We start from the raw sequence: 72089 nt of genomic DNA on the forward strand, positions 1-72089 counted from the left end.
ATGAAGATTACAAGGAAGAAAATTCACCACTGCCCCCACGGGGACACGAACCCCGGTCTCTCGCTTGCCGGACGAGTGCCTTGTATCGCAGTACTTTAGAGAAAGGTTTGAACTATTTAAAAAAAATCATTTTAAATTTCAGTATGTTTTAGTTATTTTCTAGCATAACAATAAATAAAATGTTTCATAAAACTGGTCTAAAGTAATCCGTGTTTATGGTAATGGGAAAAAAGTAAAAGAGTAACTAAAAGCTACATACGATAATAAGGGACCGAAAACCGATTAAAAAATTTTCCTCCCTCGCTGAATCTACTGTTTCAATAATAGAGTATAAAAACTGCATTATATTATAGCTGAGTTGATATTATTATGCCATAAAAAAAGTGGTTTTAGTCCTTCTAGGTTAAACTTTGTATGTAATTAGCTGACATGTAAAATAGTGTTACCTGGAATTAAAGAATAATTATATAAAAAATATAACGTGGAGTTATTAGAAAACACTTTTCATAATGTGTGAAACATTTTAAGTCCTGTCAACTTCCATCCTGGCCTGTTGGAGCCATGACGTCAACGGGCTATTGGGAGGTCAGCTGTAAATGCGGTGCAATGTATGAGCAAGACACGTCATGTGAAGCATGTGGAGAAACAAACTTTATTCTCAGCTTCTTGACGTGAATACGCCTTTTAAATCATCTAAGGGTACTAGAAAACATTCGCAAAAAGTTTGAGTGACGAAATTCCTTTAATAATCACATCTGAAGAATTCAGAACATATCAGTATTTTTATGTCTGCGGGTAGAGCTCGTTAAGGCAAAATCCAATGATACCGCTTTTATATTTCAATATCTGTTTCGGTCTGGCACCAGGCTCGCGGCCCGCTTTCTTAATTAAAATTGTTCGAATTAATTGTTAATTAAATTGTTGTATCTCGAGAAGTTTGCGACGCAAATAGACAACATTGGTATCGTCGCTAGCTATTACAAAGACAAATCCGATGATACCAATTCTCATGCCAGTACCTACCACGCAAAAGTAGGCACAAAGAAAATATTCTAGTCAAACGTCTAGGAGACAGCACACCTTCTTTTTTGAATACACGGGTTGCTTTCGTCTGGAACTCTCACAATCTTGATGCGAATTCAACGGTTTGAAAGCTATGTGTAGCACAGTTCAAAAGTGTCTCTCAGGTACCTATTTGCATTTAAATGGAGGAAAGCGAATGGGGGGGGGGGAATGCCGATAAGTATTAATACTAAGGGTTACAGATTTTTAACAGAAAAATTGTTTTGAAGCTCTCGATACTAAAAATACCAAAGTCCTCTAGAATATGGACTCCAAAATCTACGAATAAACATAAAACAGTGTCGAAATAGACATTACTGCCAAGAAATATTCAAAAAAGCAATTTTTACAAAAAAAAAAAAGTTTAAAAATAGACGTTTATAGCATTTTGCTTTGAATTCCGGGCTGTAATTATTATGCTTTCAGTTTCACGTGAGTGAATAAAGTAATACCAGGAAAATAAAAATAAGCAGACAATAAATATTAATACACTTATATTTTTATATACATCCATATATTATTTATCACTCGGAATCCAGATTGTTATTGCATACAACGAACATATTTTAAATTTTCTCTATATACGATAAAAATTATAAAACATCGTATTCAAATGAATTCTTAACGAGAGAGAACACAGTTTTATAATACGTTCAGTTCGTGTGCAGAGATCCTTTCGCTGGCGAAGTGTTATTGTCCGAGTTCAAAGAGACGGAGTCAAGAATGTTCTGCGTTTGATCGTTTTCATTCCTTCCGTTGCTGAACCGTTTTCGCTGTCGAACGAGATTCAAATTCTCCATGACGTATTCCTCGTCGGGAGCCATATTTCTAGCTTCCAACAAACAAGACTCCGCTTTATCCAATTCCCCAGTTTGAATGTAAACGGCGCACATGTTATGGAAAGCCGGCACGTGATCCGGATTCTTGGTAAGAATGGCACCGTAGCACTGGAAAAGAAAACTGTATTTTGATTTGTATTGTAACTGAAGGTACGTACGTATCTGACTGAACGATCTTTTGGATCATGGGTGTTAAGTTACAGTCACCGGCCATTAAGCTCTCGTAATTGCTGGTAATTGTAACTTTATGTTCAGTTCTGATAGTTTGTACTAGGAAAATCGAATCTGCTTTTACCGAGATGGAGAACACACTATCTACCAATTTGAATTGGTAGCCCTGTCCGCAGGTGCGGTTCGAGAAAAAATATTGCGATATTGCGAGACCTATTTTCTGGTACACCCCCGACCACAGGTTTTTTGATCAACAAATTTTTTTTTTGTCCTTTAAACTCGGATTTGGCTCTCCGCGCGGCCGCATGGCTCAAGAGCTGCTCCTGCATGTTCGCTACATTCTTTGATAGGCAAGAATTTGGCATTTGGTACACCGTGGACTTAAGTCGTAACTAGAATTTTTGTGCTGGGGAGGAGGGGGCGTAATTTGAACGCTCCATGCACTTTCTTTCTAAGCTAGCTCAAATCTTGAGCACGGCTATGGACAATCAACGATCGATTGAGTTGTGCTGAAAGTGTGCATGTATGCATGTTTAGTATTGGGCGTCATTCATTAGTGCTGTCATCCATTTTCCGAACGATGGGTGAAGTATAATGACTGAATATTTGTACCGTTGTAGGTCTGTTGCTCTCCGTGGCTTTTAACGGGAGAGATCAGCTCGCATTCACGCCTTGAAGTTGGAGAGAAACCACAGAAAATTAACTTCAGCCGACCACACCAAGGTGCCACCGGCGCCGGTGGGGTTCAAATATGGGTATTCGAGATACCAGTCAATCATTATGGCCACACGACCGCAAAGCAGCTGTCCCGTTCTACCACACGGGGCAGTTGCCCCGCCTCCCAAGTTCCGGCCGTGCCATGGACAAGTCTATTCCTACGGTTAGTACAGGTGCTGATATTGCTTCCACTTTAATATGACAAGCCTCAGACGTGGGAGAAAGTTGTGGAGTGTTGTGCAATGCGCGTTCATAGGGTTACTGTAACACCAGGCATGGCCCAATCTCTGTCCCATGAGGGATGTAAGCACTGATGTGTATAGGGTGACTGGTCCACATAGGCGTGAAATTAATTAATATTATAAGTATATGAGGAAGACATCAAATATTTAAGGGAGCTCTCGGGGTCCACAAGAGTTTACGCCCACATAGGCCCCTATTGCATATCAGACACCATCCTGAAAAAAGGACAAGTAATCCAACTCGTGTAAATAGCATACCATACTACCAACCTTGTCTGAAGCTTTTCATGCAAAGGTCGCGGAGTCACACAATATTTGTATCCGAACCAGCCTAGGGACCATTGGTATATTAATTGCCTAATACTCCAAACTTTCACAGGGTACAGGCATGATACTCACGCGCAATCTGACAGGGTTGTCAACTCAAATTGGTAGAATGTAATACATATAAAACACCAAACCCGTATCATACAAGAACAAACATCTCCAAGTGTTTCCTACCATCTTCGCAGCAGTGTAATTCTTCAGGTGCGAGAAGTAGATATTTCCGAGTACCATGAGCCCTTTTATATGGTACGGTTCGTGTTTGAGAAGAGCTTCCAGATGAGGAACTGCTTCGACTGGTCTACCGGTGTTGTGGAGCAGTAGAGCCATATTGAACAGAGCTCCTACGAAATCACTTCGTTGCTGCGAATATGCAAACACACATTTATAAATTCTAACAAAACCATCCAATCGTAACTAAAACATCAAAATTTTAAGAATAAACGGTAAGAAATCGTAAGAAATCACCCGACGGCGTTACATTGTTAAACGGTATCATAGAGAAAGAACTTCTTAGCGTTCTTTAACCGTCAATGATATTTCGGTCACTTATAGTACGTAAAATAGTGCATCGGAAATACCTGTATGGCTTTCTTGAAATACTCCTCTGCCTTGGCGTGTTCCCTATCTTCCATCGCCAGGACTCCCATGTTGAAAAATATTCGTTCAGAAGCTAAAGCTCCCTTGTCGATCTGTTTCTGCAACCTCGAACACATGAAAAGAAGACAGGAATTATTAACATTCTACGTCTGATAATGAATCATTCTCGGATGATAATGAATCAAGTTAATCAATTAGCATTCTTTATTCAGTGTTGGATTGATTGTTGATGCGCTGCATACTGTTTTTTATCAACTGTTGAAAACGTTGTTAGGAAGCGTTTCATTCGATGAAATGGCATTTTGTATACACGAGATAAAATGTATGAACAGGATTTCATTTTCTGTTTTCGGTCATCTCAACCTCATTGAATTTTAGGCACGTCTTCAATCAACAAGGAAGAGCGTTCTAGACGAATGGTAAATTGTCAATCCCAGCGAGTCCAGTCCGGTAAAGTAGAGACAGATGGCAGCAGCAATCTAACACTAAAAAAAATCATAACTCTGACACCATAAATATGTTAGGGGCTCGCATATATACAGGCTATCTAAAATCGTTTGCACAGTGAATGTCATTGCAACCGCGTTGAGTTTAGAAACATTCTTTTATTTACAAAAAGTCTTTAAAATGACTCAAAATTTCTTGAGTATCTCAAGGGGCGAATGCATATAAAAATGTATATATAGGAAAATTAACTTTTTATGAGGACCACGTGCGCTAAAACTTACGTAAATGCGGTTCTGAGAAGTTATTTACAAAAAATTGCATATTATTAAATGAAAAATTTACGGAGATATTTGACTTCGACCTTTTCAGTATTCATCACAAATGATTGAGGGCGTGGTTCACACAAAATGCGAAACGTAATTTTAATATAAAGTTGTGAAAAAAACTCTGTAAATGTTGATTTCTGAGCTAATGAAAACTTGCCAACCCAGTCATAAGTTACAAAAACACGGTGGATTTACGTATTTAAGGTCCCGGTAAATAATGAATTTAAAAACATGATTTTTTTTTGCAAATTACTTTTCAGAGCGGGATCGACGTTTCGATAACTTGAAGTTGTAGCACACAAGTGTCTATATAAGAAGTTAGTTTCTATATTTGTTTTTTTTATGCGTGCGACATGTTTATTATGCATTCACGATATTTTGAGTAATTGTACGTATTATGAAAACTTTCTTTGTACTTGAAAGTATGTTTCTCTAAACTCAACGGTTGCAGAGATATGTACTGTGCAAACAATTTTTGACAGTCTGAGTACACACAGAAAATACGTTCCTGCATGCAACCAATTTGTGACAAATTCCCCGAAGGAATGTTCATACGAGATGCATGTATGGTTAAGTAGCAAAGCAGAGTAATAATAGTTTTATTTATCTCCCCTTTGAATTGCTTTTATCCAATTTTTACTGTGTAATTCCTATCGTTCAAGAGTGTCGCGAGACATTTCTAGAACAAAATTAAATTGAAAGTGGTAATGGATCTGTGATTCCCAACAACTGTTGCTGGCACATTCGAAGTTCCTCAAAGGGGGAATTTCTCTGGCTCGATAAATCTGCGTTTTAATGGAAATTTAGTCGTTCGCTATGTCTGTTTGAACCCGTCCAATTTTGCCCTCGTATGCCAATAAATGCAGCAGAAATTATCAAATATTTTGACTCACCTTTGTTGAGCAATACGTCGGTGTTCAGAATCACCAGAATCTTGACTCAGTATAGCAAAATTGATTAGTGATTTCTAAAAAAAAAAGAAAGAAAAAAAGTGAAAAAACACAGATAATTTAGAGAAAAACATCAAATCATCATATTTAGGAAAATAAATAATAATACATAATACATGAGAGAATAAAACACGCATAGGCGTAGCATTAATAGTTTTATCAAAACAATTTCATCTGAAATGAGTTGAAGAAATCTCAACGGAAAACAGAGCGGATTCAATAAATCTGCGAGAGAACACATTCAATTAATTTATATTTATTTTTTCCCCTTCCCCTCGAAACTAAAGATTTCACAACCACGACCGTCTTTGTAATCGAGTATCAATTTACAAAACAACGCAGCAGATCCCCCCCGAATTTAAATGCAAATTACACGTCGGGAAATTTTCCACTGATCGACTTGCTCTCCAGAGCGAAAATCCTGATTAAAAACAAAATATGCTTCGCAATTTATAACTCGCTTAAAATTTTTCGCATTGCCTTAATGGAATTCAATTAAATTTGCATAGTCTCTCTACATTTTTTTGCTTTTCCCGATTTCGAGATGATTAAATTGCAGCGCAGTTTATAATCACAATTCGTATTTGTCTGCAAGAGGAAAGTTACAAATGTGTATTATAAAAAGGAAACACAATGTGCTCAGCTTTCACGCCGTGATGCAAGTTAGAACGAATATGTTATTCAATATACAATATATGGTCTTTGTTGAGAATGAGTTTGTTATCATAAGAAATACAAGAAGAGGTGGGACTTTTTAGTAATAAGAAAAATGTATTTTCCGTTTGCTGATTTATGTTGTAATATTTAAATGTTGAAGGAACCGTTTCTTTAATTACGATGCTTTGTGAGACTTTCTGATATAGAACTCACTTTGTGATCATTGAGTTACTTTATTATTTCAACATTTCTCGGTTCCCCAAGTTTATTTTCCGTGAACTTACGTATTATAATTTGCATCTAGATGCTTTTGAAATTATTTATGATCATGGATTGCTAAAATATAAAAGAAAATATATCTATTTAATTTTAGAACGTAACTAGTTGCGTAATGGCAAGTCTGCAATGTTTTTTGAGGGGATTAGATAGTCAATCCTCTGCTTATGAACTTAATTCTTTCCTGAAGTCCGTTCGTAAACACTCACCTCGTGTTGAGGGTCGAGACTGAGAGCCTTGTCGAAGTGAGCGAGAGCTTGCTTTTCGTTTCCTTCTTCTAATAATAGAACCCCGATCTAATAACAGAAAATTATACCTTTTAATAATATATTCGTGGAAAATAATTTAATTGCGCATTTCCGTGTGTTGAAAATGATTTTGGTCTAAAGAAAAGATGTAAAGTAAAGTTCTTGAATACGCTTGCCGGCTTTAAACCGTTGATCATAGAAATGCATCTGGTTAAAAAAAAGTATAGTATATATCATACAACTTCTTGTTCAGGGGTTTCCAACACAAAAGCTCTCGCCAAACCCTTAATACAATCGACGCTTGTTATAACGATCCCACCTAATAATAGCGATCATTCCATTATAACGAGCGGTAGAATAGGTCCCAGGTCCCAAACGTTTCGCTATAATATAAACTTTTATGTTTTCCTTTCGATATAACGACCATCCGATATAACGTCAATTTTGACGGAACGAGGGGGTGGGGTCGTTATAATCATAGTTGAAATAGAAATGAATATTTAAAAAACTAATCTGCAAAAAATAATTATTTAAAAATTTATTAATGAGGGACCGTTCAAGTATTACGTAAGCAAATGTTTAGCCATTTTTGACCCCTTCCCTGTCCCCCCCCCCCACTTGTCAGCAAAATTTCGTCATCAGGTCTGCCCCTCTGAATCCTAACTCATATTTTCATAAAGAGTGGTTGATGACGTAGGCATTATCCAAACCCCTCTCCCCACTTGTCATCAAAAGTCAGCAAATCGAACCCCCCCCCCCATCGATGATGACGTGATACTTGAACGGCCCCTGACGACTAGAAAATCTTTTTTTTTTAAACCAGAACGTGAAAAACATGCTTTTCAATCACTTAAGATTTCATTATTGGTGAATGGAAATTTCTCAAGCGGATTATACGCCGCTTCGGTTTACACGATCATATTTTGCTCCAAGTAGTAAAATTTTCATCTGTGAATTATATGCTGATTTTATGCTAATCTGAAAGACTGATACAAAAGTTTTTAAGCATTTTTTCAAGTGCTGAGCTAATTTGAACGAATTGATAATGGTTGGCGTGGAAAATAATATTTATTTTTAATTAACATTTTTTTTTTCAAAATCATTTTCGTAGGCTCATTTGTCCTATTTTTAGAGTTCACTTGGGGGCCAAATATTTTGCCATTGCTACTCACATTATAAAATATGTCGGGGTTGGATCCATCGTATTTCAAAGCTTGCCTATATGCCATTCTTGCTTCCGTTGATCTATGTGAGAACATATTAGACAGAAAAGTGTTTAACCATATTACCCAATTGAATTATACATTATATTACGATATAATAACGATAAAAAAAAAAGGAAATCATATATGGATCGTAATAAGTGAATACTCGGAAGCAGCTTTTCCTCACCTATTCAGCTTCAAAAGAATAGATGCTCTTTCCAAATAGGCGTTTATAAAGTCAGGCTTCATTTTTGTTGCTTCGAGCAAAAGCTAAAAGTAAAAGTTACTATCATTTTCTACTTAATTTATTGTCAAGTGTGAGTAGCAACATATTTTTAGAATATTGTGAGCATATTTTCTAAGTTAAACATGGATGTAGTTAATAGATGCCACATTTCAGTCTCACCTCTTGCGCTTCTTCTAACCTGGATTGGTTTTTGGATATAAGATTTCCCAAATGGCTGAACAGTTCCATGTGCCTAGGCGATACATACGCTTTGATAGGATGACCTGCTCGGCCTGCACTTGGAAGGAGATCTCTAGCCTTGAGAAAAAAAGAAATCCTAAATGAGAATTTTATGAAAATGTCTCTCTCTCATAAGAGTAAATAAAGTAATTAGAATCTAATAGAAACAATTCTGAACGTTTGGGCAAAACTTAAATAGCATTACCAAACACCAGCTCTGGCCATATCGCAATTTACTGCCGTTAATGAGATGGGTTGGAAATGAAGTCGCTGTCTATCGGTGGTCACCTCAAGTTCGTTAGGGAAAATATCTTATGTATATCCTTTCTCGGGTACGAACCCAGGACCGTGGCAGCAACCTTCAATGTGGTAGATGAGCATCTTACCACCACGCCACTCGGGCGCAAAAAAAATTATGTTACTAGTAGATAACATTACTAGCTTCAATTTAACTCAAGCGAATGTTCTAAAGAGATTGATTGCACGCTAAATTTATAAGTTGCAAATACAGCTATAGGATAAATTGGAGTAAATCAACAAGTTATCAAGTACAGTAAAACCTCTCTTTTGCAAGCACCCTCGGGACAAAAAAAAAATTCGTCCGTAAAATAGGAGTGGCCACATTTATCAGGGGTTTGAAATGAAAACTTTTATTATATAAGAAGAAATTATTATTTGGCCGTAAAAGAATGGTTACCGCATGTGAGAAGTGTACGTTATTAGGGGTTTTACTGTACCTAATATAAAAAGAAAATTGTCCTATAACATACTTCTCATAACTAATCTTCTCTTGAATATTCTTTTGGGGAGATTTTTAACGAATCGGTGAATGCCAGAAAGTGATGGGTGCGTGTATGTGTGTGACTAATGTATTTATGATTGAGAGTTATCCTCGTTTGCGTATTCAAGAAGTGCTGCCATCAACTTACATTTTTGAAGTGAAAGTGGCAGATGTCTGAATTTTCGTGTTCCTATATGTACTGCCTTTATTAGACTAAAAAAGTTGCGGTAGAAAAGCATTTTTCTAATATAAAATAATCAAATAATAATATCATAACAAAAGAGATATATCATGACATTAGTTATTGATGCATTTTTAATTATGAAATAGGTGAGGGCAAAATTTTGAAATAGTTTATAAGAAGTATTATTCGATGATTCTCGGTAAATTTTTCCACACCGAAAATATTACAGTTCAAGAAGTTTCTCCGCTTAATACGTTCATGTTTGTGTGAGCGACGTATTGATCGGGATCCAATGCATTTGTTATTGAGATTCATCTCAAAACATTCCTCTACGAAGGATTTTAACTGCTGGCTGATGCGAAGATCTATTTAGAAAAAAGATAAATTTCAACTGCCTTTAAGGGGAATCGAACCCACATCCTCTCACTTTCCGGGTGAGCACCCTAGACCACTAGAATACAACGGCAACAAATGCCTTGCTCTTTCCTTAGAGCTCGTGAGCATTGAACGGGTCCGTTCATGGACGGTCGGATCTAATTCAAGCCAAAGCTCGCAATTTCTGACACTACTACTACTTAACCGTACATGCACCTCGTATACATTCCTCTACGGAATTTCTAACGAATCGGCTCTTGCCGGAATGTATGAATGGCTGACACTGTGCCGTCAATGGCTCGTGTTCAGTGCACACGAACTCTAACGAAAGAGAGATATTTTGTTGTCTTTGTAGTGGTCTAGGGCACTCACCCGGCAAGTGAGAGGACGGGTTCGATTCCCTGCACAAGGGCCGTTGAATTTTCTCTCTTTCCTAAACACATTTTCGCATCAGCCAGCTGTTAAAAACCGTCGTATGGATAGCGGAGAGTCACATCATTCTCGGAGAAATGTCTTACCTTCCAGAAAGCTTTTTCTGCTTCCATGGGCCTCCCCATAGCATTGTAAGCATTTCCGACATTCATGTGTCCACCAACATCGTCCGGTTGGATCCTGAATAAAAATGTTATCATAAATACTAGTTATCGTGATACCCTTAGTTTGATATTGAAAAATTTATAAAAATGTTAAACAATAAAAACCTATAAATTAAAAAAAACCGTCCAGTCACCTCCCAATTGCAGGATTCGATGCTCCAAAAACTTTAAAATACTCGATTTTTGCAACATTACTGGGCACACATACATAACATATACCGTTAACTGGAGTGACTTTGTGCCAAGGTTCCAACTAGGTGACATTCACGGTTTTTAGGACGAAGGTGCTTCCTGGGAGCGTATGGATGAAGTATCGGTTTCAAGATTTTTGCATGCCGATTCAGGAACTGTAGGTGACTCATCGACTGCATTTATTGCCATCACATCCTGCCAGCTGTTGTGTGGAGAATTTTGTAGGTTATATTGTGATTTACATGAAACTTTTCAAGTGCGTGTAAACCTCTCTTGGTGCAGGCAGTGTGTGTTTCGTGGAAACTAGATAAAGTAATATTGCTATGCAGGAGTTGCTTACGATTAGAAATACCAATTTTAATTGTAAAAATGCTCCATTTTGGCGAAAATATGATGCATAAACAAGAAAATGAGAATTCAGTTGGCGACTTTGTGCTACTTGTTTTTAATTTTTTGTACGTAATTTTTTATTACGGGAAAATATTAAGGAAAAACTCCAAAAAGTGGCACCAGGCCACCCCCGATTTACGGTACATGGGGGGGGGGGAGGGAGTTCCTCCTTAATACTATATTAAATGTACAGAAAATGCATGTGTCACGGTACATGTGATGAATCCGGTTACATTATGCATAATAGCCGATCATTTTGGTAAGTTTGATAAATATCCCCTAAATTTATTCCTTAAACCACCGGTGATTACGCATCCCAACAATACCAAAGCGTCGTTGGCAAAATGATGAATCGGGCTATATTCATCACATATGCCAATCATTATTATGTATAATCGTCATTTCACATTGGTGAATATCATAAATCAGTCCCATTGCCGTGATGAGATTCATTATTTAGATAACCGCATTTGCGTGAGCTGGAGTCTGAACGGATATAATGAACTCTGATTTAAGGGATTTTTCTGAACATCCAGGAAATAACTCCTTTTTGACGAATTTTATGATGGCACCTCGATATAACGAACTCACATTTAAGGAAATTCATGATCGTCTCCCAATATAATGATCTCTTATTAAACAATTTTTACTCTCATTTAACGTATTCTCCTTTAACAAATTTCACGATCGTACACCGATATCATGTACATTAAAACCTCTCTTTTGCGGACACCGTCGGGACAAAAAAAAAAATCGCCCGTAAAAGAAGAGTGACCGTGAATCAGGGGTTTGAGATGCATGCTTTTATTATACAAGGGGAAATTGTAATTTGGCCGTAAAAGAGGGGGCATCAATGACCGCATCTGAGAGGGGTGTCCGTTAAGAGAGGGTTCACTGTATTATTCTACCAAATTACCGTTACGTATAATTTTTTTAGTCTCTATCAAATTTTCGAACAGTACTTGGATATTATGCATTTATCAGTCTCACCGAGACGATTGACGATTATCTATATACAGCGTGTACGTGCTAATGCGGCTTGTATCTCATCAACCATCCGTCGTAGAGGTATGATTCCAATTTAAAAAAATGCTCAAAATGCCTTAAAAAATTACTGTGTACCAGTTATAAAAGTAAAAACACAGTGTGTCACAAAATAAAAAATTTTATACGGTCTCCTTGTCCTCTAACTTCCAATGGGGTAATTGTAGCCCTGCATCTCCTGAGGCCAATACAAAAAATTCCACGTTTCTAAGTGCAATGTTCGCTAAGATATTTGAATTCAAAAATCGGAGAAAAGTTATTAAAGAACAGCAAAAGCTAACGAACACACAGCGCTCTTTTCCCTCATTTATGCTGTCGTTTCCCAATTTTTGAATTCAAATATCTCAGCAAAGGTTGTAATTGGAAACTTGGATTTTTTTTGGGCCTAAGGAGAGACAAAGCACCAACTTTTTAATCGGAAGTTAGAGCACGGGGAGGGGGGGGGGGGAACCGTATAAAAATTTAGCCTTTGTATTTTGTCACTCACTGTATTTTCTTTCTCAAATCTGGCACAGAGTAGTTTTTTAACGCCTGCTGAGCATTTTTGAAGTTGAAATCGTACCTCTACGGCGGACGGTTCTGCAGATAAAGGCCGTGCAAGCACTTACAGGAATCCCTGTATATAAAATAACATGTCCTGACTGACTGACTGACTGAGTGACTGATCATCGCCAAGCCGAAACTGCTGAAACTATAAATATGAAATTTTATGAGTAACGTTATTTCATGATATAAAGAGTCAGTAAGAAGGGGTTCTGTGAAATCCGACGCGTAAGGGGGATTCAAAGATTATATGGAGATTAGCGGAGCCGAAATCACTGAAGCTATAAATATAAAATTTGGTCAGTATTATATTTTATAATATAGAGACTCGCTAAGACGAGAGTTCTGGAAACTCGATCCCCAAGCGTTGTCGTGAGGTAGTTTCAAATGTTATACGGCGAAATTATCGCCGAGTAATTTTCAGATTACCAAATCTACGCGCGCGAAGCCGCGGGCAACAGCTAGTGCATAATAAACGGTTATTATGCGTAGTAACCGATTTATCACATTTATCGCAACATATACACCCGCAGGCATAACAACTGAATTTAAATATATTTCTAAGTGGAAGCTGAAAATCACGCACTTAAAAAAAAAAAAAAACCACATCGCATCGAATAGAATAACTCAAAATGTACGACTTTTAAAGCCGTAATTTTCTGATGAAATTAATTAAAATTTCATATTTCATCACATTTAACGAGTTTGTTATCGAAGCTGTTGCGAAACGTTTCAACGTAATTCGAGACCAGCCAGTAAACAACTCGAAAAGGGTGGAAGCTCCGAATACACGGCCCGCAAACATTTGTTGTGAGCGAACAAATACGCTTCGGGGGATATTAATTACGCGCGATGATGTTACCTGCAGTGGGTGGGAACTATCCAATGGGAATGCTCTGTGGACGCCATCGCAATTTTAAAATATTTATATTTCGGCTCATTAATTCTTTCTGTGTTTGACTTATTCAAAATTTCTGAGCCGCTTTGGAGAGAGAACAAGCTCTCGTCGTGCGAAGCATTACATTGCGGTTACTACAGGGTTCAACTCATAGTTTGTTTATTCATGTTTGAAAATTTTCAACAACCAACAGCTTGAATTTCTAGGTTTCAAAATCTATGGCGTGAATTGTTGAGGATGCCAATTAAATCAAGGCAAAACGGGTATAACAAAAGGGAAGTGTTTTTAGTTTAAGTAAACTTACTCCACGGCTCTCAAGAAGTAATCCAGAGCTTTGTGAGAGTCCCCTCTGCTCTGCATCACGTGACCCAAATTATTCCATAGCTTAGCATTTCGGGGCGAGACTCTCAAACCTGAAGTGAAAAGGGATTCTCCGTTTTTCCTGGAATCATATAAGAACATCATTTGTATAATTAAACTTCCGTTACAGTCTTATGTATACAGAGTGTCCCGTAAATATTAATAAATCTCGTAAATATTACTACTACTACTACGTTAATCACACATGCATCTTGAACCCATTTTTCTGCAGAATTTCTTACGAATCGGTACACTCTGGAATAAGTGTTCTGAGTGTATGTGTGGCCTCTAACGTATTTATGTTGGTACGCTTGTTTCGTTTTCTGTTCTTCTATCTTCTGATTGCCATCTGCCTTTTTCAATTTGAAGTGAAGATGTAAATACTTGAATGTTTATGTTATATGTACAAGTACAATGTTGAGGGTCTAGATGCTCTCTTCAAAAAGATATTTTTTTTGGAATGAGAGACCGTCTCACATTCATTCCTCGAAGTTGGAAAACCGCAAAGTCAAAGTCGTCCCGTAAAGACTGCACGAACTCTTCAGAACAAGAATGTTCATTCTGAGTAGATGAAAAATGTCCAGAGAATCACATCATTATGGTTTCTACGCAGGGTGTAACTAAACTGGTAGCCAGAATGTAAGAAGCGATAGAACTCGTCAAAGCAAACAACTTTCACCATATAATGTGGGGTCGGAAAGTATGGCCAAGCAAGGAGAGCGAGCACGGTAAGGGGGTCATCCAAGTATAACGTCAGCATCGGGGGGGGGGGAGAGGGTTTCGGATTTGCTGACTTTTGATTACAAGGGAGGGGAGGGGGGTTTGAAGGTTGCTTACGTTATCAACCACCCCTTTTTGAAGATATGAAATATTCTAAGCTGCTGACGAAGTTTTGCTGACAGAGGGGAGGGGGGGGGGGTCAGCGTTTTGCTGACTTTTGCTGACAGGAGGGGGAGGGGTTCAAAAATGGCTGAAAATCTGCTTACGTAATACTTGAATGGCCCCTAAATCGGATAGAGGATATTCTTGATGCAATAGACCAGTGATGGGCAAACTTTTCTAGGAGCGAGCCACAGAAGAAAACAACAAAAAGAAAAAGATTTGGCGGGCCGGACATATTCGGACATCCGACGTTATTGGAATTTTTATTTTTGGAAATGAAGTGGCGGAATGCGTTGTATACTTTGAGAACTGCCACGGCTTCATTGCAAATGAGACGCAATGGCTTATCTTTTACGACTGTGAAAAATGGAAAAGTATATTTCGAGAATTTTCAGCATAAGTGTTCCATTTCTTGCATATGCAAAAGGATTCAACTCAATTTTTATTTAAATTCTCGGAACTATATTATCCTTATGCTAAGAAAGGGAGATCTTCCATTTTTCATTTATTCATTATTTTTATTCCTTTTCATTTATTCATTCACCCCCCTTGAATGAATTTTTTTAAAACCATGTAATTAAAAATTTCTGTACTATTATTTTGAAATCTGCAGCGGGGAGAATTGAATCCGTTAGCGGGTCGCATTTGGGCCACGGGTTGTAGTTTGCCCATCACTGCAGTAGACGACCGGCCTGAACGCAGTAGATCGTGACCAAGGTGTCGACCATATGACGTTATGGAGTATGTTGCGTAGAGAAAGGTTATCCCCCCCCCCCCCAAAAATCTCAATAAACAAAATTTATGACGTCAAATTCAGATTTGACGCGAGTAAAAGTATAGCATCCACCATAAAGACCAATGACGCTTTCGGACTTCTCTTTATAACTATCAGAAGCAATTGGTGCTGCAAACTAGACTTAAAGCAGAAGCACAAACAGTTGTTTGTCTTCGTACTAGGTAGTGCTGTAGTTATTGTGGATACCTGAATCTGAAAGGTGAAACACATTCTACCTCACAATTTTTTATCGAGATATGGAAGATTCTACAGGGATGGATGTGTCCTGAAATGGATGGGTATTCTCTCCCCGTTTTTACAAATACATAGAAGGAAGATAGTATGATCAGATGATTAGTTCTAGTTCATGATCTATTAATTATCCAGCAATAGTTGGCGAAGGAATCGAGCATCTTGTATATTCGTTCAGCAATAGTTGGCGATGAAATACTTCTGTGGACACCGCAGTTTCATATCGTAATGAGTCAGTTATCTACGGTGCTCACAAGCATGATCCGATGCGCTGGACATTTTGAGCATCTTTCAAGAATGTCACATGCATGCACAGAAGATGTTCATGTCTTCAACGGAGCTCATTTCTAATTCTCTGGACATGAGATCAGAATTTTTGTTCACGATTTACTCGTAAACTGTAAGGTTATTTTTTGTTCAAAGAAAATGTTCGAGTGAAAATTCTTGTTCCGTACAGTTATGACACTCCGCATAAATATTTTCACACTGCATAAGAGGTGTCTACTTTCATCGTTGTCCAATAACTAATTTCTAAACGTCCAGTTGTAATAAGATCTTTCAAATAATATTATCGATCCCCATTGAAGCCGTTCCAGTCAAAGGAATTATCTTTGAAAGCCGTTATATACACCAAATTGAATGTTTTGAACGATCCCCGGGTCCTATAAGTCATTCATGGCAAAAAATTCTCCATGCACTGATGTGTCAAACAAGAAAAAGGAAAAGTTTGCTCATGTAAAGAAAAATATTATGGACTTATGGAAGGTTAGATTTTGCTTATTTTAGGAAAAGTTTCTTATTAGAAAATTCATTAGTTTAGTCAAATTCTAAAGAGCAACATGGAAATTTACATATGACTGCTACTACAAGATTTCTTACAATGACAATTGTCTCATTAAGAGTTGTTATGGGTGCTCATTATATATGGATGAATCCAGTCCATTAATGGATAATAAATAAGTAGCCAAATCGATCTGTGTTTGAAATAATTTTGTGGAAAATCCTCTGTTTTTCAGTGAAAACATGATGCTTCAACGTTAGCTAAATGTTAACGCAATCACCTTTGGCCGTAGAAGAACAATTTTTGTTTTGTTTCACATGTCAGTGTTGAAGAAGTTTTTATTGAACCTGACTTATAGGATTCTTTAAAAAAAAACAAAAAACTTTGGATTTCTTTTCCAAAAATATCTTTTTTTTTACTTAAACGGCTTCTTGGATACGGAGTGACAATATTTGGAACATTTTTTTTGATTAAAATTCCCCTTTGAGGCTTAGCAACTAGCTGCCAACGATAAAAGTAGCACTCTATATACAGGATATCCTATAAATTCGACCAAGACTTTAAAAATTGATAAACATTGAAGGAATTGGTATATTTGAATGCGGTTTGTCAAAAAGTTGTTCGCACGAAGGTGTATTTTTTTTGAAACACGGAAAAAAATCAGTTCAAAATTGTTGGCCATGGAGAGCTTTGTCTATACGCCTCACTGAACCTGAACTTTTCTTCAATGTCTTCTGTGTCCTAAACGTTCGTAAAGCTTCAGTTGGCGATTCGTGGCTGAGGTAAAACACCCCTTCACCAATAAAGCTTTATCCACCAATGTCAACATCACAATGAAAACCTTATCAATCGTACACCCTGCATTTTATAGGACTCTGAGTTGCATATTTCCAGTAATTTGCTTTCGGGCAGTGCTCCCTATCTACAGAAATTTGAACTAATTTTTTTCCCGTACCAAAAGAAATAAAATCTGTGTGAGAATCTCGCGCGATAGAAATGAAATTTCTAGGTTGTTTAATCCCTAGGCTGCGGGAATATTGTGGGAAAATACACTCCGTTCCCCTCCACCCTAACCCAATTTCATTTTCTTCCAAACAGTGTGCATCGCTCATCATGCTAAAGGAGACGTTCTACGATTCCAGAGGCTTCACGGGGGTAGGAAAAGGTAATAAACACTGCCTTTGTCCGACACAAAGCGTCCAAACCAACCCCTCCACCCAAATTCATGTTCTCTTATACGATTATACGACCGAATCTTTATTGACATCCCCCCATATGCTTCCCAGCAGTTCACACACAAGGCCATTCTATGAAACTAGTGTTGAGGAAAAAGAAAACGTTCCACTTTCTGCGATGGATTTTCTTTCCCTCACGAAATTTTCACTCTTTTTTCGCTAAAGAACTTTCTGTTCGAAAATTCCCCTCCCTGAAAATAACATTTTCGCAAACCGCATTCAAATATAACAAACCCTTTAATTTTCTTGAATTTTTAAACTATTCACGAAATTTATGGTACACCCTGTACTATTTATAATAATTAATGATGAAACTCGAGAAGATGAACTCTTTTTCGTAAGCATTTGTATTTCATCATTTGTCTTTCGTTAAGCATTTGTCTTTTTTTTTATAGTTCTTTTAAAAAGAACTAAAAAATATACTGATTCCGGACTTATAGTATTTGAGAAATATCTAAAAATGTCCGCGCATTAAACTCTACTTCATCGCTTGATAAAGCGATCTAATAATTATCACAAATCACACGAAAGAGATAGAAATTAAAGCCCCAGGCTTTAAGTTATAAAAAAGAAATTATACACGTAAAGATGATATTTCATTAATTGGAGAAATAAAAACAAACAAATGCTAGGATTTTTTTTCATGATGATCAAACATGACTTAATTTAATTAATTACTCAATCAAGAGCGAAATTAAACGATTAAAAATGTATTTTTCCGTTATGTTTCTAGTTTCAATACCTCTATATCATCCCTGCCTTCTTTCTCTTTTTGCATTCTTCAAGAGATGCAACTTTATGCTCGAGCAATTACGAAATGAAATAATTACTAATACCATTATTATGTTACATTATCCCTTTCTTTCTCGTTGTATCGTATTTAGTTACATGCGAAATTATAGCGATGGTTTTTCATTATTTACATGAAATTAAAAAAAGAAAAAAAATGAATTGAACTCACCAATCGAAATTTCTGGTGATTGTCCTCGCGACATTAAGGCACGTTATGGTGAGTAAAGAAAACACAAGGAAGTATTTCATTTGTTTCCTGTAATCAAATATATTTAAATTGTAGAAATTAGTATCGATACACATTTGTCTATCGTTGATGAAATTTCAGTAATTTTTAATCAATACAAAGTAAGGACCACATCCTCTGGATAACCAGCTTATCTGTCTTCTGGAGACACAGCAGGGGGGTCACAGTCGGTTTTGTGGTGATCCGCGACCTGGACGCAGAGCAGCATGCTATATTGGTGGTCATAACGTAATGACTGATTGGTGTATTTGATACCGTACACGGGTTACATTTCCCAAAGGCGGATAAGTAAAAAGGTGGAAAATGATAAAGACGTGTTTCTCTCGGGAGGTCTATCTTACCTGACGCAAAGATTCCACATTATATGGTAGCCGTATCCAACCAAGATGCAGAAACCCATGCTTGGAATGTAGAGGACTCTCTCAGCTACCACGAACCCGACCGGGAAGAACAAGTTAGAAGCTGGAATATACGGGATTATCAACAGACCTAAACCCTGAGTGCACAATAGAAAAGAAAAGGAAATTAATAAGTAGAATAAACAATTTTATTTAACATCGTGTTGTTTTCATAATATATGAAGAACAATAAAACTAACTGTAAAATCTAAATGACTTCAATTCATGCGCATATACTAAAAATATCTAATCTATATAAATAAAAATTATTTTTTGTGTGTATGTTCTTTGTACGAATTCACAATTTTTGACCTTTTTCGGCCAATTTTGTGCATTTAGGAAACCGAACCCGACTCGAGAGATAATCTACTTTAAAAATTTGTCAGAGCAGGGCAAAAAAACTGTCGGGCGGCAATAGATCATAAGCCTCTACAATATTTTGCAATATTTACTTTGGTTACACCGTGGTTCTCAAACTATGAATTGAGACATATTTTTATCCATTTACATTCGTTTGTTTCTTCCTTAATGATGCCAGTATATGGGAGAATACCCGTGAAGCGCCGGGTGATATATCTATTTCTATACAGGGTGATTATTTCCCCCTGCCGCATTTTACTGGCGAACCGTTGTTCCAGAGGCATACTTCCAATTAAAAAAAACCAAATATTGTGTAGACATTAAATACTTCCCTTATATTACAAGGGGTTGTGTAGTTATTAAAGTGAAAAAAAAATTGTACGGACACCCTAAGCTCCAAAAACCAAATTAGAAAGTTTATGAGCTGTCTCTCCTGAGGCAACAAACAACTTCCATGTTTCTAAGAACATATTCGCAGAAATATTTGATGTAATACCTGTGTGTGTATGCTCTGTCTTTCTATATACAAATGCATAATTTTAGACCGATCGTCGCCAAATTCTGTACGTATACCAAACGATAGGCTACTCTACAACACTCGAACGATGAGCTACTTCAAAAGTCCGTCAGAGCTGGGAAAATTACAGACATATGCAAAAAACCTGTCGCGCAAAAATGGTTTGTAAGTCTCATCAATGAATTTTGCAATGCTGACTTTCGTTGATCATTTTTGTCACACCATGGTCATTTTCTGCACGAGAGGGCAAATTAGACGGCGACCTACAATTTATTTCCGATTCCGAACGACAGCGTTCAACAGTTTGCCTTTTTTATACTCACTGAGAGCTTGGTGAGCTAACCCTTCGATGCAGGACTCCCTGTGGTAGCAATCGTTTTCTGTGATCACTTTGTCGCCATTTCTATTGTACCTGTGCGTCAGGAAAGTTTCTGATAAGGCCGAATCGGGTATCGAACTCGCGGCACCTCTAAATATCCTTTGGTACTTAGTAGCTTAAATTTACTTTGCTTACCGTGGTTCTCAAACATGCATTTCAGACGTGTTTATCCATTTACAATGGTTTGCTAGCTCCTTAATGCTACTAGCGTATAGAGAAGGTATTCTTGCTAGTTCATAACAACGACGAAGTAAAAAAAAAAAAATCTGTTTTGCACCCACCACACTGACAACTCTTTTCCGCACTAGACAACGTTTGGATTTTTGCACGAGTTTAGCGAGGGAAATGTACAGCAACAGAGTGGCCACATTTCGCTTGTCCAACCAAGACGATATCAAAGGTATCGAACCCATCGACCAGTCGCAGCAAAGTTCCAGGGGGAATAAGAGCAGCCAGAAATTGAAAGCCGGCAGATAGTTGAAAGTGAGTTCTCGAACTGGACTACTCGAAGCGGACGCCGGGTTGTCGAACCTGTTAATAAGTCAAAATTGAAGAATGTCATCATCATTCAATCACTTCATTGCACTTAATTGTTACAATATTTTTTAATTCAACTGGTTATTGCGTAAATATTTTGATATTTCGCGTAAATTTCAAAAAATACTGTTAGAAACAATATTTTTTCTTCAGAATCAAGAGCAGACTTCAGATGGTATTTTTTTGAGTTATAAAACAACCATAGATTCGATAAGCAGCGAAATCCGATGCTGGGGGAAATTCCACATGCACGTGTTGTTGTATAATATAAATGATGAGAAATAGGCCGAAAAGTGTTGCAAACGTACTCACTTGTTGAATATCGGTAGCTTCGAAGCCATGACTCTCAGTCGAAAAACAAGGATGAGACCCGCGATGGACGAGAGCCTTAGCAGCCGCAAAATGAGATCCTTACGCCATGTCGGTGTGGGACCTTTGATTTTGCTTCTGGGAGCCTTGTTGGCTGTTGGACCGCATCTCGTAGGCTACGCGAAAAATTCAAAAGAAATACAAACTGATGAGATATTTGCACGTACATACAAATATAGGGTGTCTATAGTTGAAAGTGGCATGCTCTGAGCTGTCTACAGCCTTAACTACCCATCAGAGAACTATAAACTTTTTAGGATGTTTTAATGAAGGGATGCGGATGAAATTTAGGCAAAATAAATAGTCCCCTACATTTACCACTAGAGCAGTGGTTCTTAATCGGGGGTGCGGCAAAAGCCGTTTTGTAGGGGAGAGTCCCCCTCTCCCCCATCAACTTCTATTCATTACGAAGGAAAGAAAAGGATGTATCTGTTCGAAATGTGTCTGTTAATTCCTTTGAAAAAATTTAAATTTTTGATTCATTATTTTAATTTTGTTAAAGCTTACGAAATTTATTCTACGGACTAAGTATATATTTTTTTGTATCTAATTTTTAATTAAAAGTTTGTTTAGTTTCAAATACCGCGTTTTTTATTTCATAGTTCTCGTGAAAACGCCTGTTAATTAGTTCAGATATATATGTTGAGGACCTCATTAGCCGTATTACCTTCACCTGTTAGGAATAAGATTTAGAGGTCGACTCTTTGAAAAAAAACTGATTTTTAATATTTTCCGTTGAGATGTGCCGTAGATCAGGGCTGAACAAATCTAAAAAAAAAAAAAAATCTAAGCGCCAAATTTTTTTTTTACCAGGAAGAAAAAGGTAAAAAGTAATGTTTCTTTTCACTTTTTCATGGCATAGGGACCCTCTTTCACGTTGGCAGATATGCTGCTGTAAATTCCAAAGATTTTGTGTTGCTCTCAGGCTGCAGTTTAGAAAATACTACCTGACTCCTGGGATTTATCCAGCCCTGCCGTAGAGATCATTATTTTATTCTTTTAACAACTCTTTACAAAGAGTATGGTTTTTAACATTATCTGTTTTTCATAATTCATCATACAGGCAGAATAGAAGCATCATACAGGCATGGGAGGCAATGCCCCCCCCCCCTCCGGGTCAAAGGTGAAGTCGACTGATCTAATGTATATGTGTACACAGTCGAATCCAGTTATAACGAACTTCAAGAGACCAGGTAAATCACTTCGTTATAACGAAGGTTTTTATAATCCTGTTTTTAACATAAAACCTGTGTTAAAAACAGGAGAAATCATTATTATTACATTGATGGGGGAAACAAATAATGCGATATATTGTACTGCTACTAAACCAAACGTGAACCACATAATTATTCCTCTGGGAAATGTCCAATGAATTGGTGCATGTGAAAATAATGTGTTGTGTATCAATCGGTAAATATTATTGTTCCGGGAATTGTATAATTACAACTAAATCGCGCACATATCTCGTAAAAAATTCTTGTTGGGGAATGTCTAACGAACTGGTGTGTTCTAAGAAGCATTGTGGTTAAGTGGTTTCAAGGTATTTATGAAGCCAGAGTTATGCGTGGTTCGTGTTCAAGAAATGCTGCCATTTGATTTTCCAATTGGACATTGTTTATCGCGAGTATTGTTTATCGTATAATCCAGGTTTTTGCATTGTTCCCAATCAGAGGGAATAGAAAAGTGTTCGTTAAAACGAGATTTTCACTATAACGGTATTCGTTAGAACGAGATTCGACTGTATATAAATTGACATGATCATCATCATGACTCCCCCCCCACTCAGCAATAATGACCGTGCCCCCAGACTTCCAAGTCTATCTCCGCCTATGCATACAGGCCTCAGCAAAATTCCTACAAGATTAGCACACACATGGCCGCATTATCCTTACACTTGCCCTTTTTTAATCTTATTAAAATCCCATCTTTCCCGCATTATTTAATTTAAGTGCAAAACTTCAACAACAATCTTATGTATGTCCAGTACGTGACATGTTTCTAACTTCATTATACGGGTTGGAGAAGATATAAAAGAGACACACACTTGCTTCAAGAGGACGACGTCGAGAAGAGCGCAAGTTCCAACCACGGTAATACCCTGTTCTTTACACAAAACTGCAGAGGACGTGAGAACGAAGTACCTTATGGTGCCTTGTAAATCTGAAATCAAATAATTGATACATAAGCGAGCTCTGTCATTGGTCTCAGATAAAAATAAATATTTGACGCAAAGCTCCATTAAGAGAGAGCGTAAGTAAACATAAAAGATAGTAGTTTTTTTTTGCTATATATACGAACCGTACAGTACATTCTTTTTACTAGATCTTACGTAATCCATGATCGCGAGTAGAAAGAACAGGGACGATAGCAATTCTGCTCTCCCCACGATTCCCGTCACCTATAAAACCAATAATAATAATAATAATGATTATAATTATTATATTACATCATTTCTGAGCAAAGTTTTGAAGATATTTATACGCATTATTGGTAAACTTTGTGAATTTTGATGATTTTATTTAATCGATCATTTGTACTGAAACGCGTATGGAATTTTAAGGTGTGTGTGTGTGTGTGTGAAGAGTGCCTTACCGCTTCTGTATGTATTGGGTGACTTGCAAATAGCATAGCAGCTAGGAAACATGCTCTGGTAGGAAGAAACTCCGTACAAAACCTGTGTTAAAAACAGGAGAAATCATTATTATTACATTGATGGGGGAAACAAATACCGCGATATATTGTACTGCTACTAAACCAAACGTGAACCACATATTATTATTCCACCATTATTCCACTGGGAAATGTCCAATGAATTGGTGCATGTGAAAATAATGTGTTGTGTATCTATAGGTAAATATTATTGTTCCGGGAATTGTATAATTACAACTAAATCGCGCACACATCTCATAAAAAATTCTTGTTGGGGAATGTCTAACGAACTGGTGTGTTCTAAGAAGCATTGTGGTTAAGTGGTTTCAAGGTATTTATGAAGCCAGAGTTATGCGTGGTTCGTGTTCGAGAAATGCTGCCATTTGACTTTCCAATTGGACATTGTTTATCGTGAGTCGACTGGCGATGACGTGTTCCAAGATGACAATGACGAGATGCCGTGATTCTAAATTGGGGTGGAAAAAGCACTAGATATCATTTGGACACACGACTAACACGGACGTTATGACACTATGGACGAAACCTTCAACACATACCTGGACGCCCCCCCCCCCCCGCCCAATCTATGGGATTTTCTCTCGGGGTGAATAAACTTCCACAGAGAAGAGCGGAATGATTTTTTTATTCATTTATTTGACGCATAAAAAACAGAACGTGATTAAACACGCACAGGGCACAAAAAAAAAAATAAATAAATAAAAAAAAAAAAAATAAAGTGGCTGACGTCATCTTGCCCCACACTCGACTCCTGCCAACTTGACATATTTAATTTACATTGCTACATAGCCACAGCGGCATCTGTCGGTGAAAAAGAAACAAAACCACAACACACACACACAAACTAAAATCCTACATATAAAATCATTTTTTAAAGATTATGTAGGATAATCTATAAAATCTAATCAATATAAAATAATTATTAAATTAACGATTATGTAGGAGAGTCTCTAAATGTATATATATAGACATATATAATGTTTCTTCAAAAAAAAAAGTTTGACATTTTAAAAATTAATTTTTAAAATGTCAAACTTTTAAAAAATTAATTTTTAAAAATTATTCATTTCAAATGTCTCAGAAAAGATCCCGTCGTCAGTCCAATCCCGTCGTGCTCGACACCACTCCAAACCGAGGCGTTGGTGGGTGGGTGTCATTGGCAGCACACGTAATGGGCGCCGCGATACCAGATGTCCTTCAGCCAGGCGCCTTGCGGGAAGACACAGGGGCCCTTAGTGAAGCTGCTGCCTGTGTCTGGATAGCGGCCAATGAGGCAGTTGGCTCTACGCGTGTTTCGGATGATGTGACGGTCTTCTCGACGACTGGTCTGTCGAGGGCGTCCTGAACCTGGTCGCCGTGTAAATGACGTATCTTCTGTCCACTGGTCCCAACACCTCCTCACAGTAAAATCAGAACGGCCGAGCTGACCACCCAGCTTCCATCATCCCGATGATTCTTCCCCTATCGAACTCTGACAACTGCTCATATGGTCTTCGACGGCGGCGTAACGGCATGTCTACCTCAGCATTTCCTTTGCAAACGATTAAATACACTCCAGCAAGCTCTGCTTACCTGTTTTATACTCCAAGGAGAACGAAGTTCAACGCCCTCTAGTGGCATTACGCAATGCGCAATCACGCTGCATTTCTAATCATTTGCATATCTGCCCGACATGTACCTTCAGGCCGACTTTCGTTTCGATCCCACAATTATTTCTTGGTGCGCAAATTTTTATGGCAATGAGTGTATATGGACACATATAATGTTTCTTCCAAAAAAAAAGTTTGACATTTTAAAAATTAATTTTTAAAGATTATTCATTTCAAATGTCTCAGAAAAGAAAAAAAAAACTGCAGACGAGAACAGCGGTTTATAATTCACACTATGGAATTCTGATGTTTTTTTAAACGTATGTCCTGACGCTGAATGTAGTCAGATTATAAAACACACATTAAAAACATAACACTTTATTACTATATAATTAGCTAGGAGTACAACGGCATGTTTGCATATCAGCAGTACAAGTTATACTAAACTTTAGCACACATAGTACGCATAAGAAGATACTTGAGGAGTGTGTGCGTCATCTACACTCCACAGTACTCCCTCCTCCAGTCGGGGAGGGGGGAGTACTGAATCCACCTTGAATATTTTTGTAATACCTGTAAAACAGGATACACACGAACGCATGAATAATAATATTCACGAAGTGGTAGCCAAATGGTTCCAGCTCGTGGATCCAGTAGTTCAAACGGAACGTGAACACACAGAGTGGCCTGTAGGACTTATGACTTTCTTCCTGCAATGAAAGAAAAAAAAAAAACGAAAAGTAATTGAGGGGCTCACAACCATGGTAGACCCAAGTCCGTTTATCTTTACTATGGATAATAACATCTTAAAGATTTTGTGAAAGCCCTTGTAAAAGCAGGGCACTAAAAAATTAGTTTTAATTGAACTTTTTGACATATTTAATTCCTTTACATCACTTGCACTGAATTAATTATGTATCAAAGGTTTAAAGGTGTTATTATCCATAATAAATGTAACTGGACTTGGCCTACTATAGTAATGAGCCCCTCAATTGATATACAGTTATTTGCATATTTATTCACTGGCATTTATATAAAACCTCGTATTTACGAACATAATGGTGTGTGGTTGTTGTATAAAAACGCACCCTCATCAATGGTGTTCCCCAGAAGTCATTGCGAAGCAAGTTGCCTACAGGAGTCCACGGCCTTAGATCTTTATTCTCTTCTATCGCCGGGATGTCGTCGAAAACCAACTCGCACCAGAGACTGTTGGTGTAGCAAACGAGGACGAGCGCTACGAGAATGAGGCTGTGCAAGCGATTTCGTTTCAGGTTCGTCTGGAAAGAAAGAAACGAAAAATTACATCGGGTCAATGTTTTTCCTCATCCTTTGAGATAAATCTGAGTAATAACAGGAAAAAGTTTATATAATCATATCAAAACTCTCTTTCTGGCACTTTTTTTTTAAACTTTTAAACCACTTCTGTACACCATAGAGTCCGTGTCAATATCCGCCAATTTCAGCCATCGCCCCAGTAAAGGGGATTTTCAGTGCCCGAGTGGCGTAGCGGTAAGATGCTCAGTCTACTACCGTGAAGGTTGCTGTTGCGGTCCCAGGTTCAAACCCGAGGGAGGATGTAAATAAGATATTTTCCCTAACGAGCTTGAGGCGACCACCGAGAGACAGCGCCTTCATTTCCAACCAATCTCATTAATGGCAGTAAATTGTGATATGGCCAGAGTCGGTGTTTGGTAACCACAGTAAAGGGGGTGTCAGGGTTATGTTATTTTAAATGAACATAATATATATACATACATAGAGCGAAGTATATACAGTATGTAGGGCCTCCAAAAAATGGCTCGGGGATCCATGATGTTCTTAAGTCAGCCACCTCGTTGGGCAATTTGCCTGTTGTGGCGTTGTATTTGTAAAGGTTTAAAACACAACAAATTCCCCATAACCCCCCCCCCCCCCGCTCTGTCCCTCTACAAGGGATATAAGCTGTTTATTTAAAAGAATGTGGGTCATGGTGGTACATGAGCACAGTGTTATACATTTCAAAACGCAGGAGGTCCCGGCAGGTCAGAGACCAAAAACAAAAGAGAAACTGAACAAATAAGCATTCATGGAAGGCCTATAGGCAAATTGATGCAATTGTAGAAATGCCTATATCTTCTGTGGAGAGAATTTAGGTATCTCTACATTGTATCTAGAGCCGTTACTCGTTCTTTCACACGAAATGGGACGTTTGGTCATCTTATTTGCATCTGGTTTTCTTTCGGATGTAGTTATTATATTATATCTATTGGCTTTTCTTATCAAAACCCTGGGTCTCAATGTGATCACTTTGAGCCGATGCGTGCGGTGTTACATAAAAATGCTATTTACTCCTTACTCATCTCCAACACACGAAAGCCATTCAATAAATTGAATTTTATGGATTGAAAAACGATGGGTTTTATTAGAGTATATATAAAACCCATCGTTTACTTTACTCTTTTTTTCATGAAAGGTAAAAAAATAACCCAGTAATTTAATAATCGTTAGTGGATTTAGTATTCGTATTACTCGAATCATCGCAATAGCAGTAATTCGACATTTTATTGGCAACAACATAATAATAAAAAAAACTGATAGCCAAAAAAAAGTTGCAGAAGAGATTCTATTTTTTTCTCTCGTTCTACAAAATAGTATCTTTATGATCAGTTATGCTCTTTGATGAGCTTCCAGTGAAAGGCCCCAGCGATTTCATTGCATTAGTGTAATGATCCCATTGGGAAAACTTATATCACGATGGCCGGCCAGTTGCTGGCTGCGGGTCACTCGGACGGTACCGGGGAGATCGATCTGTACCAAACGTCGAAACCCCGCCCCACTCGATTTTCTTAGCCATGATTAGCGATTATTTGGAAAAGTCATTTAATAGTTCGAGTGCACGCAAATTGTAGGACGGGAAATGGAAAAGTACAGGGTAGAGAGAGAGAGAGAGAGAGAGGAAAGAGCAAGCGAACGAGAAACGATCTCTTGACGGAACAGTTTCGATCGAAGTGGAACCTGTGTGTGCATGCATGCATGTATTCATACACATATGAAACTGCGAAGAGGGCATAGTTTTCGTCGGAAAGTTTCGACTTTTGCAGTTCTTGCAAATGTTGCTAGACGCATCTATCTATCTATCCGTTGTACCGACTTTATGAAGAATGGCGGGGCTGTGCGTGAGAATGAAGGAGGGGTTTCCGAAATGTACGGCCACATTGATTTTGTAATCTGTTTTCGGGAGTCAACAGGAAGCGCTATTAATCTATCCTCGATAACGAGTGCATCATGCATTTCGCCGTCGTGTTTCGGGGGAGAAACTCACTCTCTTTATGCAGAGTTCGTCCTTTTACCATATACTCGAGAAGTTTCGTCGCTCATTTTCAGCGTGCTTTCTCTCTCTCTCTTCGAGAATGTGAATCTACTGTAGAAACTAATGTTCAATGCAAAGATAGGAGTCTTCTCTCCCCTCTGCCTTCAACAGAGTATAATACTCAAAACTTTCAAGGTCCGTCAATAACATTGAAGAAAGTATTGGATTTTTGTACATAAATATCGGACATTCTCGCACACAAAGAAGCTGAACATTATGTCTCTCATCCTCTATCTATTGTGTGTCTTCTGATTTTATGTCAGGAAATCACATGGGCAAAATAGTGGTGAACATTGTCCAATAGATACACGAGTTTTATCGTGAATTGCGTTACGTAAATTACGGTATTTTGCAAAGAGTAGTCGTTTTTCATGAATGATATGCCATCGAAAGTATGTGGATTACAAGGAATGAAATCAAAAATTTGCGACTATTAATAGGAATATAATTCTCTTGGGAAGGGTTTTTTTTCCCCCGATAGAGCTCCCTCCGGAGAGAATGAATTTCAAAATTCTGACTACGTCAATGTTCTCAACCCACGAACGTGATCTTCTTCATTCCTTCTGTAGCTGCAACAAGACTGTAGCGAGAGAGAGAGAGAGAGAGAGGGAAGGGACTAGGGGAGATCGGTCCACCTGAAGTTTTAGAAAATGAGCGAATGATCATTGAATAGCATTGTTTTATCACTTAAACCCCTCCGAAAAAACAGTTCTCCTTCCCTCCACACGGAAAGAAATTTCTGGCTGCGGCCCCCGGGAGTTTGAAGACACCTGTACAACCAAGAACAAGACTAGAACTCTTCGAAATAAGACGATCTTCGAGTTCATTCCTCCGAACTCATATTTACTTGTATTTGCGAATTTCATTAATTAACTAATTAGGTTTTTGATTTTTCCAAATCCAACATGGATTCGGGCCCTCAATGACTAAATTTGTTCATTAGCGAAAAAGCTTGGGCGGTTATTTTAACAAACTCTTTAAGCGTTTTTTTTTTAAATTACCTGATCCGCTTTATTACTGCCACAGTGGAAATCAATAAACCCTTTGCAAAATGGTATCTGTTTTCAAGAAGAATATGTTTTTCCTTCAACACTGAGAATAATAATAATAGAAACAAGAAAGAGAAATACTCGATCTTTTGTTATTTGTACTTTTCTCATATTCTCATACTATAGTACCTAGAAGCGAAACGGAAAACAACACCTGTATCGTTTTGTTATCAAACTTTGAATAGAAGCTGACTCCGCCCACTTGATCTGGCAGGTTGAAGGAGGGGGATGGAAATTAGGTTTGACTGTAAAAACAGCGACAATGCAGTAGCTGGGCTCGTTATTGCCGAAATAAGAGGGTTTTAAGGAGACGAGATACATGTATTTCAAGATTGCTGAAACAAAAGACATCAAGTTAGGAAAGATGTTTCGTCATTGCCGTGTAAGGGCTAAAAGTACAAATAACTTGGTTTCAGGTCGGAATCTTCCTGATACTGTCGAAAAATACCTGTCATTTCGGTTATAGGTGCGTTCTTTTGATAAGGGAAACGTTTTGGTGACTAGCAGCACTTGATGCACGTTTCCGCGTGATTTTCAGAATATATTACAAACGTTTGGCTCAGAGACAATTACTGGTCCCTATGAAGACGAAATGTGAAGTTGAAAGACCATTTTGTTAGTCAAACGTGTTGCTCTCTCGAATTGAACGGCAATGTAAGTGTTGAAATGTTTCTCAGTGACCACGGCACTGAATCACATTTTGCAATGTGACAGAGTAGCTGAAGAGAGCCAAGAAAGTAATTTGAACGAAGAAAACTCTGAATAAGTTAATTAGATTCTTTGAATAAAGAAAAAAAAAACCAATACATTGAATAATATCGCTAATATGGACACATTTGGGCTTTCTGCCTACTGAAGAATGAACCCTCTATTTTCGTTACGAAGGCCATACAAGGTCAGAGGTCATCTTTCCGTGATCACACTATACTGATGGTTATCAATTTCACTTGCCTCGTCGGTTTACATGCAACAACCATCCATGTAAGAATGTATCTGACGAACACGTAGGCTATATTAGAAGTAGATCTTTAGCAATGATAATACTGCTCTCAGCTTATGTGCAAAGTTTATTCCGTATTTTTATCTTCAAACTGGCTGCAATAATGAACGTGAACGTTTAAAGGACCTTTTACAAAGCTACACACATTTAAGGGTTAATAATATAATTTGGTGTTGCAAGTCGTCACTTCTCTGAAAAGCAATTTGTCTTCAAGTCTAGTCTTGACAAAGGATATATTCATATTCACACAAATGAACTTCAAATTAACATGCTGAATATATAAATCAAGCTTGTGTTGTAATGCAGGTAATTTACACAGCAAATAATTTATCATGAGTAATTTCGGTGTTTCCGTGAGTGAGTGCGCGCATGTAACTTTCATGAATAAATATAATTATTATTTTACGAATAGTCATGTTTATTTATGACTATTTCATGGATAATTTTTTTATAATAGCAACACTACTGCAGAAATGGTAGGAAATGTTTGCAATGTAGACGCGAATTAAATGTCTACTTGTCTCAGAGCAAATGGACATCTCTTTTCCACATAGCAGTTTTCTTTTTAACATGTGAATGCGCTATGCTTCACAAGAACAAAGAATAATATGAGCGAGTGGTCCAACTCCCCGGTACGGTCACGATGTTTCCGAATTTGAAGCACCGGAATTGAATAAAAATTTAATGTGCGAAAGACGACTTGCGATGATTCGTCGACGGTCGTTACGTCAAAGACACTTGCGTTGCGCCTCTTGGATTTTATATAGCGAAGGCTGCGGTGTTGCTATCCCTACAGGTTCGTACGTGGGCAAGAGAAGAAGGAAGAAAAAAAGAAGTATAGAAGCAAAAGTGTCAAGCGAATTCATTTATTACCTAACCGTCTAAGCGAATTTCGTACGCCACTTGAGCGGCAAAACCGTTTTTTTTTGTTCAGATGGAGGATGATGAGCTCGCTTTCATAGGCATCTTAACAGTGACCAATTCATACTCTCGCCATACGTACGGTGTCTCGGTGCCATATGTCGGGAACATTTGGTAATACTTCCTCTTGACACAAGGAAGCCATACTAACAAAAGTTTCTGATCTCACAATTGATTATGTTGCAATAATAGCTGTACTAAATATCACAGTTGCTTATTATTGCATTTTATAAATCCTCAGTCCTTTTTCGGACACCCTTCGTATAGTTGTAAAATTAAACTATAAACTTTGGTATGAACAAAATTGCCTAGCTTCATTGTATGACATTTCTACAGCAGTGTTGATATTATTGAAGAAAACAGCTCTTGCATAGCATTGATGAGAATTTTGAAATACGCCGCTTAATAAAATCACGGATATCATTCAGGTATTGTTATCACTTTCACACTGAGTACGGAACGGCCAATATTATAATACATAGGGTAAAACTCGTTTATAGTTATCGGGACTGTGGTTTATATTACCAATTTTTCTTCGTCGCAAGTTTTTTTTCCCCTTTTTTTCATATTTTAAACTCAGGTTGAATCAGACTCTTTTTCCCTATAAGTTATCGTTATATTATTCAAAACAATTGAGTAGGTCAGAAGCCCCCTTATTGACAAAACTATAGTTGCCCACATCTACAGTTTCTCGGCTGGAAGACTTTTATAAGGAATCTATAGAACGTACCCATATAGACAAAGAGAACAAATTTATCTTTTTCTTCTATGAATGTACCATTGTAGAAAGTAGTGTGATTTATGAAACATTAGGTAGTTCCATTCTAACATCTCAAAATTTCTGGATAAAAAAAATATTTTAGCTTAGAAGGGGAGGTTTTTGTCCCCAAATCTGAACAATTACAAAAAAAAGGAGCGTGATTTAACATTTGAAACCTGCTATGTTGGAAAGAAAGACGGAGTTGCCCAGATTCCACACGTCTCGTTCGAACAAACGGGACATATGATCATTGTGCTTACAACCGATTTTTTCGTATATAGTTATCAATCGGTTATTGTTATCAGAAAACAAATCCGAGTCCTGATGTGATCACATTAAACAGCGTGCACTACAGCTACGAATTGCACTAAATATCAGTAGTTTTTTTTAGGTAGCTAATAATTGCAATTCATTACATTTAATGGGCTCATTTTGTCAAATCAAGAATGATAGCGATGTTTTAAGCACATCATCAGTATTCTCCAGTGAATGAATCTCGGTAGGGTTTCTTCTGACTTGAGCAAAAGTATTATTGTTAATCCTAGCGGGCTGTAAAAATCACCGTTATCACCACTAATGTTTTCTATAGATATAAGTACCTTTCTTTCAAAATAAGTGATCCTTTAGGAAGAAACACAACTTTTCTCGAAAACTCTCTGCGGAAAATCCTCCGATGGTTTCGATAGGTGATTTGTGGAATAGTTGCGCATGAACGATTCCGAATGACAGTCATTACGTTGCAATGACTGACTGACGTGTTCTCTTCTCTCTCTCTCTCGAGATAATAGTTATGACTAATGGAATCCAAAAAAAAATAAAATAAATAAGCCACCAGAGGGGAAAGTGTTTCGAAACTTTATCCGATAAGACTGTAGAAAAAGACTATTAGAGTTTTATAAGGCTCTTCCGATCGATCGATTAGTAGCGATGTGTATGTGTGTGGTTAGTATTTAATGAGAACTTTATTAGTGATACCTTTGAGAGGAGGTTGATTCGATAGCGATGAGATTATGATAGTTCTAATGATAAAATATTAAGCTTCGTCACTTTCAGTATTATTTTAGTTAAAAACGCATATCATATTACCAACGCATGAATTAATTTCAATGTAAATATTGTACTTTTTCACATATAAAAATAACTAAAATAACATTACAGAAATATGGATAGAGTTGCTAAAAATACAAGAGCGATATATCAAATATAAAATGTTTAATTAGATGATCAGGCTTTCATTATTAAATAAGATTCTATCAATATAAGACTGTGGTTCTCAAACTTTTATCACCCGCGGCTCCCTTGCCCGATTCCTCGCTTAGCTGTGGCTCCCCAGAATAGTTTAATAGATATTTTCACTTATAAAAGAACCTCTTTAAAGCTTAAATAGGCACGCATACAAACCAATATCTCCAGTTCGTCACGATTCCCCAGGCAAAACTTGGTGACGATCCTAGGAGCCGTGACACACACACTTTGAGAAACACTACTAAACCAGACACGCACCTCGTCAATATTCCTCCGCGGAACTTCTAACGAATTTGGTACATGTTGGAATGTGTGTGGTGTGTACGTATAGTGAACCTTCCATGAAGTTTGTTTTTGTGTAATGCTTGTTATGTGTAGTGTGGTGACATCTGCAATCATTTTTTTTAACTATGACTTTTTTCTCAACTCATAGTGAGTGAAGTGTAATGAATGAATAATTATATTATTGTAGGCCTGTTGCTCTCTGCGGTGAGACTTTTTAACGGGAAGCGCAGAAAACCAACTTCAGCCGACTTTGAGAAACACTGAGTATCGACGCATTTGAGTATCGACGAGACGTTTTTCTAACACCAGCGGTTGATCATTTCGTCATTTTTGGCGCATCAAGGTCATTTTATGCACAAGAGGGCTAATTAGACCAAAAAGTACAGTTTATTAACAAATTCGAACGCCAGCGTTTAACATTTTTGCTTTGTTACATATCAAAGTTTGTGCGCCAACTCCTTGGTGGTGTAGTCGAATTCCTGCAAGGGGCTATTTTTTAACGAACATTGACTGTATTTCATTTTGTCCCCATATACTTCTTATATTTGTATCTTTTTTTTCAACTTCTCTAATTTTCACAATTCTTTTTGAGCCACCTTCTAGGATAATTTACCGATTTTTGCTTTAGAATAGTATTTATTTTCTTTAACGAAGCTTCTTTCTGAATTTGTGTATGAACCATATTCATACGTAATGCACTTTGCCCACATATCTTGATGAAGCATTACTTTCCGACGCAAAGAAGAAATCTCAGAGGAATCCGATGCTATTTTTTTTAGACATATTTGTATCACATCCAGCGAATATCATCATAAATCTGATCACCAAAGTGGATTCAGTTAAGAGATGAGTGAATCCACTCACGAGTAAAATACAGAAATGAACAAGAAAACATTTACGTAATGGAAAAACAGCAGAACAATAAAAAAAAAAACATATTGTTATTGCACTAATGGGAAAAGTGCGATTGTTCCTTGGCGATAAAACTATGAGAAAGAACCGAATACAAATATAAAAAAAAAAAGGTGCCAATGATCGCGGGACATGAAAATTCCCGACCAAATCACAGGAAACAACTAAATGTTCATTCACAAAAGGGCGAACTGCCAGCAGAAACAGGAATGAAAAAACAAGAAAAGAATTTATTCCAGGTTGTTGGTTATTTTCTTGTTGCCGTTGCTATCCAACTAGATGGCAGTATGTGCCTTACTTTTCCTAATTGGCCAACTCATCGGCTTGTTTCCTGTTGCTGACGAATTAGTAATTTTCCGGAAATGTTCATTTCCTGCGAGGATAAGCTGCGAAGCAACTTTTTCGGATTAAGGAAGGACATCACTTCCGTCTCTTCTTTTTATACCGTTTTCATTCCCGTCATCGGCAAAAAAGAACGAACAAAAAATTCTATCTTTATCTTCTCTAATACGAATAACAATATTTCTTGTTTTTTCCAGATTGCGAGGTGAAACAATGCTTTTAGGGAGAAAAAAAAAAACTAGAAAGAGAGGGCAGGGGTTATGCCTACGAATAAAGTTAATGAGTAGAAAAGTGTTTCGCTCTTTTATATCTTCGCAAAAGGAATTAGTTTTTATTCTATTCATTAAAGTTTTATGCTACTAACCCATTAAGCGGTTTTTAAAATTTTCCCGATCCACATTGTAACTGTTCGCGTCCCATATCTGTGTTTCTTATTTTTCGACCATGTCAGAAGCTGCTCCTTCTGTGTAGACTCCAAAAAACGCTACCAATGACCTTTCTTTTCCATATTTTATTTGAATGTAGATTCTCTGCCACGCAAAGAAATGAATTTCTAAAACACTTCGTTGACCGTGGAATCATAATCGTAATTCCACTGCTGGATGAAGGTCTCCTCTAAATTTTTCCATTCTGTTCTGTCTGATGCTTTAGCCATCCGATTTACTCCTGCCACTTTCCTGATCTCGTCAATCCCTCTTGCGTGGGGACGCCTTCCCGGACGTTTAACACCACGGGGGTACCACTAGAATACTTGTGATCCATCTGTTGTCCTGTCTTCTTGCAATATGTCCAGCCCATTTCCATTTCAAACGTTTGATTCTTTCCATGATATCATATACCTTTGTGTGGTTCCTTATCCTAGTGATTCGTTTTCTGTCTTTTCTCGTGATGCCTAACATACATCTTTCCATGCTCCTTTGCGTTGTCTATTGTCTTTTTATCGTATGTTTCAGCTCCAAAGACAGTCGAATAGAGAGAGATAATTTTCCTCTCATTCTCAACTGTCCCACATCTAAAGTTTGTAATAGTCTCTTCAAATTCATAAACCCCATTGCAAAATTTAAAAACCTTATGCACGTTACTGACGTAATCAACAAAATAGACTGTTGATCTGTATTGGGCAGAGCCAATCTGGATCCAATAATTTACGTATTTTATTTACAGTCGCAAGTTTTCCTCTCACATACTTCATTATGTGTGTCTTATGTTTCAATCATGTATTATACTAGTTTTTTCTTATCTTACTCATTTACGCAACCTTGAAAATAACTATTATGATTTCATTTTTTTTTAAAATTATGATATTTTAATTTGAAAACTCATTCTTTTTTTTCTAATCCCCCCATTTCTAAAACTATGATTTGCTATGCTTAAAAACTATATTAATAACAGTGTGCCATCTCTTGTAGGACAAAATGTGTCACACAATAAAGATTAATTGGTTGATTGAATTGATTGTGGAAATCACTAAATCCTCTGCAAAAATTCCTCTGTTTGAAGAATATTTTTTTCGACCTTATGTAGTAACAAGTCCTCCCCCCCCCCCGCAACACAGAGATTATTAATAATAAAAAACAAGGAAGAGGAATATTCTATCTTTTTCTATTATTTATTTTGTACTCACTCATAATCCTGTACTATCTCGAAGGGAAAAGGAAAAAAACAACACAGGTTTCAAACAGTATCGTACCTAGACAGTACCGCCTCTTCCCTTCTGTTATCAAACCTTGAACAAAATCTGACTCCTTCCACTGGCACACTGACAGTAGATTTGACAGGTTGGGAGGGGGGGGGGAGATAGAAAACATGTTTTACGAAGGCGAGATATTATTGGTGCGAGCTTTCAATAATTTATGGTCCCCTATTGTTTGATTCGGGTTCCTGGGTTCAGGCACTTCTGGCCCACTTGTTAAAACGTCATGAACTTGTTTCCCTTATTTCGAAAACTGAAAATTTTGTTAATCAGAAATGTTTGACATTTTTTTCAATTTAAAAGACCGATGGGTCACGAAGTTGATAATATTGAGTTTGGGTCGCAGCTAAAAAATTGGTAAAAACGCCTGCTCTAACGTATCCTCAGTCTAAAATCAGCATGATGTTAAAACCACATTCAAACTGAAATGGCATGTCTAATTGGACGCTCCATTGTTAAATAGAGCATTCTTGAGAGCTTTAACCTTTTATCTACTGACGGTACTGGCACTTGAAATTACTAGGTTAGGTAATTTGTAATGTACTAACTAATTGTTTAAAAAACATTTCTTGTCTTTAATTTGAACTAAAATGACCTACCAAATAATTTACATTACAATTATTCATTGTTACCATTATTTTAATGTTTATTTATTTTTCTTATTTTTTCTACTTCTTTTCATAATGTTGTAGATAAAGGTTTAAAGAACACGGGTGTGCTTGCTACCAACAGGTTGACGCCTAAATCAAATCAAAACGTTATTAGGCAGGTATTAATCGCAGTTTGCATTGTTAATTTATTTTTTTAAAAGCTAAACAGTGTCTCAATCTATATATATTAAAATTGATTTTCCGTCTGTGCGTGTGTATGTTCTCTATACAAATCTGCAATTTTAGACCGATCGTCGCCAAATTTTGCATATATATTAACAAGACCCAACTTGAACGATCGGCTACTTTAAAAGTTCGCCAGGGATGGGCAAATTCCCCGAAATGAGTAAAAAACTGTCGGGCAACAATGGTTTCTAGGCCTCGAGAATTTGTGGAATGTTTGCTGTGGTCACCGTGGTTCCCAAACAATGCGTTTCAGGCATGCTTACTCCTAACATTTGAAAAATCAAACCAATAAGCGATTCGGTTACATTCTAGCGAATGCAACCAATAGGCTCATTGGTTGTTTTTTAAAGTTTTGTAAAATATATTTTTATAGTGCAATCCCGGGCTAATAAATATACATGTTCTGGTTAGCAGGAGAGGAGGCCTTATGAATATAAAGATGGAAGAATATTTATAAGTAAACTGAAGTTAATTCACTCGAAGTCACTTAATAATTGAGGGGAAAAAAGACTGATGCAAAACTGAGATCGCAAAAAATATCTTTCTTTTCGAGAAATTCATTTTTTTTGCGAAATACATGCGTAATATTGAGTTTCCCATCCGCGTGGCTTCTTTTCCTTTCCTATTCCATTTGTCGTTGGAACGCGGAATAAGCGGCACTTCTTTACTTTTATATTACATATTTCTTCTCTTTTTTTTAACGATTCGTCTATAGGGGATGAGAAAATGCAATTCAGCATTTTCCAGCAAATACGCTACACGCGACTGCACAAACGAGCTGCTCGTTGTAGTAGAAGAGCGCTTTTGCAGCGCTGTGGGGCTTCCGAAATTTGAGATTAGAACTTGAAGCCCTTTCAATTTCCCCCCCCCCCTCCTTTATACGTACATATTGAGGAAAATAAAACTACTCTCGTACACAAAAAGAAATGCATTGTACAAGTATGAACGAGATTATGTTCTTTTCGAAAATATTATAAGGCACAAATATTAAATAATTAATAAGCTCTGAGCTTTTATTATTCCTATAATCACAGCAAATCGACTCTTATTAAAAAGTTTGAATTTTTTTCGTACGTTTTTTTTTGATAGGTATAATATTCGTATTAGCTTCGTGCAGTAAGAAAAGCAAGGATTGTTGTACTCTTTTGAACGTTTCAGGTACAGTCTTGGATGATCAGAAGTAAATTACATGAAAATTAAGTACGATTTATATAAGCTCTATAGGTCTTATTGCGACTCACTCATACATGTGAACTGGGCTGTACTCTGCGAATCAAAATGTAAGCTGGAATAAAGAATGTCTCTAACTTGTTGACCAGTCTTTTAGACAATTTACAAATATAATATTAAACATGAACATGAACTGCATATGAATTTGATAGTACTGTACGTTTTACATACAGAGTATTCCATAAATTCGTAAATAGTTTAAAAATTCATAAAAACGAAAGAACTTGGTACAGTTGAATCCCGTTTTAACGAACACCGTTAAAGTGAAAAAATCTCTTTTTAACGAAAACTTTTCCAACTCCAGCAGAAAAGTTTACATAGGAACAATGTGAAACACCTGGAATTCCTTTGTAACGAAATTTCGTTATAATGAAGTGATTTCTCTGGTCTTTTGGAGTTCGTTATAAGGGGATTCGACTGTATATTTGAATGCGATTTGTAAGAAAGTTATTCTCGTAAAATATTCATTTTCTTACGGGGGAAAAAAATAGTTCGAGTTTTTACGAGAGGGTGCTGCATGGTAGCAAATCACTGGAAATATGAAAATGAGAGCCCTATATAAAATGCTGCGTGTGCGATTAACATACAATTTCTGAATTTTCCGGTTCCTGGCGCTTACATAAGATTTTCCATTGTGATGATGACCATTGGTGGATACAACACTGTTGAAGTTGTTTTACCTCAGCCACGAATTCCCGGCTGAAGCTTTACGGATGTTTCAGACACAGAAGAGACTGAAGAAAAGTTCAGGTCCAAACACTTCTGCCCGTTTATAGTGCAACGCTCTCTATCGACAAAAATTTGAACGAATTTTTTTTTCTATACCAAAAAAATAAGAAAATAAAAAAATAATAATAATCCCCCCTCCACACAAGAATAATTGTTTTTCTCTGCAAACCACATTCAAATTCCCCAAATTCTTCAATGTTTTAGGAATTTCTTGACTAATGTATATGTTATCATCAAGATTAATACTTCATATAGATGCATATTTTGATTACGCTGCATTATGCAAACACTGCATTAAGAGAAACGCAAAAAAAAAACGAATAAAAAATTTCTCGTGCATTAATTTTGAACAAATATCATATTTTTAAAAAAATTCTCCAGACTCAATTTTCTGTAAAACGAACCTAAAAAAGTGTTTCAAAAATGAAAATAAGCCCGACGCAACGAGCTCTCAAAATATTGTGAAATCCGGTATCCAGAAGTATCATGAATTTCTCACTCAATTCTTTTCATGTTCATATGTAAATAATTCTTTTTTGATAAAAAAGTTTCATATTTTATTTGGTGCTTTTGATGCATCAACGAGTACTGTTTAGTTTACATTCGAATTCATAAATTATGTATGGAGTACTAATGCAAGTCTCTGATGTACCTAAAGCGTAGGTGTCCCGACATTTAGTCTTATATAGGTATATTTCCTCTCATGGTTACTTTTTATTTTGGGCCGTATAAGAAATAAATTACTTCTTGAAAGGCCAAAAACAAATTCAGTGGAAATCTCGATATAACCATACTCAACGGACCAAAAAAATATATCGTTGTAGAAGGCTTATCGTTATATTATAGCTTTATTATCGATCGCCGCTAAATCTATGCTGTTGATGGCATCTCTTCCGAATTGGCAATGCCATAAAATGCACATTTGTAAATATTCATTCACAACAAAACATTCTAGTTGATTAACAGAATTCAGTTAGTTGTTTCACATTATAAAGTGGTTTATCGTATAATATACTTTTGTTACATAAAAAGAATTTATTTGCAATGAAAAACTATAAATTGTTATTTTTTTGATTAATAAAATTCAGTTAGGTCTTTCACCCTGTAAAGTAGTTTTCCACACAGCACTTTTGTGTACCACACAGAAAGTAGTTTCACAGTGACTTACTCAGTTAACACTTTTAGAGGGTAGATAGTGCAAAATACCGATGTAATTAAACACCCTCTGAAGCACCAAGAATGGTTAAGAATTTAAAAATGTATTGTAATTGATTTTGAGTGAAATTAAAAAAAAAACGATTGTTGGGGCAAAATCTCTTCAAAAATATCGTTGTAAAGGGCGTTATCGTAGTAAAAGATATCGTTTTATCGAGAGGAGTTTAACATTCGACTACAGGCACTCCCAAACAAGATGTGAAGAAATTTCGTTGTAGAGGGAGTTTTTTTCGGTTTATCGAGTACCAATAATTCCAGAATCGATGAAAAAGATTCCAGAATTAATGAAAAATTTCTAAAATTAATGAAAACATCTGAATTTTTATGACGGTTCCCCTATGCTCTAACTTCCAATTAGAAAGTTGTTGGCCTGTCTGTCCTGATGCCAAAAAAAAAAAAAACGGTACTAAGTGCAATATTCGCTGAGATATTTGAATTCAGGAATCGGAGAGAAGTTAAAGATAAACAGCATAAATGAGGGGAAAGGAGCATTTATCCGTTAGTTTTTGCTGTTCTTTCATAACTTTTTTCTGATTTTGAATTCAAATATTGTAGCGAATAACTTGTACGTAGAAACATGGATTTCTTTTCCTTTTGGCTTCAGGATATACAGGGTAACAATGTCTAATTGGAGAACGAGGGAACCGCATGAAAATTTAGATTTTTATTTTGTGACTCTCAAAACTGGCGCAGGAAACTTTTTGATAGTATTTTGAGCGTTTTTTAAATTGGAATCATACCTCTATGATGGAAGGTTGATGAGATAAAGGTCACATTAGCACAATAGCACTTACAGCACACCTTGCATATACCGAGGTACAGAATTTAATTTTTTATATAGTCCCCCGTTATATAACTTCCAATAAGAAAATTGTTGTCCTGTCTTTCCCCAGAACGTCAAAAAAAAATCTATGCGGTCAAGCACAATATTCGCTGAAATATTTGAATTCCAAACACGCGGAAAATGAAATATAAAGGAAAGAACCGCGTAAATTAACGGACAAGCTTACACTACGCTTCGTATGCGTAGCGTACCTTCCCTCATTTTCAGAGATTTATGAATTCAAATATCTCAGCGAATATCGCTCTTGAAAACATGAACTTCTTTTGTGCTCATTAGAGACAGGGCAACAAATTTCTAATTGGAAATTAGAGAATGGAGAAACGTTTAAAAAAATAAAATTTTGTAACTCGGTACATATACCCATAGTAAAATAAATGATACATTTACGATGGGCACGCTAGGGGTCATTCAAGTATTACGCCAGCATCGATGGGGGAGGGGTTTCCGATTTGCTGACAAGGGGGGAGGGAGTTTGGATGATGCTTACGTCATCAACCACCCTTTATGAAGATATGAAATATTCTTAGTGGCATCTTATTCGGTGCACCAAAAACGGAAAAAAATCTTCCGATAGTTATTGGGCACCTAAACTAACATTCTTCCTATTGATAAGTTCCTTACAGAGCCACTTTTAGTGATCTCTAAATGTTTCACGGATCCTTCAAGTGCTCTGGAAATGTGTCCGAGCCGCTCAAGTGCTCTGGAACTGTGCCACATGTCACTTAAGGGATCTCTAAATGTGCCACGGGTCGTTTAAGTGTTCTAGAACTGTGTCGCGGGTTACTTAAGCGATCTTTGAATGTGAAAGTGATCTTTGAGGCCTACTTCAGTTATCTCAAAATGTGCCACGGGTCACGTAAATGCTCTGGAATTGTGCCAAGGGTCATTTAAGCGATTTGTAAATGTGCCGCTTAGTTCATTTTTACAAAATTAGGTTTGAGGGGGCAAGCTACATCAGATAACTTTCAGGGCCACATTTTGTCTGAAGGTCAAGGGTTTATCATTATATCGCTTAGGGGCATTCAAGTATTACGTCAGCATCGGGGGGGGGGGAGGGGGGTTTCGGATTTGTTGATTTTAGATGACAGGAGGGGGGTTTGAAGGTTGCTTACGTCATCAACCACCCCTTTTTGAAGATATGACATATTCTAAGGCTGCTGACGGGGGTGGGGGGGGGGGGGTCAGTGTTTTGCTGACTTTTGCTGACAAGGGGGGGGAGGGGGTCAAAAATGGCAGAAAATCTGCATATGTAATACTTGAATGGCTCCTTAGAGGGTGGGTCAAAACGAATGTATTAAAAAGAAATTTTATGAGTTCTTAGCCTTGAAATTAACGGAAATTGATTATAATAACATATAAAGGTATTTTTTCGTCTGGGGGGGGGAGGCGCATGAGACCCCTATGCCCCCCTCTCACGCGTACGTTTCTGATCCCACTATTATGTGTTGGGGGCAGAGGGCAGTGCTGACGAAATTTTGCTGACTTTTGCTGACATGGGAGGGAGGGGGTCAAAAATGGCTAAAAATTTTGATGGCGTTATACTTGAACGGCCCCTTACTTAAATGCTTCTTTGTAACTGAAAGTATGTTTCTATAGCCAACGGTTTATGAGTTATTTGAGGTGAAACGGACCTAAATTTTCACCCTGTCTATAGGAAAAAATGAAGTTATATACGTACATGTTCACAGACTGTTTGAAATAGACTCTTCTCCAAGTCGCCAGAAATTGGTTGGCAAAGATTCTAGTTTCTGAGGTGTAAGCAACGTGCGAAGTGCCCGGCTACTTTGTGTAGTGTTCCGAGCTTGGACGTACGCGTAACATAATATAATATTCACAAAACAAATAACATCGAACTTCATTCATCAAAAATATCTAAACCGTTAAATAGATATAGTCTGGTCTCTCTCCGGGTTATGGAGGTGTTTTGTTTTAGCACAATATTTGTTATACAGTGAAACCTATCCAAGACGGACTCCTGTCTTCGACGGAATAAAAAAAAATAGTCCCTTCATTAATTAATGCTTTCATGTGCACCTTTATGAAAACGGAAACCTGTCTAAAATGGAATATTATTTCAGTCTCTTGACGTTCCCCATTTCGCAGAGGTTTCACTGTATATAGAAAAATTCATTTCAGAGAAACAATTTCAGTGGACAAATCTCCGAACATGCCGGACTTGAAATAATGCATGTCCGAATCGATATCTTATATGCTATCGTCGAACATGTGATTGAAAAAGAAACATGAGCGGTTAAAATTTTACATGTCTTTTGCATGTGAAGCAATAAATTTTACCAGCCGTGGTGAGGAGAATTAATTAACTAAAATACGAGTGTTTACAAACATTTTATTTTATTTTATTGAGAAATAGATCGTATTCTGTATTTATCACATTTGTTTTCGCTAGGTAGGCATGACGATCGTAACACTGATAATAAATTTTGCAATAAATCTATTTACGTGCATTTCTGATCTAGAAAAACAGATGTAGGAATTTTTTTAATTTTATACTGACGCAAAATAATGAAAAAAAAACCGAGTCGTAAAATATTACATATTTTACTCATTAAAATTGTATATTTTACTCATTAAAATTGTATATTTTACTCATTAAAATTGTATATTTTACTCATTAAAATTGTATATTTTACTCATTAAAATTGTATATTTTACTCATTAAAATTGTATATTTTACTTACTAAAATCACATATTTTGCTCATTAAAATTAGGTATATTAACTAACATATTCTGTAGTTCGACATGACGCAAATAATGACATCACTGAATATACTTATAAGTGTCTAACTTGTATGGATTGTGTTGCTGCTTTGACTACACTATACTGCATGCTTATCAACACTAGTGAAAAATTTATGAATAAAATATCGTCATGACAAGCATGAAATTTCACCGATGCCATTTTATATTAAAAAAAACAACAACATTCGTATGTAAGAAAATGTGTATATAGATAATAACTTTACCTCTTCATCTTCCTCCGCATCAGTTTGTTGCATCTTGGATAAGTTTCTGCAGACTTTTAATTTAGGTAAACACATAATTGTGTTGTTGGGGGATTGATGACGTGTTCAACAGGTGTTGCGATGTCGCTGGCTGTCTCTGGTCTGGATGCGAGAGCCGCAAGCAGTTTGGTTTTCATTTACCGCGAAAGTATTGAACCACGTTTCCACTATTTTTATTTGTCGCTCTCGATGCGCCCTCTCAAGTGAGCACTTGATGATTCCCTCGCGTCCGATTCCCACTTTATACCCTTCATGAAGACCATTCGTTTCGACTTGTTTAGTTTGAATTTATTTTTGCCTCAGTTACTTAATGCACTTTAGTTGAACTTAACTATATATAGAGAAAAATATTCTGTTGATATACTTGAGAGCAACGTATTTTCCTTCAAGCAAAAATTTTTGTTATAACGAATGCGCATGCGAGTTTCATCTTTTGTAACGTTATCAAAACTTATCAATAAGTAAATTTAACCCTTTCAATACCACAATATTAAAAAAATGAAATAACTTTCATGTGAAATTTTTGGCGGATCATTTTAGTTCTAATTAAAGCATAAGAACAAAGAAATAAAAAAAAAATTCAAAAAATTATTCAGTACACAACGCTTAACGGATACTCTTAAGATGCGATCACCCCTATTTTAAGGCAAAATAATAATATCTCCTTATATAGTAAAAGCATGCATTTCAAACCCCTGATTAGTGTCACTCCTCTTTTACGGACAATTTTTTTCTTGCCCCGCTGGTGTACGCAAAAGAGAGGGTTTTTTAATGTAGTTAACATGGTATTTGAAAACTTTGTCAGCATATACACATAGAAAAAAAATACCAATTCAAATATGTTGAGTAATACATAGTGTGTGTGTGTGTGTGTGTGATGATGTTTATTTATTTTTCCCACCATAGAGAAAGCCATAATTTGTTTTATAATTTGTTAAGGAACATTTTGTAAGAGTAGTGTTTTACTGCATTACACGAACGTGCAATGCAGTAAACATTTTTACAGGGGCGAAACAACTAATCGAGTTTTATTAATTAAAATATTTAAAAAAACGAATAGTCCCACACCAACTCTAATCATGAGGATCCAGGTTTGAACCCCGTCCACGCACAGTGGTAATCGGCTGAAATTGGTTTTAGGGTTAACACTCCCATAAAAAACTGAGACATAATTACTGAATAAATATTGCTAGTGCTTGCATATAAGTTAACTATTGTTGAAATGTTCACATTGTATTTCATGAGAAAAGACAAAAAGAGACGAATAGAGCTGTTATTCTCAGAAGGCGTGGCGTGAGATTATTCAGGAACGTATTGATTAGGCGTAGTAATTAGAGTTATAATTTCTGACTTGAAAGTGCTTCAAGATTGGGCTGGGGTACCACAAGATATTTGAAAGTTTCAGGGATGCCACAAACGTAAAAAAAATTCAGAATTCTCCCATCGGGCTTCATTATGATGAATCATACGAAAAGATTTGGAAAAAAATCCCCGAAAAAAACATTCAGTTTCAAAACTTGATGAATTTTTTGTAGAAATTATTTGTCACCAGATATGTTTCTTTTCTGAAATTTTATGCTCTGCTGATGTCATCAAAATCACAGATTCGTTCGATATTGGTTTTTTTTGCAATTTATTCATATGTACTCACCTCGTTGAATTCCCATAAGATAACGAATATTGAATATCGTATTATACTAGAGTTGGAAAAGTACTTGAAATTATGATATTTCGTTTCAAAAATATCTTATTTGTTATGTTTCGTATGGTATCTGAAATTTCCTATAACGACATAAAAGAAAAATGCTTGTTATAATAAAAATATGGAATAAAAAATAATATTCTATATTCATTATTTACAAAAATTGACGGTAAGATCTTAAAATTCCTAAAAGTCAAACTACATACTATTTTTTTCGTGGTATGTCTTTCTGGAAGTTCTGAATACATCTTTTATCACTCTCATCGATACTCGCCCCATTAAAATAAGTTTTTATTTCACCAATGACAAACACAGATATTTTTTAAAACATTTTTCAATAGAATAAGAGACAAAGAATAATATATATAATGCATTTTTCTTTCTCACTTTGCACCTGCTGAAAAAGAATGTTTTATTTCATTAAAAAAAAAAAGATATGACAATTTACTACACGGTTTAATGATATCTGCTATGCCGGGGTCAAAGTGCATGTTTTAGCTATTAATGTTTCTTTTTCCATTTTTAGACACAGAAGAAAAAATAGCGGACATTCACACACAGGGTGATACGGGATGAAGATATAAGTAACCCTTTCGGACAAGAGTATTCATTTTTTTTTGGAAATTTCAAGATGTTTTCGCATCATCGATACTCAAAAAATACATTAAGAAAATAAATGTTAGCAAATCTTTATCTTTTTCAATTTTTCTTGTCAAATTTCGAAGCATCATAAATAAAAATAATTATCATCATTTAAATTTTTTTTCAGTCAACTTGATGCGGGGTATATTTACATTCACATACAATTTTTTTATCCGGAATTTTATTGATAAATTCTATGTAATGCATCGCATTCACCCCGGATTAAGTTTCTCTATCCTGGGAAAACATAAAGTACAACTTTAAGCGTTGCCTCTGATGAAAGCCCGCAACGTTCATATTCAGAATAGTTGCCAACTCAAAACACATCCCATAAATCAGGCTGAAATCCTTGCGGTTCGGAAAAAGAAATATCTAAAATGAGGAAAAAAGCAACTGCAACGTTTCTAGCTACAGAGTCTGAAAGGGAATAGAATAACAATGAGTTATTTATTTATTAAAACAGAAAATTACAGATTACAGACGCAAGTTTTCAATAAATGCAGAAACATGATTGAAATGCAAAATACAAAAATGAAAATGATATTTACGAGGGGTCAGGGAGTAAGTCTTACTCGAACTGGTTACCAAAATAAAAGCAGATACAGTTAATGTCTAAACAATATTTTAAATCAAATTAATAATCACAATACAGTGGCAAACAAAACCATGTGAATATTAAAATAAAAAAGAAATGGGAAAGTATCACGGAGTGGAAATGTAATCAGACAAGTGGGAAAATGTTTCGTGTGAAACATGATTGCTAATGACAAGGCCAGTAAATATTTCATTCTAAAAATAAACTTAATTATTTGAAATGGTTGATATGCAAGGTGTACACTCTTATTGTTGTTTAATGACTATTTCCTGAACCGTTGGTTTTAGACACAACTTTCAATTAGAAAAAATATTTTAAATGACGTCGTCCATCATCTTAAACGCCGTTCACAGGAAAAAAACTATTAATAAAAAATTTACAGAATTTAAATTTCTATACGGCCTCCCTGTCCTGTAAAATCCTATTGAAATGTTGTTTCTCCTGAGGCCAGCAAAGAAATATCCATGTTTCTAAGTGAGATATTAGAATTTTTATCTCATTTACTGAGTTATTTGAATTCAAAAATCGGGAAAGAACTGAGGGGAAAACAGCATGAATGAGGGAGAGGAGCACATTGTCCGTTACTTTATTCTTTGCTATGCTTTCCCAATTTTGCTCTGTTATTGACTTCAAATATCTCAGCGAATAATGCACTTAGAAACATGGAATTTTTTTTGTTGGCTCCACAGGATAGACTGGGCAACAACTTTCTAATTGGAAGTTGGAGGACGGGGGAGATCGGTTAGAAATTTAAATTTTATAACTTTTTTCATTATTATTATCTCATTTGAACGACATTTGATATGATGGGTGACATCATTTGAAGCATTTTTTTCTACTTGAAAGTTGTCTCTAAAAACCAACGGTTGAGGAAATAGCCATTGGACAACGATAAGAGTGAACGCCCTGTATATTGGTTCTCTCTTCATCTCTCTCTTGAACCTACAGTATGAGGTGTTAGCTGAAAAAAAAAGAGCGATCTGAATTTTCAGGATTACCATAATATTCCTGATACAAGGTCCTTTCTCATTTATTAAGCAAAACTGAATAAACAATTCGTTAGAAAACAACAAAAGCTAAAAATCGATCGCAACAAATGTAACTAACGAACCGAAAAACCTAACGATAGTAATAAAAAAAAAAAGTGAGTAGCAAATCAATATCATATTCGACATCTCACCTAACGATAAATGTAACGAATTCAGTTCAAAATTCAAAATCTAAGTAAAGAAATCCTAGAGAAAAAATAAATAATTACTTGTTAAAAAAAAAAAAAAAATTACAGATCGTTATTGAAAACATATTTCTGTGGAACTTTTCAAGTTCATTAGCGAATACCGGTGGCTTGAAACAAACTACCGGTGTCTCGACTATGATCAGCATTACCTACCGTAAAGACATAAGAATCTGGAAAAAAAAAAATTAAGAAAAATTCCAAACAATGGTTGTTTTTTTTTATACTGGAAACGTCAGAGAGAGGGCAAAGAAAAAACTGGAGCTAAGAACGAAAATATATTTCGAAATATAATAACAAAGGCACTGACTGGAACATTCTTTTCAACAAAACCGAGTTAAAAAAAAAAAGTAGAAAAATCCGTAAAACAACGGAAAATTTTACTTACTATTATTATATATATATAAATGGTTTTTTTTTGCTTATTTATTCTCCTTCTCCCCAATAATTATTAGAAACTTTTCTCTAATACTGTTTGGATGTTTCTCGGAAATTTACTTGTTTTTTTTATTTTTTTAGGACTTTAATGAAGTCACTTATTCTTCTTGACATCATTAAAGTTCCGTTAACTGTGTCTTCCGGAATTTCTAAAGGTAAGGTTCGAAGTGTCTAATGAGATACTTTAGGTTCGAGCGGAAATAAGACAGAGAAAAGGGGGGAAAAATTCTAGGAAATTCTTAAAAAGAACGGAATAGTGAACTAATGCGTTGAATTTTTATATTTTTAAACACGTGTTTTGTTGCATTCAATTACTTAGTTCGATTTTTTTTTTAAAGTTTTTTCTTTGTTAAAAGAACAAAGAAATGTGATGAGCTCTCGATAATTTTTTTTTAATACTTTATGATTGATTTGAATGAATTTATATGTCGCTTTCTCAGACCCGAGCATTCATATTTTGGAATTTTCAAAATATTATTGCATTTTTTATGCTCAAAAATGAATTTTTTTAGTTAAAAAAATGCATAAATACCAGCAAATTTTTTTTTTTCAAATTTTTATTTATTTTTTTGTGAAAAAATAGTTTATTTCATTCACATTTTTTTTCAGCCAAGGCAATGCAGCGTACATTCATCTTCACATACAATTGTTCCCAGAATTTTATTGCCAAACATTTTATGTTATAAATCACACTTTCCCCGGAGGCACTTTCTCTTGGAAGCCATCTTGAACTCCCTTCCCCATCCCCGCCCTCCCCGAAACTTCAACTTTAAGCGCTGTCCTCTGATGAAAGCCCAAAAAGTTCATCTTCGCCATATTTCTAACTCAAAGCTTATACAATCCTTTAAGTCAGGGCTTAACTCCCTGAGATCAAAAGAAAAAATTCTACACTTCGAAAAAGCAACCCACACATTTGTGGCACCAAGGACTGAAAGGGATATTGTGCGCGATATTTACTGAGAATTTTTTTGGGGTGGTTGGACTTAATATGTAGCGAAGGAGGTTCAAAACAATTCCCGTAAACTCAGACCCTATTAATCCTGATCTGAATCTTTTTTCTGTGATTAGAGGTTTTACCTTAATTTCCAACTAATAATCCGCGCATGGAAACTTCTGGTAGTTATCTGTATTACCACAAACGAAATCTTTATTAATGAAAGTAGGTTTTGGTGGAAAACAGAGGATTTCTATAAAAAAAAAATTGTAAAAATAAATTAAATAGGAAAAGATAAAATTACGGGAGAACACGGATCATATCGATGGGGAAGTTTGAGTGTTGAAAATGTGAAACAAGTAAATCTTTTTTTTTTCAACGTTGAGCATCAATACAGAGACAGACAATCATTACCACAATGTGATGAACTCTAATTCCAGGACTTGGAAAACGCTACAAAAAACAGTAGCAATACCGTCGTAAAAGTATAGTTATATCCAAAGTCTTAGCGACGGGATCACTAATTATTGACGTTATATCCGAGGTGTCGTTATTAACGCCAATTGTCTCGGTAAGTTCGATAAATTTTTCTTCATTTATCATTTTTCATTTTTATCGGTGATTATGCTCAATTTCTCGAATGAAGTCGGTAAGTATGATGAATAGTGAAGAATTTATGAGGAAATATCACTTATAAATTCAATACTTACCAGCATCTCCCGTATGATGGTTGAAGTATGCATATTTTGCCAGAAAAACTAAATTAGATGAAAATTTGTGTTATAAGAACAAAACGTATGAATTATTATCAATCTTGTAGTGCTCAAGCGTTCTACGTATTTTTATCAACGTATCGAATATGAAAGACCTAGACCATTCACGCTTGACCCATGGCCCGCTGGCCAAATGAGGCTCTTAAGGTCATATGATGTTGCCCGCGACCTCAAACCGAATTTTGTAAAAATGAATCAAGCAACACATTTCCAGATCACTTAAGGGACCTACAACATATTCACAGATCGCTTAAGTGATCCGCGGTACAGTTTTACGTCACTCAATTGGCCCGCAGCGCAATCCCAGATCACATAAGTGACCCGCTTCATACTTACAGATCACTTAAGGCACAGTTCCAGAGCACTGAAGCTGCCGCGGTGCAGTTTCACGACACTTAAGTTACCCGCGGCACGGTTCCAGATCACTTAAATCATCCGGAGCATACCTACAGATCACAGATGACCTACGGCGCCGTTCCAGATCACTAACCTGACCCGCGACATGTTTTCACGCCAATGAAGTAGCCCGCACTTTCCTAAAGGTTGAGCACCTTTGTCCTAAACTCAATGCGAGAAAAATGTCCGGTGAATTCAAGTAATTTTTATTGAAGATTCATCGTATATATATTTACGAATACTCTGCTGGAGATTATACATGCGGGTTTATATGTTAAGAATTTAGATAAATTCCATCAAATAATGTGATAAAATCTCAAAATTTATCAAACTTACCAAAATGGTCAGTGATTATACACAATAAATAGCGATTATATATGTTTATACACCACATTAATAATCGCATTTACAGTAATATCTATAAATCGTCATATTATAGTCTCTACTTACAGTAGATTAATGTATGAGTACATAAAAAAAAAATCTATACTCGCAATCATTATTAAGTACCGAATCACGCGATGCATTTGTTATTATTATTATTATTGTAAAGCACCACCGAACCGTCGTAAAAATGTCAGGCACGACTAATGCCGACAGCTGTACTTCATTAACTGTCAAATAAATCAGAAGAACAAGATAACAACAAAATCTGTACGAAACCAATAAATCGGAATCACTATATAAATCCAGTAAAAAAAATAAAATAAAATAAATCTAAAGTATATCAGTAGCCGCCTCACTTGTGAATACATTTCCCGAAACCGAGTAATTACCGAGAAATACACGCGAATGAGGAACACCACTAATCGAGCACAGACCGTGCTGAAGCGAAAAAAAAAAAATAGATACATAGTATATATATAAATAAAGAACATTTCCCCTAAAATAATAATAATACTAATCATTCGCGTACCAAGCACTCCAGTGTACAAAATAGCTAAAAGGTGTGGGGTGGGAGGGAAGTATTGAATAAATACCGATGAAAACTGTCGACATGCTCGGTATTTTCCATTCTCACTGCTATCGAAAACCGATACCGACGACAACAACAACGCGTTGGTTTGGAGTTCGGTTTTTTTTTTTCCATATCCCAGAGCCTTTCTCATTTCATCAATGTTTTCCATTTCTCTCACGAGGATTAAGACTATAAAGATTAAATAAATAAAACAATGTAAATACGGTGTTGCTCCGTTTTTGTTATAGAGAAAAATCGCGACTAAACGATGACTCCTTTCCCGTAACGTTATGAATGCGGAGTGTGAATTGTGTCTCCGATACGCATTTTTGTGCCTCATCGATTTTGTCATTTATCGTTTTGTTTTCGGTTGGTTTTGAGTGATTTTTCCATCTGTTCCTATTTATTTATTCATTTTATTATTATTATTTACGACGTACCGTATTTTACGGTAATTTGAGTTTTTTTCGTGACAACTTTAGTTTTAACGGGAATTTTACTATCAATGTTACTTTGTGGTAGAATGAATTATTCGAGTGACTCGAATTACGGGTAATTTGATTTACAAGCGGGAGATATTCGTTATACAGCTGACGCTCGATATAACGATCCCCTTCGTCCCGTCGAAAACCGAATGTTATATTGGTTGTGCTTGTTTTGTGTTATGCTTATGCTGTCATCTGTGCTGCATATTTTGAAGCAAAATTGACAAATTATTTAATTTTCATGTTATATAAGTATCGTGTTGTAGGTCTCCCTGCCCTCTGCTGAGGAACTTTTTCAATTGGGGCAAAAAAAAAAAAAAGCTTGAATTTTACAGCTCTCGCTGTGTAGCACATTTCTATTTAAACGAATCTACCTCTTTTCTTTATAGAATCGTGCTTCCCCTTCTACACAGAGAGAGTGTTGCAAGGGCTTCAACCTGTGAACGAGGGACGAATTCCATTTTTTTTTCAAATCTAAATTTACTATAGGCAGTGAAAATGGTCTGAGTTAAGTTTAGTCATTAAACTTAACTCGCAACTTTTCATATAGATGGCAGCTGTTGAGTCGTGTGGGCATAGTGCTGGACTCCCATCTTGAAGATTCGGTTAGTGGCACCATAGGCGGAGATAGACTTGCAAGTCTGGAGGGGGGGGGCACGATGATGATGGTGCCAATTCACATATATGCATATATATATTAGAGCAATCTACTTCACCTTTGACGGATCCCCCCCCCCCCGTATCTCCGCCCATGAGTGGCACAGTCGCGTTTGGCTGAAGTTGGTTTTCTGCCTTTTTTCAACTGAGAGTCATGAATGCGAGGAGGGTTCCCATTTGAAAAAGTACCTTTGCGTAGAGCAGGCAGGCCTACAATATGATACTTACATAATATGAAAATATTTACCATAATCGCTTCAAGATATAACTAGCAAGGACACGAAACAAGCACACCTCTGAAGTTCTCCGAAGTACTATTATTGACTGGAACAACCTACCACCAAATATTGTAGATTTTACTACGATTTTCGAACTTTCCTGTATCATCAATCGTCATTTTCGTCATCCATAACTTCCGCATCATCTTGTATAGGCCTCGGCCAAACAATATTGAATAAGTAATGAATTCAAATATCTCAGCGAATGACGTAGTTGAAATTCCCGACTTCACACATATTTATTGCGCAAGAATGACTTTAATATCTGTCACCGTTTCTTGCCATCCCATTTTGAATGCCGTCAGTCGGTTGTGGGACACCATGCAAATACGTTAGTCACACATACACCAGACCACACACATTCTCGCATATGAACGATTCATTAGAAGTTCCACAGAGGAACGTGTACGAGATTTATGCGCGGTTAGTACGCGGATGTCTTACGAGTAGCATATTGACAGTTATCTTCTAGATATCTTATAAGTTTGACATGGAAAACAAATATTTTTCACGATTATAATTATTTTAAACAGCCATAAATACGTATTTATGGATTCCATAAATCACACACACAGGGATTTCACCTGAATTTTATAGTCACTATTTCTCAATACAAATAAATTCTATGATTCTTAATGCAATAATAATAAACTCAGCCTTTTGCAGTATTTCTTATTAGATTAAATTAATTGGGAGAACGAAGAGAATCCCCATAATGACGATGATTTAATATGAAAGGTGTAGCGCTCGATATCAATGTATTTATTATTATTCTACCATTATTGTTTGTCTTTTGGAAATTAAAATACCTAAATTGGAAGGAAAAATATTTGAAAACAATTAATAATTGGACTTATTAATTAATAAGATAGCGATGTTGTGCGTCTAATACGATGACAAATAAATTATATTCTCGTCATTCCGTTTCATATTTTTTCGCTGATTATTTTTCCCGTCATTTAAAAGTAATCGTCGGTTAATTAAATTGAGATTGTGAAATTTCTGAACTGTAAATGATAATGACATTTTCCATTTCACAGTGTAGAGCTCGCTGCACTATTTATACTGTTTCATTGAAAATATTCACAAAGCTTTAAATACAAGGTGTCCTGTAAGTGCTAATGCTGCCTTTATCTCATCAACCGTCCGTCGTAGAGGCACGGTTCTAATTATGAAAAATTCTCAAAAATTACCCTGTACCAGTTTTGAGAGTGAAAATACAGTGTGCTACAAAATAAAAACAATCAGAAATTTTATACGGTTCTCCCTGTCTTCTAACTTCAAATCAGAAAGTTGTTTCCCTGTATCTCTTGAGGCCAAAAAAGAAAAAAAAAAATATCCAGGTTTCTTAGTGCAATGCCCAGTCTGGGTGCAACTAAAAGTTCACTTTTCAAACACTGAAAATATTGATAAATAAAATGAAAATTAGTTTAGGAATTACTTTTTGCACCTTTTTTATTAACACTGCACAGCAACACCACGCAAACCGATCCGTACTTTTGGCCTGTGTGTTTATTTTTTGGAAACCCTTATTTTTCAAAGAAATGGATTCAAATTTCAAAGTTTTTTTGCTTTTTTTTTTAAAATATAAAGACAGCTTTATGGGAAAAAAATTCTTTCTATGTTATTCAGTTGGTTGTACACTAATCTCTTTATTCTGTGCAAGTTTTCACTTTTTACATTCCAAGCTTGGCTAAAATCGTGTCCCGAATTCAAAGTTAGGCACACCCTCAAAATTAAAACGGTAAATGCAATCTTTACAAAACCATACCTGCGTACTCCTCTATGCCTGAATAGACTGCCTACAAATTTTCTTAGCGAAATTCCAACTTTAAAGAGTAGCTTGCAGGAAAGGGATATTCGCTGAGATATTCGAGCTCAAAAATCGGAGAAAAGTTGCGAAAGGACAGCATAAATCAGGGAAAGAAACGTTGTTTGTTAGTTTTTGCTGTACTTTCATAACTTTTCTCCGATTTTTGAACCGAAATATATTAGCGAATTACACTTAGAAACATGGTGCTGCTCTCCCCCCCCCCTCCCACTTCTGCAGGCAGGGAAAACTTCAAGCGCGTGTGTGCACTAGAATTACATACATACGCGCACCAAACCGCACCTTCCTAGCTTCATTGGCTGACGCACGAAAAATTATGGTCGGATACTTTTTAAACAACACCTCGTACTGTCGATGATCTAAATTTTAGAACCAACCGGAAAAATTTATTCCTCGAAACACCTCATTGATTAAAATTGACGTGCAGTTTTATAGGTATTTATACCATTCATAACGTTGGAAACTTAAAGAATGATCGTCATATAAAAACTTATATCATACGTCAGAGATTATTAAGAGTCATCAAAAGAAAATTCACGATAAATTAATCAATAACATCAAAGAAAAAAAAATTACATTCACTTCAATTAACTTTTTATGTGTTTGGAAACGATAACAGACAGGTAATTAAAATTTCTTCTCTTATCACGAAAAATAATAAAAAAAAGCATTAAAAAAAACGGCGCAAAAAGATTTTGATTGGAATGCGAGCCTCGGGGCCAGAAAAAAAAGCCACAGAGAGAGAGCTTTTATTATCGTCTTTCATATAAAGGTTCAATTGATATATTCGAAATATTGTACCAGGTGTTGTAACGGCAGGGGAAAAAAAAATATTATAACACAGTATAAAGAGAGGCATAAAATTCAATATTATTCCGCATTGATATTTCTTAAGCTGAACATTAAAAAAAAGAATAATAAGAATAATATATATATATATAACTTAAACTTCTCTGTACTGAAAAGAAGGAGTATGTTTTCTGTCAATGGTTGGACAAAAATTGTGTCTCCAATTGGAAACCGATTTCCCCGATACGTCCGTGGCACGAAAATAAAAAATTTTTGTTCCCCTTTATCGGTATGTTTTTACGTTACCGATAAATGTATATAAGCTAGAGGGGAAGAGTTTTTATCAGTACTTTATTTATTTATTTTTCTTCTAAATAAAGAGAAATTATTTCGATTTCAATCGGTAATAAGATGATAGACGTGAACCGGATAATAAATGTTTGATTGCTACTTGTCACTCTATATAGGTATATTTTACGAAGAATTTAAGGTAATTATATACATAAAAATTATTTAATATCGATATGTCGATAGAAAGTTACATTTCCCCCTGTTAAGATGGTGAATTGTTATTAAAAATGTTTGTTCTTTTATTAGGATTGTAGCTGAATGCGTCTTTAATTTAGTGGTTTATTTTCATCCATCTTATGTATTGATCACACTGCTCAAAAAAAAAAAAAAAAAAACGAGTTAACTAGAGAACTTTTTTTTTTTATTTGACAATAACACAAGTACAGTCTGATACAAAAACAGGAAATACAGCTACAAAAAGGCAAAAGCAGAAACGAAAAACACATATAAATACATAGATTAGGAGCCGTTCAAGTATTACGTAAGCAACTTTTTAGTCATTTTTGACCCCCCCCCCTTGTCAGCAAAAGTCAGCAAAACTCTGGCCCCCCTCCCCCTCCGCCGCCTTGTCAGCAAAATTTCGTCATCAGCTCTACCCCTCTGAATCCTAACGTATATTGATAGGATCAGAGACGTACAGGGAAGGGAGGGGGCATAAAGAAGTGCATGCCCATTCCCCCCCCCCCCCCCGACGATCAAAAAATTATTTTTTAATGCAAAAAATATTTTTTTAAATTAAAATTTCGGAAGAAAATACTTTCATATGTTATTATAGTGAATTTCTGTTAATTTCAATGTTATTTGAAGGCTATGACCTCACCCTCTAAGCCATATAATGATAAATCGCATAAAGGCCCTTGGCCCGCGGACCAAATATGGCTCTGGGGGTTATCTGATGCGGTCTGCACTTCTCAAAACTAATTTTGTAAAAATGAACTAAGAGACGCATTTACAGATCGCTTAAGCGACCCGTGGGACATTTCCAGAGCATTTAAGAGGCCCGCTGCACATTTTGAGGTCACTTAAATGACCCGGGACACCGTTCCAGAACACGTAAGTGATCCGCGACACATTTAGCGATCCCTTGAATGACATGCGGCATAGTTTTAGAGCCTTTAAGTGGCCCCCAGCGTGGTTCTACATCACTCAAGCTATCCGTGGCACATTCTCAGATTATTTAAGTGATCCACGGCATATAATTACGGATCACTTGAGTGATGCGTGGCTTAGTTCCAGAGCACTTTAGCGGCCTGGACACATTTCCAGATCAATTGGATCCACGAAACATTTAGAGATCACTAAAGTGGTTCTCTAGGGCACCTGTCAATAGGGGAGAAATGTTACTTCAAATGCCCACAAACTATTGAAAAGGCTTTTCTCGTTTTTGGCGCAGCGAGTAAGATGACATTAAAAATATTTCATATTTTCAGAAAGGATTGTTGATGACGTGAGCATTATCCAAATTCCTCCCTCCCGTCATCAAAAGTCAGCAAATCGGAAAACCCCCCTCCCTCCATCGATGCTGGCGTAATACTTGAATGGCGCCTTAGGAACTGTGTGTGACCCCAAGGAACCCCAAGACCTACTGGAAGGGGTGTCCTTCCAGTAGGTCGTTTTATTCATAAAAAATAACGTCACAAACTTTGTGATTTTGTCATAAAGTAAAATTTGTGTGTGTGTGTGTGATAGGAAGCAGTTCAGAAGTCGCGGTCAAACACATCGCTGTATTTTCTTACGTATAATCCACGGATATCCAGCATCGGAGTTTTTAGAGCGAATTATGTACCGTCCCGGTGTCTTATTCGCACTTTTTTTTCTGTCAGGTTAAATTAGAAATAAAGATTTTAAAGAATGGTGGAAAAAGTAAATTTTTTAATAATTCATAGATGGCGTAAGATTTTGATACAGAAAAATGCTCTTCATAACTTTATTTTATCATACAAAAAAACAAATGAGATTGATTATTGTTACCAGAAATTTGACTTTTGATGATGATAAAAATAATAATTAGCAGCATTTAAAAATTTTTCGCATGGAGAGGGGGAGAGAAGATAAATATTTTACGGAAATTTGCAGAAAGAAGAAAACACGATCTTTATCTTACATTTTTCTGAATTACGGTAAAATACAAATTTTTGTGATTTTATTTTTGATATCTTTTCGAACTTGATGACGTGAGATCACGGGCAGAGATATCTCTTTCCAGAAGGGAAGAATAAGAAGGAAAAAAAAAAGGATTTTTAGAAAGAATTTTCTTTCGGAAAACATTGGAAGTTTTTCTCGGTGGCTTTAATGAGGTTTTTATCACATCCTTCCACTCGAGAAATTTCTTTTCCCAAAAGTAATTAGCTCTCTGGGTCTTCCAAGTCACAAACGACGAATAAAAGCATTCAAGCGCCATCAACCAAGAACATCGTGGCATATGTGCGGTCGCCGTTTCAGTTCATTTGCTGCCATACTCTTACACAGACACACATACGCGTCTTGGTTGTGGTATTTGCAACACAACCTTCTCCCCCACCTTCAATTTTCTTTCTTGAAGAATATTCGAAAGAATAATTTTTATACTTGTTTTTACATGTTCTTATACATCAGAAATATTCTGTGAGATAAGAATAACTTGGTGTTCTATCAATTACATTTCCATCATCTATCGGTTTTCTGTCATTTCAGAAAATTTAAAGGGTTGAGTAGTGTGTTGTGTGTGATTCAGAAATTTCATCAACTCACCCAGGCCTCCTTAACATGTTGCTCGAAAGCACCGGGGTGTTCGTGGGAGTTACTGAGAGTGTTCGATGTGAAACCGGGGGCGGATGTGAAAAGATAGGGCGGACCACAGAAAAACAACATTAGGCCAATTCATAGTTTCAAAGATAGTTGAAACGGAAAGCAATAGGTAGCAACGTGATCATAACCCCTTAATTTTCCTTATGAAATTTTATAATCTTCTATGAGCAGTTAGCGTGCTAAGTACATTTTTAATGAAAAATGGAGTAAATGCAAAAAAAAAAAATTCGGCCAGGGACCATTGTCAGAAGTTGAATGAATTTTACAAATCATGTGTGGTTCTACTCATCCCGGTATATCTTACATGAAATACCAACGTGTATAGATGTATGCACTCGTACGCATTTTTCACAAGTACAGAGATCTCTCACTTATGCCTCGGTGCAAGGGAACAAACAAAAAAGACTCATAATTGAGAGAGGCGTATAAGTGAATGACATTATTATTCTATATCTTTTACCGAGAGTACAGAAAATCATCCTATAACTGAGAGAGCGTATAAGTGAGAGGGTGTATAAGTGATAGTACTTATATACTTCTAATGCTTATTAAGAGTTCAAAACTCTTAAAATTCTCGAAGCACATCTGGCATAAAGGATTGGTACATTGATTGCGATTCACTGCTCAAAAACAAGAACACGAGCTCCCTAAAAATCAAGATTTTGAAGAAACACTGCTTTGAATGGTGAATCTTTTGTCATAACCACCATAAATGCATTCATGGGCTGATGGGCTCAGAGAACTCAGATTTCATCTGGGATTTATGATCAAATTTGTTGAGCTGGACATCCGTGAACAAACTCCCTCAAGTGCCTTTCTCATTACATTTCAGAAAAGTACTCACAACTTATAAGAGTCGGCAAAAATAAAACACAACACACATCAAAATATAATTTAAGGCACAGAAATATTGCATTAAAATGACATTCTGAGACCCAAAAAGAATTATCGAAAAAAAAGTTTATTTAAAAAAAAAATTCTCTCATCTTTCAGGAAAAAATATCATTTCATAAAACACCAGTTTTTACCAAAAAATATTACATGTATATATTTTTATGAGAGCTTGAGAAGTCTCTCTTCAACCGAATAAACTAAACAACACATTCAGTTATTTATACAATTACATAAAAGAAATTATTTACAGGCAGAAAAAGGAAAATTAACTCTTCTTTGAAAGCTTATAGAAGAAGGAAAAAAAAAATTGGTAAAATCTTAGATGTATGTGAAAGGGGAAAAGGAAAGGCGTAGAAAGAGAGAGAGAAATCTCCAAGTTTGTGGATCGAATAAGAGTTTTCGAAGAAAAGAAAACATTCTTGGTAGGTGTGAACGAGTAGAAAGGAAACAAGGCGAAAAAAATGGCATCCGCTAAACTCCACGTTTCTCCTCCCACCTACGGAAACTGGACAAATGACTTCTATTTGTACTCCAGAATTCAATAACTCTCACCAGAGAGAGAGAGAGAGAAAAGGAAAAAAATTGGTAAATTCTTTTCCATCCCTTTTTCATGTATCAATTCATTTTTCTTTTTTCTGCAGACTTCCCTCATCTCTTATTCTGCAGTTGTTCGGCTCATTTTGGCAGCAGCTGACGATTCCGCAAAAAGGTCATTTTCTTTCGGCTGATGCATCTTATTCCATTACACGCACACACACACTCACCACACACCTATATATATATATATATATATATACTGTACTGTGCGTACCCACAGTTTATACTAGACAAGAAGTACCGGTTCTGTCTGAACTGACAATGGAAGAATTATCTGGATTATAGGGTTGTATATAAACCAACTGATTCTGTGTCTCGGGAGAGCATCTACATATATTTTTCTTAGAAAAAAACCTCATATAAATGCTCCGTTCATCAATATACGGGTACTCTTGAGTTTAAAAACAGGTATAAATATTGTATGATTATTTAAAGATTGAAATGTAATACGAAAATATCAGTAAATAGAAAACCGACATGCTATAATTAGAGTTTACTCAAACTAAATATTGTCGGAATTTAAGAATTATGATATCTATATGAACTAATGTAAGATAAAATATCAATTAACAAAATTTGTGTCTTTCTTCATTGCACCGAAAGGGATTCACCACACAAAATTTTTAATGAAAATTCGTCGAGACGTTGATGACTGAAATTCTTGATTTTTTTATCAATTTTTACGGCCAACGTCATCATTTTCAAATAGTAATTTCAACTTCTTTTTTTTTCTTGGCGTGATGAAGCGCTAAAATCCCTAGCATTTGAAGAAAATTTCGTGGATACATTGATGATTGAAATTCTTAATTTTTGCCGCTATTCACGTGTCACAATGTCTGAATCTAAAAATAATTAAGAAAAAAAAATTATTTAAAAAAATGAAGAAAAAAAAAATCAAGAATTTAATCATAGGTTTTTATCTTGACGAACTTTAATTATAATGTCACGGAGCAAGCTCCTTTTAGTTAGATAAAGATAGGCACAAATTTTATTAATCGATAGTTTAGTGATGCAGAGCCACATGAAAATTTTATTTTTGCAATTTTTCTTGGTTTTTATTTTATGCAATTGAATTTATGCCGTTACAACTAAATATATATTGCTCTTTAAGTGTTGATGTGTTGATAATATTTTTCTCAACTTTCTATAAATTCAAAATCTAAAAATTCATTTAAATATACGGTACAATCGAAAGTGCGTTTCGCTTATTTAATCTCTGATATGAAATATAGAACTTAGTTTGCCTGGAAAATTAACAAAAATATCTCTAAAACCACTCCAAATATTTTCGGCATCAAATTCATTACAATAATTATTAATATATTTAAATTTCAAAATTTTTTAGAGCATTTACTTCTTACATTAACAATTTCTTGCATTCGTTAAAATGTCCTCCTAAAACAATTCTACAACTCGTCGATGGCTGGGCTGGTTCTTCAAAATTTCCTTATCTCACCCATCACTGCTTTTGCATCAGCAAAAAGCATTTGCTTTAAAAAGGTCTCTTCTTCATTAGAGAGAACAAAAGTGTCACACAGAGTCAGGTCTGGACTGTAGGGTGGGTGAAACAACAATTGAATGTTTCAACAGACTAGAAAGTCAAAAGTTTTGAGGATAATGTTCGGCTTTTTACATCGCCATGAAGATGATGAAAAAAAAACCAAAAAAAAAAAAAAATACAGTGATAATAATAAACGGACGTATATCTGACTGGTCGTTGCTGATGGCATAGTACATGCAATCTTTCGCTTGTATATGCTATGCTATACCAACACAATTTTATTCATATCTCCAATATTTTTTTTTTTCCAAATTTTCAAACATTAAGGTACAAAATGTATTGTAAACTCATTGCGCACATGTTAAAATAACATGAAATCAATATTATTGAACACAAATTGATTCGAAACAAAGAAAACTTTTGAAAATATTTGAGATCTATACAGAAATACTTGATTTATATGAAAGTTTTTTTTTCAATTTTTAAAATTTGGAATTTTAGGATTAAGTCAATGAAATTTTTATTTTTTGCCTCATCTTCGGTCAAAACAGAACAGTTTTCTTCATTTAAAATAAAGAGTTTATATTAGCACATTTTTTTTCAGCAAATTTTGCCCGCAAACTCAATTTTCTCGGTGCTTTGCCACTTATTAATACAATACGATAAACAGATTACGAATTAAAAAATTCTACTTTCAAATCAGCTTTGTAGATGATAGTTTTGATAAACGAAGGGTTTATTATCAGCTGAATCTGAAACAAGGAAGACATTATTTTCCGATTTATAGCGGCGAATTGCCCACGGCCAATTTCCACGGCTACATTTCGCCCCGATGAAAAATCTCGCGGATTAACGTCGTAATCGTTTTTGTTCTCGTGGCTGTCTGTACGATAGTCGGAATCTTTCTAGAAATTATGGCTTATTGTCCGCAATATTGATTCTCGACCATAACTTTGACAAGTACAACTATTTCGATCGAGTTATAAGAGAACATGTTATAACAGAAGTTTCTAGAACTATTTGCCACTCCCCTTTCATCGTTTTCATAGAAAAATACAATAATGATAACTGCAATGGGATTAATTTTTCGAATTGTTTCTAACAAAAATAATCTGTAATCGACAAGCATATCACGTTTCTGATCGGTATCAAGACTAAAAGATTTTCCCCATCCTCTATTTTCATTCAAGTTGAGGTGTTAACTTACCAGCTTTTTTAACGGTTTCCACTCAGGTGTCCGTTTCGAAGACCAGAAATGAAAAATAAAAGGTTTATTTGCGACAGGCGCCACCACCTTTGGGAATGTTTAGAAGAAAAAAGACTTTCCATGTTTCGAATCGATCAATGTGGACGACGGCAGCAATTAAGCCATGAGAAAAACTGGACAGCCGCCTTGAAAAGGGAAACTTCTCAAAGAAAATGAAGAAAAAATATAAATGACAAAGTGTATTCTACTCAAAAGTTCTAAAATGGAATGCAGGAGTGATACAATGTATATTATAATCTAATACGCAAACTAACGTGGCTCGTTTGTTTGAGTTCCATACTTTTTTACATGATCAGAAAGCCTCAAAAACTATGTTTCAGTAGAAATATCATTAAAAATATTATTTAACCATTGATTTAGTACACATATCTTCGATTGTATATGCCAGTGGTTTCCAAACTTTTCGAAGCGTGATTCCCAATTTAACCAAAAAATTAATCGGCGATACCTCACATATGCTGACCATGTGCCCCAGTTCTTCAGGACATTCCAATTTTTTGCCAGCAAATGTGTTGTCCGAAAGCACTTTTCGGAACATTTGTTTCAGTTTGGTGATATTGACTTTTAATGATATTCAATTTTTTTAAATTATATATATATATATATACAGGGTGATTCAAGACTCAACCTACAAACTTTTAACGGAGGTAGAAAAACAAAACAGAATCACATAGAAATGTATGACCGGAAACCTGAACCTGAACAGCGGGAGGCGGTTGTGCCTTGATAGATTGGGCGTGGTGAACCCGTCCCATGGCCACCACGGTTGCCCGATCTATTCCGCCTGGAGGATTTCTCTTTGTGGGGCACCCTGAAAGCCATGGTCTACGAGACGCCCGTTGACTTTGACACCAGCCTCGTCGCAGCTGCAAACGTCCACGAAATGCGCGGGTATTTTTGAAATGGTTTGACAATCAGTGCATCACCGTTTTGAAGCATGCATAACTGTGGATGGTAAGAACTTTGAGCACTTGTTATGAAACTTAACGTGTACGCGTACTGTCCTCGTGTAAAAGATCGCTAAATAAGTTTTTTCACCCATTATTGGCCTCTTATTTCTGCATCTTCGTTTATCCTCCAGTTGATCAGATCGGTGTTTCCAGTTATACCATTCCTATGTGATTCTATTTTGTTTTTGTGTTTTCTACGTCCCGTAAAAATTTGTACGTTGAGTTTTGAATCACCCTGTATATATTTATTTATTTTTATTTTTGATGTACTTGGTATTTTTTATACAAGATGGAAGTGCAGCGAAGCGTATGGTCCTTGATTTTCATATATAGGGAAGATTCTACGCTTCAAATGGACAATTAACAAAAAATTTTCATAAAACGTAGACAAATTAATTTCCCCCTTATATTCACATTTATTACTTACCACTAGAGCCCGGAAATTTAGGCTCTGAAAATGGTTGAAATAGGCAAGGCACTAAAAATGTCTAAAACGGGCATTAAAAAAGTTTATAATTAATGGAAAAAAAGGAAAAATAACTAAAATCTGTGACACATTAACGGTCAGAAAACTTTCTAAAAATTTACTGCACCCAACGTGAATCTGCTTTTCAATTATAGATTATGGTAATTGGGGGGGGGGGGGAAATAGAAAAAAAGGTATAGAAAATATATATATAGAAGAATAATACAGGCAAATAGGAAGTCCATGATGATGAAATGATACAAGAAGTTTACGATTCGGAATCAGTTCATAATTACGAGCCGAGATAATCCATTACCACCTGTAGAACAAGGCCTCAGCACGAAGCTTGTGACGTCAGCGAAGTCCATTTCTCCTATTGCCATTGGATATACTGCAAAATAAGGTAAAGATATCGCATGTATCGGCCTGCTATATCCAATGGCACTAGGTGAATTGGTCTTCTTCAGTGACGTCACGAGCTTCGTGCGGAGACCTTGTTCTATAGGTGGTGTTGGATAATCGCGAGACAAATAACACAGTCGATCCGGTTTGTAATGTTATTAAAATAAAATCATGAAAAAATGGTGTAAGTGAGAAAACGTTTGACATGGGAATTTTCGATGAGTATTAGTGAAAGTTGGGACCACGAAGGTAAGTCGTACTAGGCGGGGGAAAACGTGGGAACTTTATAAGAAGGGATGCACTGTATACAAATGACGCCAAAAGAAAATCTTGGGAAATCTTTGCGGGAAAAACATCCAAGTTTGTGTAGAAATCAGTGCCTCTCGTCATTCCGAAAATATCATCACTTATAAAATTTGTATATGTAAAACTAGCAAGTAATATTCAAAGTCAGAGAGAGATGACACTAAAAAACAAAACAAATTTATTCAGACGCGCAAAATTAAAACTTAAACTGATTCCAAAGAAAACAAAATTTTTGTCCAGCCACCGAAATAAAAAACAAAAATTACATCAACTGATATTTGATTGCATCAAATAATTCCCTATAATTGAGTTCAACTGTAATAAATTTTATTAAAAAATTACTTGGAACACATAAATTTTTCTTAACAGAAGAAAAAAATGTTCTTATAATATTCATTAATTCAAAAATTAATGTTTCGAGTCCACAGCAGATGACGCTAGTCAAAACCTTTTTTTTTCCTTGCAGGCGAATCATCACATTTTTGTGACAGCTCTTTCAATTTATTAACCAAATTGCACATAATTTTTACATGTGATTACTGGTTACTTAAATACCATGTTTGAGAAGTTTCAAAATCTTCCTCCCCATTCCATCACCTGCAATGGAGAAAATCAGACTTGTTGCTGGAACACGTTTAAAATTCAAACTCTTCCATCTGGAAGGTCTAGCCCTTTAATACTAAGGTACTAAGGGGTGAGAACTTAACATTTTTTTTTCCAAGTTCTCAATGCTGAAAACATTTTAAGTTCTGCGAATCTCTAAAAAATTCACGAATAAACATATAACAATATTGAAATAAGGATATACGAAAGGATAAATTAAAAAAATGCATTTTTACAAAAAAAAAAAGTTTGAAAATTAGAAGAAGAGGATTTTTGGCGTTTTGCCTGAACTTCCCTGCTCTACTTATCACATTCTGCATTTTTAATTTTTAAGAAATCTACAGTTTTGAAATCGGATCATTCTCTCAGAGTCACCCTGTAAAAATGTTGGCTTGGTACATTGTACATTGAACATTGGAGGACCGGACACACCCCGCTTCCCATCTCAAGGAGATATCAAAGCGTTCCCGAAAGATGGGTGCATCCGGAATTTTATTAAATATGTATATGTATATATATCTATATAAATTTGTATAACAGAATAACAAATCCAATTACAGGAGTATAAATCAACGAAATAATTATGATAAATCATGATCTAAGAATCGAAATCTAAATTGATATTATATCGTCCTTGGGGCACGTCCAGACTCGATAATCAAATTCCGTTGGTGGCGGTCCGTCCGCGTTCGTTGGATGTCACTAGTCATGTAGGCCGTACAACGACGAATCGATGTCATGTTTGCGTCACATGTCCTGACGTACATTGTACATTGTACAAGTAAAATTTGATAAAATTACAGTGTGTGGTACGTGGTAATTAGCTCAGCTGAGTAAAGGTATTTTTTAGTTTTGACATATTTTTAAAATGAAAATGAACTGCTTATTTGGACGTTTTTATTTTGGAGAATCTCTAGCGACCCCATTATTTCATTAACGCGACCTCTCAGTGTGTTGCGACTTCCCCCCTCTTAAAACCACCGGTATATGCCATGCGATGTGCCAACACAATTTTATACACGTCAATACTTATTTTTTTGAAATTTTTTTAAACACTAAGGTAGAAAATGTATTATAAACACCTAGCGGGCATGATAAAATACCATGAAATCGATGTAATCGGATAAAAATAGATTCCAAATCAAGAAAACTGCTCAGAGTTCAAATGAGGCATAAAATATTTGTGATCTATATATATATATATATATATTATCCATAAATACATATTTACATAAAAAAAGTTCCATCAAATTTTGAATTTTAAATAGGAGTGAGCAAAAATAGAATTTTAATCTCTAGTGCCCATTTCATGAACAGAATAAGTTCCTTTTTATTCTGAATTAATTTATATTTAATTACATTGATGCCATGCTATTGTATCTCATTCGCATTAGTATATATATATATATTTTAAATATTTGAAAAATTTTGCAAAAAAAAAAAAAAAAAATCATTTCATTTTATTTACTGAACACTTTTCTCAATTGAATTAATTTTTTTATTCATTTACATTGATTTCCCTTCTGTTTTGTCATTCCCAGTGTTGATATTGCATTTTATTCAATATTTAAAAATCCGCTAATACGTAAGTATTAAAGTTATTTACAGAATTGCGTTGGCATAGCATAGCACACACAAACAAATGAATGATTAAATAATATTATTAATGTGATAAATCTACTACAGTATATTTTTTGATGCTTTTTTTGACTACATCAAAAAGTATGAAACCCTTTGAAACTAGCCACACTTAGTTTGTATAGTATAGATTAGGATATACACTTCATCACTTTTTTACCATTTAATGCTACAGTCTACTCAATATAATTTGGCAGTTCATGTTGAAAAAACGAAAAAGTATCCAGAACGAAATTTTTTAAGCCCCATTTTAAAATTCTTGAGTACAATACTTTGTCATTTATATTTTTTCTTCATTTTCTTTGAGAAGTTTCACTTTTCGAGGCGGTTGTCCATCTTTTCTAATGACTTAATTGCTGCCACCGTCCACGTTGATCGATTCGAAACATGGGAGGTCTTTTTCCTCTAAATATTCCCGAGGGTTGAGCCTGTGTCTCAAGTAAGCCTTTTATTTTTAATTTCCAATCTTCGGACGGACACCTAAGTGGAAACCATTAAAAAAGTCTCAGCTAGTAAGTTAACACCTCAACTTAAATGAAAATAGAGGACGGCAAATATCTATATATTATTTCTTTTGTCATTTTTCTTATTTGATGAAGTCTCTTTCTCTCATTTCTTCATTTTTTATACATGTTTTTTACATCTTCAGTGAGAGTTCTATTTTGAACGGGGTTAGTGCAAGCAAAAATTTCCCAAAACATTCTCGTTTTCGAATTTTTCAATTTTAGAATACTATGAAATTTTCTGCGTCTGTGTTCAACCTATTCCAGAGATGTTTTTAAAATATTTCAATATAAATTACTGGCAGGCAGCAACACAGTTATATATGCTAATGATTTTGACTATAATGCTTTTCTCTCAAAAATAGGTTTTTGTCAGGTAAGGAACATTTTTTTTTAACACAACTCATTCAAATGTCTTGAAATTTGTGTGTGTCTCAAAACTATGGTGTTACATACTTTAACACGAGGATTTTTTACTAAAATAATTTTAAAAATTCTTATGGCACAAAATACCGACGCCTCTGATCGAGGATGTTGCAACTATGAGCAATAAAGGAAAGCATATAAGGATTATTGAGAGTATGCACACATCTGTGACATGACTTTCTTCTCCAAAATGAAGTAAAATCTGAAAATGAAGAAAACGGAGATGTATCGAGACTGAAAGAAAGAAAAAGTGGGTGGTGACTTTATAAAGAGCTCTGAAATCACGGGCCAAAAGCTTTCTAATAGCCATTGAAAAGCGATTCTCTTATTAAGTGTCACATGCTTTCCATCCTTTGCTCATCTCACCAGCCTGTGAATGCTGGAAACTGGAGAAACCACGAGTCACTCAGACTCGGTAACAAGAAGCAACCAAAGCACTTCACCCCCCGGGGGGGGGGAGCACTGGGCATCTCCGGTAAAACCAGAATTTCTTGACACGTCAAAGATTACATATAGTGCATCGTAATTAAGTAAATCGAAGAATCAAATGAATCAAGTGAAAATCAAAAGTGTGTGTGTGTGTGCAATGGGCACAAATAATAAACAATATACAAAAAAGTTGTATAAATCATGTCCCAAAAAGTGCAATCAAAAAATTTGATCGAAGCCCGTGAAATCTTCAGTCGACACTCGTTACAACGACTCCCTTCGTTCCGGGAAAAACGGAAATTATATTGGGGGAGGGCACAAGTATATATCGCATAGTGGATCGTCTTTGTGAAATCAAAAATAGTCAACGCTCGTTATAACGACTAACTTTCGTTCCGGGCAAGACGGACGTTATATTGGGAGGTCATTATATCAATAGTTTAAAAAAAATCGTAAATGTAGCTTCCGCGGAAAACTGCATACTATATTGACTCCTTTTGAATTACGTCAACGTGACTCTCTCTCTCATATGTATTTTTCTAATAAGTTAACAATCACTCCTCGTTAGCGGACGAAATTTTCGGTCCCATGGGTGTCCGTTATCGAGAGGTTCTATTGTAGCAAAGTGTAAATATGAAATATGTACCGAAGTAAATTCAGTAATAATATTTTTATGTACTTATATATAAAATATTCATTCAGGTATGTATTATTTTAAGTTGCACGTCCGGTCGGGCATGTAAATTTTCGGAGATTTGTCCCGTCCTGACTTCATTTCTACATGTTTTAGTTTTGTAATCGAAAATCCACAAGTGTGTATTGTTATCCACCTTTCCCCAAACACCCGACAGCACTGGGATGCAAAAAAAACCAAAAAATTCAGACCAAAACGGTCTAACCTTGTTTAAAAGTGTTTCGAATGCAATTGAGACGCACAATGGAGGAAATAAAATCGGAAATGCAATTCAGAAATATTCTGAAAGCAGTACATATTCGAGTAATTTGCACACACGCATTTAGAGTTCAGTTACGAGTCCATATCAATATGCTAACTAGCGATGTACTTAGATGCGTAGCGTAACTAATTAGCAATTCATTAATCTTATTCGCTTTTCAAAAGAAGCCGTGTTCTAGAGTTATTGGTAATTAGAACTAATTTCAATGTTGGCCACAACGTGCAAAGTTTCAATTTTTTTTATATTTAACTTTTCGTTTCCATTGTTCCTTTCTGAGAATGTGGTTTGAATAGAAGCATTTGTTAAGTTCGTTAGGGGCTATTAAAACCGTAATTAATTCTCATTTTACATGTTTCCGTAATCAACATATCTATCTAATGCCCTCCTCTTCTTTGTTCGGATGAATTAGACTCTGGTAACTGGTCCTTCCTTTTTTTATCCTTCACGATATAAAGCAATGTGAGGGTTTTTTCCACCCTCAATTGTTTTTTATGTATCATTGGATGCGAAAAAAAAGTGAATGGTTATATCACTAAACAGTCTTTGAATCGACTGGGGGAAAAAAACTAAAGACTGAAGTGAATTTATACCTTAATTTCTGCGGATTTCTTTACCTAGTCACGTGACCTAAAGGTACGCACGGGAGAAAAAATATCTACTTAACTCACAAATAATGGTTGAGAAACTACTTTAAACGATTCCAAGATCGTCATTCCCCACTTGATGCTAAGAAAAAGCTAATGATACTGCCATTAAGCCACCATATAATCTCGGAAGATGCTTAAATTACCTTAAACATAATTAACTGAATTGTGTATTCATCGCGGAAAATAAAATATAAGAAAACAAGAGAATATCTCTTTAAGAATTTTTTCAGGCCTTCCGATAGTTATCGTATAAAATCATTACCGTAGGGAAAAATTGAGAAATATCTGAGGTTGAAACAAGATACTCTTTAATCATACATGTTTTTGTGTACTTATAGTTTTTGTAAAATTTTATTAATTTAATTATGAAATAGGTTTGGAATTTGGCGAACTTCCAAAGAAAGATAAAATCAGTTGAATACTAGTGTCTTTGTTTTCATGTGATTCAATTACAGAATACATGTGTATACTGCTTTCTCCATTTGGTAACAAGGAGTGGTTAGGTTTTATGACGTGCATCATCAAAACTGTTAGAGAGAGAGGT

The 72089-nt window shown here is 35.9% G+C and overlaps 1 protein-coding gene across 1 annotated transcript; it reads right to left on the minus strand.

Moving 5' to 3' along the window:
* Positions 1-1543: 1543 nt before the first annotated feature.
* LOC149079084 (protein O-mannosyl-transferase Tmtc3-like) lies at positions 1544-45330 on the minus strand. Its single transcript, XM_089241371.1, has 20 exons — positions 45072-45330; positions 26762-26953; positions 26247-26383; positions 24010-24091; positions 23716-23815; positions 23462-23577; positions 21361-21533; positions 20793-21042; positions 19199-19353; positions 18780-18866; positions 13838-13975; positions 10389-10482; positions 8471-8608; positions 8252-8334; positions 8032-8104; positions 6821-6907; positions 5622-5695; positions 3937-4060; positions 3533-3718; positions 1544-2009 (listed from the first exon to the last, which is right to left on the minus strand). The coding sequence occupies exons 1-20, from the start codon at positions 45144-45146 to the stop codon at positions 1716-1718; spliced, it is 2658 nt and encodes an 885-aa protein (XP_089097497.1). The 5' UTR covers positions 45147-45330; the 3' UTR covers positions 1544-1715.
* Positions 45331-72089: the final 26759 nt, after the last annotated feature.

The sequence above is a fragment of the Pholcus phalangioides genome, unplaced genomic scaffold (genome assembly GCF_987345545.1).
Source record: "Pholcus phalangioides strain wild (caught in Gottingen) unplaced genomic scaffold, Ppha-v1.0 ptg000013l_1, whole genome shotgun sequence".
Taxonomy (NCBI): Eukaryota; Metazoa; Arthropoda; class Arachnida; order Araneae; family Pholcidae; genus Pholcus; species Pholcus phalangioides.

Bases quoted from the DNA above. Each gene is read 5' to 3' on its own strand.
- LOC149079084 (XM_089241371.1), bottom strand. From the start codon at position 45,146: ATGTGTTTACCTAAATTAAAAGTCTGCAGAAACTTATCCAAGATGCAA. The intron at 23,816-24,009 runs GTAAGGCACTCT...TTGGTTTTATAG, and splicing joins ACCCAATACATACAGAAGCG to GTGACGGGAATCGTGGGGAG. The intron at 3,719-3,936 runs GTATTTCCGATG...GCATATTCGCAG, and splicing joins ATTTCAAGAAAGCCATACAG to CAACGAAGTGATTTCGTAGG.